Raw genomic sequence first — 72,089 nt, 5'->3', positions numbered from 1 at the left:
AATTACACACTTGCTGACTTAAATGGCAAAAGTATGAATTTGCATTGCTCATACTGATGCTGCACTTTATGAATAAATGAATTATGAACTAAAACATTTTTGGCACAGAGTGAAATTAAATACAGATGATAGATTGAAAGTGAAAAAGATTTTATCAATTCAAAGATTGGCTTTGTTTTCAGTTTTAAATAAGTACATTTGTCTCTGGCTCTGATGCAGCACACTGCAATATCGAATGCTTTGATCAGGTTCAAGGTTATTCTCAAACACAATTGGATTATTTGCCTCAGATTAAATCTACGGAGGATTTGCAGGATGGGGAGATGGTGGCCTCTAAAAGAAAATTAAATAACACACTATACAGTAGGTGCAATATACCCAAATGAAAGTTTACTATGATTACAGTGGCAGATTCAACAATCAAAATTCTTCATAATTTTGACAAACATTTTACGGTTGGTGAGCTAAATTTGAATTTGCGGTAAGGGAAGTTCGGCAAATATTAAAATGTCCTTAAAACATTTGATGCTTAAGTAAACAGCATTGCATTAAAGCAATGTATTTCACAAGGTTAATATGTGTGCAGGAACACATTCCTGCACACATATTTCCACTCATTCACAAATACATGCATTTTCTACCTGGATGTGGTGTGAATCGATTAACACGGTCCATTGCTGTGAGATTTACTTTAAAAACTGGCAGCTCCTTCTAGGTGAGACTTGAATTGCAACTAGTTTAGTCATACAGCTTTGGTAATAACTTCTCCAATGTCAGGCATTTCATTAATCTTCTGTAGCGCTGCTTTCCTGAATACTCTGGTATTTGATTCCCGCATTAACATTTTGTGCATTTTTTCACCAGCTTGACTCTTATATATTCATGATATTATAGTTCTCTATGTCTTTCAAAGAATGCCTTCTGAATCAATGAATATGTTATGAAAATAGGTATTTCAATGTCTTTAATGGAACTATCACAAATATTTAGCTCATTCATTTGTTTTATATTTAAAAGAATGAAATACAAATGTTAAACATACAGTTTGAATCTTGCAGGGACTCTGGAGCTTAATGTATGTTTCATGTGTATTATTCTTTACTCTTTATATTGTCAAACGTGTTTTCTGAGCTGTCTTTGTTGCAAACAGAACTTGTTTTTAGTATATTAACAAAACCCGAAAGAAAAAACTGTTAAAGATGACTCACAAGTTTGTACAAACATTACCACATTAAAATGACCATTTTAGACATATGTTTACCAGAATTGTGATTTTCATTATGATCAGCTGTGAGCTCAGTCATGGCCGTCATGATGATGATCAGCAGCAGATTTCAGCGAGGTCGTAGCAACAACCAAACAGGATGCCAGTCAGTTCCACCTCGAGCTGCTCAAGGTGGACTGTAATGTAGCAAAATGTGTCAACTTGAAATGTGAAGTCCCAGACTGGATTCATGGTTCCCACATGAACAGTTTTCTCTAGTGCAATGATCTTCTTCTCCTTCTCCCTTAAGGTGCAGTCTAAATCTCTCTTCCCTATGGGTTTATGTGGGCTACTCCCAGAGGTTTTCTGGCACTGTTGTAGATGAGTCAGACACTTCACAAACACCAGAGAAGAGACTCTGCAGCCGAGTGGTGTTATTGAATGGGTCTTCACAATGCGTTTATCTTTCTCCCATCTATTCCAACATTCTCGTTACCTGCACTTCTCGTACTCCACCTAATTGAAAATCCCTCTCTCTCTCTCTCTCTCTCTCTGCCGCTCATGTCTTCCTCTTGTGAGTCTACTCTCTCTCTTTCTGTGTTTTTTAGCGCGTGTTTGTATTAGGTTTTCAGTACAGTTTCTCTAAAACCACTCATCTCTCAGAAACTTGCTTTCATATGATAATTCAAAAGGCATTATTCAGTGCTATTGTTCAAGGTGTTTTGATGTATGGAAAGAGGCATGGAGAGCAGATATGACAGTGAGGATGAAACATGTACAGGAGAAGCCCAAACTAAGTAAGCAGTGACAGGAAATCTAAACAATAGGCACATACAGTATATGGAGATGAGCAAAATGCATTTCCAATAGATGTCTCTTGAACAGGCTGTACTACACTATCTATATTTTGAATTTCATAGCTAATGCTTAGGCTTGCATAGTGCTTCATGTGGAGGTATTTTATCTTATAACACCGATACAGCACTCAAACTTTTTTAAATTTAGTTTTAACTAGCCAAAATATCTTATTGTAATTTTATTACATTTCTATTTCATGTAAATAGTGGAAATATTACCCTCAACTTTTACTTAAAGTTATGGATTGTGTTTTACATTACACTGTTGATGTACAGTATGAATGTAACATTTGGAATAAGGTAAGAGGAGACGGGCAGGAGAAATTTGCAAATAAACCATTAAAACTTTATCTTAGGTACCAGACTACAGTCAAATGTGTTTCAGAGCCAAAATAACAAAGACTATATTTTCCTTTGCCTACCACAATCCATGGCCCCAAACCTAGTTCCTCAGATATTTCATTCCCACATTCAGTGTGGTTGTTCGAAGGAGATTAGGTTTATCAGCAGAGCAATTACCATTTTCTAAAAAGAGCCTGTGGTTGTCTTTAAACACAAGGATAATGTGAGAGAATTCTTCTGATAGCACATTTCCTTCTCTGAATTTTACTCTAACAGTGCGGTAAACAGATTAGGGGGATTATAAAAAGCTCTCCTCCGCTCCTCTGTGCCCATACACAGACTGACATAGTAATCATACTCTAATGTATAGTCTGGAAATGTGCCTGAATTTGTCATTCATTTCTGTAGGTGATTAACTAAATTCCTGAAAGGCGCACAGTGACTGCAGCTACAGCGGGTCTTGATTTGTAGAGCACAATGAGGGAGTATTAGATATTTAAAAATAATAATAATGTATAGAATGAATAGCTTTTTTAGTTTCTTTAATTTAGAAGAGTCAGTGAGTTTTAGTTTTAAGGTCAAATGTTAAGAAAAATACTTTGTGTTCTTCCTAAACTACATTTAGTAACAGAGTTCAATATTACAACCATAAAGGCCTCAAACAGGTCAAACATATAAATATATCAGTGGTGGGCTAAACATCATCAGAATATACATTTAATTTTGATATATTCTTTCCACAAATATGTATTAAATTATTCCCCATAGTCTATTCTCTTCATTTCATAGCTTTCCTCTTGGTTGCGCTGCTTCCAGCCTCAGATGGAGATGTGGAGGGCTGGCCTTTATGTTAGAGCTTTTATCCAATCATATTTCAGCCATGATGTGTTGCCACGGGTCCACGAAATCTACCCTGAGGCCTTCAGAAGCAACAGTGCAGGCGCCTGTCGCTTAAAGTGAACGGAGACAAAACTGTGGCGTTAACCAATCAGATTTCGAGTTGGGGCTAGCAGGCGTACGATAACGTCAGCACGTCCACGTCTTTTGATTGGATACGCACTATTGAGAGGCAGAGCTACTGCAGAGCTAGCAAACTGAACTTGAACGAGCTAATTTGTGTAGATTTCTACAAGCTGTTTTTTTTCAACCCACAATGGCTGAAGGAGGAGAAGAGATCGATTTGGTCGCAGATATAATTACAACGCCATTTTCAAGATGAACTTTTCAAGAAAAGCTAGACATCGTGAGAAGAGAACGACCAACCCCGATGCTAGCGAGCCTATCACAGCTGGGAAACGGGTTTTCCTAACTGCGAGCGGTACCCCCGGCTCACAGCCTCCGAGAGGCACTGCACATTGTACTGCTGGGAATGCCTGCTATTTACAACTAAATGTTTTTTTTTCTTTTATCGGGGATGAACGTTCACGGCTGAGAAACTACATTTATGATGATGCATAAAATATATTAATTTCATGGGTAATTAATTACCAAATAACAATTTTATTTTAACAAAACTGGGAATTATTTTACATTAAACACATCCACAATAATGACATTTACCATTTATTATTGTGCATTATGTATTTGCAGCCAAGGCAGACGATTGCAAATCTGATCCATTTCACAAACAAACAAACTGAGCTGGAGTTTAAAATAACATTTCAATCTTGTCTATTCTCTTAGCCTTTTCTATTATTTCAAATGTAATGCATTACTCATCCCAGAAAACAATACAGTAATGTTCCTCTTATTCATCCATCCATCAGAGTTGCTGTGGCAACAAGACAGCAGAGAAGCTCGAAACCCTTTTTTTCCAGCATATGCCAAATGGGGGATGTGTCTCCTCTTCAACGAGAGTGAGGCCACGAAGGCGTCCATACGAATCAACGGACTTGTTCCAAAGCAAAAGAGCAGAAGTTTAATTCCAAGAGAAGCTCACTCCACCACACAGATAGAGAAACCTAATCTCAGCCACTTATATCAGCCATCTCAATATTTGGGGTCATCACCCAAATCTTGGGATCGCAGATGAGAGGGAGAAATGCAGATTGGCTCGGGGACATTGAGAACTTTACTTTTCAGCTCTGTCTCTACCACGACAGTTCAGACCCCAAGCCTAGATTCCTGCAGCGTCACATTATGGAAATCTTTTCAATTTCAATTCAGATTTTTGGCCGTCTCTCAAACTTGAAGGTGCTGATCGTCATTGCCTAACTTCATCAGCGAGCTCCAGTAAACACCGACGTTCAAACGAATAACATAACCTGCAAGTAACAGAGATGAGACCCTTCAACAAACCAGAAGGACTTTGGATGTGGCTTAATGCTGATACTTGGTGTACAGGAAACTATCAATGATCTATGCAGCACTGAATAATAGTGTCAACTCAACAGTGCCCAAAGCCTTCTGTGTTTCAAGGCAAATGCACCTTACTTCTTTGAACTGAAAGTAATATGGAAGAGATCACATTTAAAAGTATATTCCCAATGTGTACATGCGATACAGCAAGAACGAGCAGCCTCGACATGTTGCTATAGGTTGGTTTGGACTTGTAAGGCCGACGTCACAATGACACCTCTTATATTCTCACCCCTTGTGGTTTTTCCACTTCAGTCGAGCTTTGAGGTTTCACTTGTTTGTAATTCTTCATCATCGCTACCTTTGCTATAGTAAATTGAGCTTCAAGGACCTGTCTAGACTTCTGTCGTCTAATGACACACTTAAGAGGAAAGTGATGAAATAATACCTGGATGAAAGTACAACTGGATTTAGAAAATAATTCAAACAGGCAAACGGTGACAGCTGTTTAGACCTTTACACAGATACATATGAAGGATGATTTATCTTTGTACAAACAACAAGCTGACAACCCTAGAGGTGGGTCATAAAGTAAGCACAATGCCCCCTGTATGAAGCTAATTGTGCCATTAATGGCATATATATGTTGTGCTCTAACAGTATAAAAAAGGAATAAGGGACTGATGCAATGTACAGCGAACAGATGAGTCATTTCATCTTGAGCAATGATTGCTTTTGTCTGTAGCAGATGGGCTCAATCATAACAAGGAACTGTATTCATTCAGGCTCATTTACTGTGTCTAAGAGAGCTACTATACTAGTTTGTATTTTAGTGGTGTGAGGCTGATTGTTTGACAAATGAATGCATGGTTGGATGAAAACAAATAATGACTCCAAGAGTAGAAAACATCAACCGAATAAGTAATGCAACGATAGAATGTATGGAAGGTGAATTCTCTAGTATCCCTCTCCGGCGTCGGACATGTCAGCCGAGGACTGTTTGCTGAGCAGTTTCTCCTTGGATGCACCCATCCAGTTCTGAATCTGCCAACCATGTCAGCCTCAGGACGTCATGCGGACACCAGAGTCCTCTGTGTGTGTGTGTGTGTGCTTTGAATCAGGACGTACCCCGAGTAGCTGAGCTTTTAGATGCACGTTTGCAGTCAGTGAATGCCACAAGGTGAGCGCATGCTTGACACATATAGGGTGGAAAGATTATGTAAAGACACAAATATGCCCAAATAAGAAACTGCGTCACAAAAACACTTAAATTAATATATGTTGCACTACGAGTGGAGACGTGGGTAAACATATCCTCTATTCTTTTGACATTTTCAGAGCAATGAGAAGAGATTTACTCTTTTACAAGGAGTGATATGAAGTATTAGATTCTTTAAAAAAAAAATGTCTTGGCCTCTGCGAGATTGTGCGTCCTCGCTTTTGTGACATTTCAAGTAACGTGACAAGACCTAGCATTTGTGAAGAAGTTAACATGGTGAACTTTTGCATCAAAGTCTGAATGTACAGAGCACCCCAGGCATGTGTGGCCTGTCACATCAGGTTGTGTAGTGAGAATGCAGCACAGATGGAACATTTCATCTCTTTATTTCTTCTGCTGTATCTATTTCTTTTATATATTCCAAACAAAGATGAAGAAACAGCACAATGAACCTAATTTGTTAACGTTCAGCCCCGAAGCAAAATAATTCCATAAAAACTGTTTGATTAATTGAACATTTTTAATAATTTGAAGAATGAAGAGAAGATGAACGTTGAACGTTGAGTTTTCCCTCGGATGCACCCATCCAGCCAGTCACGTCAGCCTCGGGACTGCGAGACAGACAGCAGTACCTTGTGTGTGTGTGTGTGTGTGTGTGTGTGTGCGTGTGGGTTTTGTGTGCAAATAAGAACATATCTGTATCCGCTGCATGTTGCATGTTACTGTGGCTGTCAGAGTAGGATCTTGATTCGACGGAGCGAACCTGTCATGCAGCGAGTATGAAATCGGATGGATAGGCGAAGAACAGACACTGGATGTCTCATGTGCCATTTCTCATGTGACCTGCTTGTTGATTCCCACATCTCGCTGCATGACGAATAAAGACATACAGTAGATTTTACTGAACCATCACGTATGGTGTCGGCAGTACCTATAGCTACAGCTATAATAGCTGCCTACTGCTCCTATTACTAGGATGGGTTAAATGCAGAGTCTACATTTCACTGTGCTGTGCACGTTTGTGTGACCATTAAAGGATGATTCGAAATCCTCCTTTTCCATATGGTTCCATATGGTTCATGATTCAACGTAAGCTGTTACACAATATGCGCAATGTGAACATATTGTGGATTGATATCAGCGTCAGTAACACCTTCACCATATGGGACATGACACACAACTACAGTGCTTAATCAATAATCATCTGCACAGTTAAATTCCATCTTTTCCAGTTGAAGTGTGTGTGTGTGTGTGTGTGTGTGCGTGTGTGTGTGTGTGTGTGTGTGTGTGTGTGTGTGTGTGTGCCTGTTCAGCTGAGTAACATTAGGCTTACTTAACAAATTAAGCAAGTGGACCAAAAAAGAGAAAGAAAGTGCAGTGTACCTCAAGGCAGATAAAATTAAATGCCACAAATGATTTGATACAGTTAATTTCCTCAAGGCTTGCTGGGCTTTAATTAAATTGTCTTGTTACACGATGAAAACATCTTGATTTTCTTTTTGTCCTGAATGTAAATGGAAAAAACATTTATATGTTAATTACAAGGCAGATATGCAATTTGTCTTTATTCTCTGCACAAAGTGTCTTTGTCATTAAGTCTGAAAGAGCTGATCAACTGTTTTTTTATGATCGTGATGATGTGTTAACTATTAGCAACAATACAGATCGGTCTTTACATGCTGTTTAAAACACACAGTGAAAGATACCGGAGATACCAGAAGTGATATTGACACAAAATACATAATTACTACAACACTTGAAAGCAACATTATACCTTCACTTTGCCTAGATTTTTAAAAATATATAATGTATTTATGCTAATTTGTTCCTGTTCGTCTGCAGCATCCAGACAGAGAAGGCTGAGGCAGTGGGCAGAATATCTGCAGCTTTGTTATAGTTTATTTTTTGTTTTGTTTTGTAATATTTTTATCCAGTTCTGCCCCAGCAGTAGTCAATATGTGAAATCTCAGCGGGATATTCGAAAATAGTAACTGCCGACTTCAGGTGAATTCTGTGGTCTCCCCTCAGGCTCTTCGTCGCAGTTTCTCTGAGGAAGATACTTCAGCTTGCCATTTATTTGCCCTTTTCTCCTCCTCACAACAACACTGGAAAGTTTTTATGGCTCAAGCTTTTATTTTGTAAAGAAAAAAACGGTAACACTTTCTCTGACTGCATTATAAACATACTTATAATGCTTTATAGTCTGCGTATAGCGCTGTACAATTACAGTTATGAGTACTCGTAAATAGTCATAGCACATTATAAAGCATTTTCATAATGACTTATAGGGTCAAGTAGCATCATACTTTGTAATTGCTGGTCACTCACTGATTTAAAAATGTGTTCACTTTACTTAAAGCAAACACTCATAGTGACTCATAACCAGCTTGTAATGTATCATATCTGCCTATACATCAGGATAGTTCATGGATAATGCATTATAAAAATATAATAATGAGAGTTATAATACACTATGATCCTTGCAACAAAATAATGTCAGTGAGTGACCGGTGTATTATGATACTCGACCTTATAAGTCATTTTAAAATGCTTTATAGGGTGTTGTGATTATTGTAATAAAGCATTATGAATATGTATGAGTGCTAATAACTATAATTATACAGCGCTGTAAGCAGATTATGATGCACTATCTTAAAGGGAAACTCCACTTATTTTACAGTCTGTTTCCAGGTCTTGGGGAGCCCTACAACATATTTGAAAATAAGTAGTATAAAGCCTTTCTTATGGCTCCAGGGGGAGCTGTGTGAAGTCTGATGAATTGCCTCAAGTGATGTAATTTGAATGTCGGCTGGAGCTGAAAACTTGTTTGAAATAAAATTAAAAAATCCAAGGGTGTGGAGTAAGAAAGAAGTGAACTTACCAGACCTCTGCAGCCTGCTTCCTCATCTGTGCTCGAGGCTACGTGAGCCGTTACTACTGTAGCATAACACACCTGAATCTCTGGCTCTGCTGCATTGATTTTCAATGTGAGTCTGACAATGTTATAGGAGTGCAATGCCAATATGGTGGACTACTCTTTTAAGGACACTCAAATACCCTCTCACATATACAGTATATGAACACACACACACATGTCTCAAGAAACATATTAGCCTTATATGACCTTTTCCTCGTGAACAAGTGATCATGCTCTCCTTTCTCCTATTCTTCGGCTATAAGTAGAGCACCTTCTCCCTCTGTAATTATCTTGCTTCCTCTGTGGTTATCCCTTGCATTTGAATGACTCACTCCATCCTCATGTTTCCCTCTTTTGCTCCACATGTTTCACTCTCCAAATTCCTTCTGGCATCTTGTTTTCACTGAATTCATCCCTAGTAGGAGAAATGATGAGTGGAAAATGTGTTTCTAATGCAGAATGCATGTATGCAGGAAAATAATTGATTTTTAATCAGACTAGTTGAATGCATAAAGTTGTCATTGAAGTTCAGCAGCAAATCAGTAGAAAAAGAAATAACACACCTGGCTACTTCTTTGTGTCTCTTTCTCTCTGATCAGGGTTCATTACGAGGTGATGGTGTGATAAGACAGATACATGCGGGTGAATGGTCCAATCACAGGATAATTACAGCAAAGTGAAGGGAAAAAAGAGAAGAATAGAGAAAGTTGTGAATATTAAAATGAACACCGCTCTATCTTTTAATGAGCACCAAGACCCGAGCGAGAGTCAGGATTTAGTCGCTTGAATATGTGCCGTTATTTAAATCTCAAGAAAACCACATTGTTGAGACCAACATATAAGATTTCTATTTATTATGGTTGCCTTAAACGGTGTAATTAAAGGTGCAGTCAGTGATTATAATCCAATACTCTTTTTGTCAAATTCAGCGAATATCTCCTCTGCTTGTCTGTGTGTGAGCCAAACAAAAAAGAAATTGGACATTTATACAAAACCTTGACTCCGTGGCTTGGACTGAGCCACACAACACTTTTCCAGCCATGAGAGGGTTCTTCTTTTTAACTTATTAGCTTGTGGTGTTGAGGTTGAATGTCTAGAACTTTCTCCAGAATCGCTGACTCCACCTTTTAATCCAGGGAGTTGAAGCCATTACATTTGTTATTATATCATTTAGTAAAGGGATAAATTAATCTGTAATTTATTCAGCCAAACATTAGCTTCTCTAATCAAATCAAAAATCAGTCTCATCACTGTAAAATGAATATCTCCGTTTTAATGTTTCATGTGTCCTTCATGCTTAATTGGAATTTTCTGAGAAATGACTTCTGCTATTCATTGAACTGTAATTCCTTATGTTCCTCTTGTAAAACTGCTCTAATGTGGAGATCTAACTTTACATTCCTGCACAACTTATATCATACTTTCCTGTATATAATGCAGTCTACATCAACAGTCATGCAACACATACTACATCTCTGAAGCTCTGTTTAAACTATGTAAAGCTATTGATACAGTGTCTGGTGTTCAAATACTTGTGTACCGTTAAGGCTGAGGTTTGTGATTGTATTTTGCTTCATATTATAAAGTTTAATCCTGTGGAGACTAGCTTGAACACTGGTTTCAACATATTGTTTCTGCTTTTGCATTTAGGACCCAGTACTAAGCACTCAGTGTATTTCAGCTACAAATAACCTAAAATGCTAATTTGCTTCATTGAACGGACACAGCTACGGTCTGTTTCCTAAATGCATCATTTGCAGGATCAGAGTGTTGTGGTCAATCACTGGTGTCATGACTACAATTAAACAGTATCCTGGCCGTGTTGGCAACTCCAGCCTCTTGAGAAGAAGCATGAGTCATACAATGAACACACTTGTAGCCAGCAAGTGCACATGAAATACAACCAGGCTGGTATTTAACCCCATCTTTTAGTAATCCCTGCTCTCACAGAGCACAGTTTGCTGCCTGCAGCACACAGAGTCTTGGCGTCCATTCCTAAATATGACTGACATCTGACCAGGGATTATCCCATTGCCCCAGTTTCACTGGGACTGGCGTGCAGAGAGTGCTGTGTGTCGCAAATAAGATCTATAGACTACACAAAGATCAGAGTGTAGGTTGTGTGTGTGTGTGTGTGTGTGTGTGTGTGTGTGTGTGTGTGTGTGTGCGTGTGTGTGTGTGTGTGTTTGACTGCCTGAATTAACTCTATACTGTGTGTGCGCACCATTTTACATGTGATCAAGCATCTTTGTAAACACTTACACTAAAGTCTGTGTCAGCATATGTTTATCTGATTACGAGCATATCCCAATGTCTGCTTTCAGTCAGAGAGTGTGTGTCTGTGTGTGTCTACAGATTTAAGGTAGTTAAGAAAAACAAATGTATTTGCCGACCTATGACCTGATGAGGTTTCTTTCCTGAAATGATTTATTAATAAAAACCCAGCGCACTGTTGAGACATATTTCCTGTTTATTGCAATAAGAAATACTGCAGGCAACCATATTATTATGCTCTGAAGCTGCTCCCTGAGAGAGAGACAAGATTTAACCCAGACATTTTTTCTAAATAATTGAACTGTGCTCAGTATTTTTAATATTATATGTGCAAAACTCAGCGGGAGCGTCCCAGCAGCAGTAGGTTTCTGGACTTCCCACTAAATGGGTGGGAGAAACTAGGCCAGAACAAACCTCTCACACACACACACACACACACACACACACACACACACACACACACACACACACACACACACATAGATGCATTAACATTTTAATGTAACAATCTACATTTTTTTTTAAAAGCCCTGTGAGTTATGAGGTATAATTTTAAAAGGCGTAGAACATAATTTATACACACACTAGAACATCACTGGTGTGTGTCTGAAAGATGTTATGCTCTTTTTAAGTACTGTATGTTTTCTTGAGGATATTTTATCTGTCTCACTAACATCGTCAGTAGTCCAGCAGGCCGGCCAGTGGACTGTGAGGTAAAGGGTGGTGTGGTGTGAGACACCATCTGTAGCTGATTATAGTTGCTCCTTTTTGGTTTCTGTGATGTTTATGTCTTATTTACAGTTATTTGTTTCTGTCCGTTCCACGTTGGTCATGTCTCTTACAGTAGACTCCTGTTGCTATTGCTAGCTATAGTAAAAAGAAGTATAAAGTCCTGATCTATTAAGACATTACAGGAGATGATATGACCTGTCATCCACTACAAACATTAGATTAAAAGGACGATTTTCAGGGCAAAATTACAATCAGTGTCAAATGCTTAACACAACCTGTGGTTAGGTTAAAGGTTACCCCTTTCCAGGGGTAGTTCTCTTATGGTCATGAAGTCTCGTCTCTGTGCTCTCTTGGAGGCAATGGCGGAAGTAACGTGAAGTTATAATGTTGCAACGTCTCTTAGGGAACAGGCTGGGGTGGAGGGGTGGAGCGCACAAAGTGCCAGACTTTGACACGAGAGACTGCAGTTAATTTCCTGTCTCTTTGGATTATTTCAACTACAATCACAATGTATACGAGTGTGTCACACAAGCCACACAAGAATCATTCTTATCCCATAGAAGTGGCAGATCAGAAAATGTTCGCATGAATTGTTTTCCTGTACGTCGTTTTGGAGAGTCGTGACAAGCAATCTATTTTTGTCATTCAGGTATGAGGTCTTGTTACGTGAAAACCATAAACAAGCTTTTCTGAAAGATAAATCAAATCCTTTTTGTATCAACATGTTGTGTTTTGAAGTGACTCACCGGTGTGTGTGATCCATCGTGCATAAGGTCTGTGTATTTGTGATTCGGATGGAAGATAATATATTTCTCTATTCATGGAAATTACTTTTTGATATTGGTTTTGTTTTTATGTTTTTTAAAGGTTATAGTATGAACATATATCTGACCAGAAAAACTGTAACACCAAGGAAAAGTTGAGGTCAGACTTCAATTCAGACATTTGATTAATATATCAAAGCAGCTAAACCCCAGTGGTTCTCAACATTTAGTCAATAGAAAACATTGAATTAAGAGAGAGGAAGGTGGACGGTTGCGTGTATTGATTTTGCTTCACTTTGTAGTTTTAGTTGGGCACTACTTTGTGGAAACACATCTGACATCGCTATAAAAAGATCGTCTTGAAGACCCCCAGAGTGAAACAAAATGCATTTGTCCTTTCAGCTCATATCAAATTACTTTTATGATGTATGTACATTGACAGGAAAATCTGAGCACAAAAAATGGCAGATCAAACTTAATACAAAACTGTCAACATCTGCCAATGTGCATGTCTGTCTAGTGCAGCTCTGATAAAAGTCCTGATCGCTCACCTGAGTCCTCTCTTCCTCTCGTCCTCCCTCCGGCTCTGTCCCTCTCCACTGTGATTGTTCTCCTTCTCTCCGTTCTGTTGTTCTCCTCCACACCTCCAAGGGGCCGGCTTTTTCCTGACAGCAGGAGAGATGGCTGAGGGGAGAGATGGAGGTGTACAGCACAAATAACACAGATGGCCATATGTGTGTGTGTGTGTGTGTGTGTGTGTGTGTGTGTGTGTGTGGATGGCGGGGAGACACAAGGCTGCACAGTTCCTTTAGTCATTTAATTTTCAGTTCAGTTTGTATTATATTTCATCAATATTTAAAGAGACATTTTGAAATACCTTTAAATAATAGAATGAATTGGTGAGAATAGCAATAAAACAATCATGTAGTCATATTAGTAACTGACTAAACGAGTAGACTAAAAACCCAGGTGTAACAAGATGGGTCTAATGTCGGGATACATTTTTAAAGAGCGTAAAACAAGACTGGGAATAACAATGAAAAAGACTGTCACATTTGTGAGTGAGCATGACACCTGATCTCTTTTGATTGCTGGACAAATTGGCAAACAGGCAAGCATAAATATGCTCGCTCGCTGGCGAAAAAAACAAAAGTGGAAGGTGGGATTGTAAACAATAATGTTTCCTTCAATGCTCATGGCAGCCTTAGCTACACTATTGATCTGCTCTGGGTTTACAAAGGAAACGGGTAAAAAGTGTCTTCTGTGTGTCTTGCTCTGTTTAATATGTTGCATGTAAAAAACAAAACAAAGATAAACCCCTTAAAAACAGTATATTGTTATTCCACTATAATGAAAGCCAGCTTTTTGAAAACCTTCACCGTAACCCACAACATATATTTCACTCCAGTGGTTTCAGTTGTTTCAAACCGTCTGCAGCTGTTCATTAAAATATCTACAATGACAGAAGCTGAAACATTTACTAGCCTTTGTATTAAGACTTGTTTCAACCAATTCAAAACACCAAAACAGTGGTGCCCGTCCTCGCTAGCTGAGAGCCGAGGGAGACGAAGGATGACAGCAATGAAGTGTGTGTTGAAATACAGTGTGGAAAGAGACAGACGGACAGCTTGAATATGTAACAAGGAAAACAAAATGTGAGCAAAAAGAAGAAGGTACCTTCACGGTGCCTGGGAGAGGGAGAGCAAATATAAATATGATCCAAACAGAGCTGCTATCATCATGTAGTGGATACAAACACAGCACCTCCAATTTAACAGTGAACTTTCAGATCTTTCCCTGTGTTGGGAGACAACAGGGTGGACATATATATTCATTCATTCATTCATTCATTCAAACTCGAAAGAAGTTCACTGAAGTTGCTCTAACTTACATTGACATGGCCTGTTCATTTCCACGTGTCAGGCCTAATTTCCCTCTGTGATAATCAACACAGAGCATTTCTTCTCCCTCTCCCCGTCTTCTTCTACTTTTCCCCCTCCTTCCTCCAACATCCCTCTTTAATTTGAGAAAACACCAATGACCGGTCCGCAGCAATCAACCCCCTCTTCACATCAATATCCAATATCCTGCGCTGGCAGGAATTTAACATGAATTATACCACTGGAAGCTATTTGCTGTTATAATTAGAGAGCCAGAGAGGATTAAGCCACAGTTTATCCCATATCTGATTGCCAATTGTCCCTCATAAGTAATCAGGGCCATAAGGTCTTTTAAATGAATGGCCTAATAAGCCTGCTGAGGATTGTATGCCTCCGCTGTGCGAAGAGAAGAAATGGATCTTACATTAAGCAGTTCTGTGAGGATTCATGTTATTATCGCCTCGTAACAGTGTCACAATGAAAAGCGCGTCTTTAGACTACACTTTTCACTAATTTCGTCTCAATTCAGTCATTGCTGATTTCAAAGGTGTACCTTCGTCTTTTTGTTGCCGACCGTTGAAGGAAATAGAAAACCTTTTCATGCCCGAATGAAGTCGCCATCTGCTTCTGTTCACCTGACGCTTCAATTCATGTGCAAAGAACTTAAAAGGGAGAAGGAGAGGCCCGATGTTGGAGAATAAATCTGCTTCCTGAGTCTAATAGTGAATATATTTAGTTTTACACGTAACTCATCATCTGTTTTTTTGGGGATACTTTGTTTTGTACACTCGGTGAAAGCAAACTATTGGTGATTGTGTGCAATGGTTGGCTTCAGGTTGAACCCTAGAGCCATAAAGTAGAATATATTATAAGACTATAGAAGAAAACAAACAAAGCTACATGTTATTGCTGCTTTTATGTCTTGGAGCTATAGATTACTTATGCGAAGCCAACTGCCTGGACATTTCAAATGTCAAATTTACTATAAATGTGTTTTTATTTAGATGGATAGACCGTTTTTATGTGTCTTTTCTTTCATGTTTTCTACTCTATTTTTCATTCCTCAGTTAGAATACAAGCATCTAATTAGAAAAGCCAGCTATTGTTGTCACTCACTGAAGACACTGTTGTTAGTGCTGCTCATGAGAAAAACAGAGGCATTATCTGCCGTTCACAAAGGACTCTGTAGACAAATACAATATATAGTAGCCATTACAGGTATTCTTCTCGTACTGTCAATCACAGCTACTCATCATTATAGCCAACACATTTCTCTGAAGCTCTTGAAAGTTATATACACTGACAGCAGAATACATATCTAATGTAGTGTAAATGTGTGTAGGAGTATGAACATGTGAATATTATAACTTGCTGCATGAAAAGTTGTAGCTGTCATTCACACTTCGCTGCCTCCGGGCTCTATTAGCTGCTGTTTAAGTGCGAGAGAGAGACTCGGCGGTAAGTGGGACTGACAGACACACTCAGCACAGGTCACAGCTTTTTTTATTTTTTATTCAAACCAAGAGAAGAGGGACAAGGATGCACACTGATAAATTACACCAGGTATCGCTACATATCAACTAACAACATCACGATATCTCATAAAATCGCTCTTGACAACAGATCCAACGTTACAAAATGAAAAATACAGGAACAAAACTCGTCTGCAGTTGAAGCCCATCAATAAACATAACAAAACACAGCGGGAAATACCAGTTTTGGCAAGAAAAGGTGATATGCATTGTATTTCCTTTCCCATCTGCAACATTGTGTTTAATGGAGCTACAAGACTGAAGCAATAGACTGTAAGTAACTTGCATGAAGGTGTCGTACGTCTGTAAAAAACAAAAACCTCTTAATAAAATCTACTACAATGCATACACACGAAAAACTAGCCTGAGCGCACCGTTGTATGTACAGCTTGGGTCATCGGGGGATTTCAGGATTTAAAATGTATAGCACATTGAAATGTCACTGTATATGAGCTATCAAACAGCCGTGATGGAAACATTCTTTCAATCAACTCAGGACGTGTTGCAGATGTGGACACTGGCGTCAAACCTTCCTCAGAGAGAACTGAACAGAAGTGTTTAAAAATGTGTTACAGCAATACAAGATCATACTGGCATTTTTCATGTTGGAATATGGAGTGATCTGAGTGTGTGTGTGTGTGTGTGAGGTGTTTGACGGACGCGCCTGAGGTCACGCAGTTTGGGCAAGAAAGGTAAGAAAGGAAGAATAGGGGATGTGAATGAATATACATACATACAACTACAGTATACACACTTGAAGAAAGAAAAAAAGACTTCAGAGAATCTCACAAAGATGAAGCGTGAAATTCAACATTGACTCGTGCCTTTGTACAAAGATAATCACATCCAAATCATCCATACATTACAGTAAAAAATAAATATATCAATACAGTCAATAAATAATAAATTAGAGCAAGGGACTAAAAACGTGGTAACGAGAGAGCAGACTGTGTGTGTGTGTGTGTGTGTGTGTGTGTGTGTTTGCATGAATGTGGTGCATCAGCAGACGATGATAATCCCAAGAGAAGGTTCAATGGGAAAAGAGAGTGAGGACATAAATGGGCAGTCAATGTAACTCGGAACATGACCTAGAATGTACTCGCGTGTTTTTATGTCTGCATGCATGTGTTCACTCTATATTGGCATTATATGTGTAGCTGATGTGGATGCGTACGTCTCTTTTGTCTATATCTTTAATTATTCACCTACATGTCTGAGTGTGTCTGCGTCTACATGTGTCTGTGTTTCTTCATGTCTGCATGTGTTCACAACACCCTTTAACCATTCGGCTAACTCATTGGCCCTCGCTGCTCGGGGGTTTAGCGTCGGGCTGCTGCCCCGCCGCCCCTCCAGGCAGCCAGGGGGAGACCGAGTGCGAGGTGGTCTGCTTGGCCATGCTGTAGTGGCTGATCACTGTGTAGAAACGGCCCCTCGAGTTGGCATCCTGGGCAGCGTAGTAAGCCTCCAGAGAAGCTGGGATACACCGCTTGTGCTGTGAGGGAGAAAGGGAACAGTGAGGTTCAGAACGTTTATCCATGAATTCATTGTTAAAGTGCTGCATTTAGCATCTAAGTTTTCAAGTTGAGACAATACCAGGTCAAGATAAAACCCACTGAACCATTGAAATTGTAATAATCTTCTTTAACTTAAATTAGAAGTCTTTAGTTACAGTGTGCATAGTTTTAAAGACATGTTTGCACCAAGAAAATGGCAGGTGTATCTTATTTATGGAATCAGACAAAATAAGACAGTTGCTTGTTTTCGAGGTCTAACTCTACTTACCACTCATTTATTTATATATATATATATATATTTATAGATATTTATAGATATTACATATTATTTGAAGTTCTCTTGTTTGTATCTAGTAAAACAATGTAGGCTACCGTGTGGTTCCCAGTAGAATATTTATTCATCAATGATGTAAAATAATGACCAAAACCAGCCAAAAACGTTGTTTACTTGATGAAAAAAACAAGCCTATATTCTGTAATTTTATATGTCCTGTTTTTATTAGAAGGAATAGGGAAGAAATATAAGAATCCATTTAAATTACTTAGTCTAATAGTACATCTATGTAGGAATGTATAGAAAGGAAGGGGACTCACAGGCCAGAAGGTGCTTCAGTGTGTAAACATTTACAACCTTGTGTGCAGTTGAGTAGTGTATGTGCCACAATGTGTGAGCGCGATTTTCTATCGACACTTTTGCACCCGGTGAACATGCATGTGACACTGCTAATAATACCTCTGCAGCCTGCAGTCAGAGCCCCTGCAGAGGCTGTGGGCTTGAGACTAGATTTATTCCACCTTAAGGATTTGTCCAGAGACACAGACTTCCAAGGTGACCTCTCATGAAGTACAGAGAAACTTATGCTTTAAGTGCAGTGCAGTGGAAGTCTATACGGAGGGGAGGGAGTATTGGCGGAGGAGAGGAGAAGAGGTGGGAGGAGAGGAGAAGAGGTGGGAGGGAAGAGGAGAAGAGGTGGGAGGAGCGGAGATGGTAGGAGAGGAGTGGAGATGGGAAGAGAGGAGAAGATGTGGGAGGAGTGGAGATGGGAGGAGAGGAGAAGATGTGGGAGGAGTGGAGATGGGAGGAAAGGAGAAGATGTGGGAGGAGAGGAGATAGGAGGGAATGGGAGGTGAGGAGAAGAGGTGGGAGGAGAGGAGATGGGAGAAGAAGAGAGGAGAGGAGATAGGAGGAGAGGAGAAGAGATTGGAGGGGAGGAGAAGCGAGGAGAAGACATGGGAGGAGAGGAGAGGAGAAGAGAAGAGATGGGAGGAGAGGAGGAGAGAGGAGAAGAGAGGAGAAGAGATGGGAGGAGAGGAGATGAGAGGAGAAGACAATAGAGGAGAAGAGAGGAGAGGAGAGCAGAAGAGAGGAGAAGAGATGGGAGGGGAGGAGAGGAGAAGAGAGGAGAAGAGAGGAGAAGTGATGGGAGGAGAGGAGATGAGAGGAGAAGACAATAGAGGAGAAGAGAGGAGAGGAGAGCAGAAGAGAGGAGAAGAGATGGGAGGAGAGGAGAAGAGATGGGAGGAGAGGAGAAGAGAGGAGAGGAGAGGAGAGGAGAAGGGAGGAGAAGAGAGGAGAAGACAACAGAGGAGAGGGAGAGATTCAACACTAATACTGTACATATCTAGACAGCAGATTGTTGGATAAGAATGGCTGTATAAGCCGTTATCTTTTACGACCTAAGCTATATAAATGGGGAGTTAGTGATCATAATGTGGTAATTATTGTCAAATAAGCAGTAAGTCTAATTTTCATCTAATAGTCGACATGGCTAATTGCATATGAGAGAGGCCTCAATGGAATCTCTTTCTTTGTCTTCTGTGTCAAGGAACAAAAGTCTAAAATGACACTTGAATATACTGGTCATAACTAAATCAGTGATATGATCGATTGATGATTGCCTGTCTGAAGAGTCTTGTTAGCCTCTTCCTGTAACGTGACCTCAGAAATTAGTAAAAGTAGGCCGGTTGTTTTATTTTTCTCTCTTAGGAGACTGGATGGTGCACTCACCTTTAACTTTTTATTTAGATTTAGATTTGGCAAAGGAAACACAATCTGCATAGTAGCACCTCTTAAGCTTACTTATTAACACTTTAGATCTATATATGTTTTTATTCATACAAAATATGAATTGTAAGAACAACAAGTTTTGGTTTAACAGTGTGTTATGTGCTGAGACCAGCCAACCATCGGAGACTCCATTGCTCTTACACTTCGCCTTTTGTATGGATCAAACAAACAAGATATAACGTTCCAATTAGTGAGCTTTAGAGTTGCTGGTAGGTGGATTATTTTCTCTGTTTCACCATGTTGCCAGTATTTTCACTAAACTATATAAATGGCTTCTGCCTGTAGCTTCATATTCAACGGATAGATATAATAGTGATATCTGTCTTCTCTAACTATCCACTAAGTCTGACTCCCAAAATGTCTCTAATTGGCTGTATAAATAAAGAGGCAACCCTTAAAGGCAAAAATGTTACGAGTTCAAGTGTTTCAAATGTGCTGCTTTTCTCCATCTTTTGTTTTTTGGTTGGCCAAAAAAAGTGATCTGCGCTATTGGATATTGTGATGGACATTTCTACCTATTAGAATATTTTATAGACTAATCAAATCAATAATCGCATTCAAATCTGCACTAAACTCATCCAGTGAAGGCTACATTTCTACCCCCTCCTCAATCCAGCTGCCCTGTTAACCCCCTGACTCTCTGGGCTGTGAGTAGGGGTGTTGTAACACTTTCAAATGAAATACAGCCAATTATGGTTCTTGCCTTGTAAATGAATCCATCTGGGCAGGCGTGGTCATAGGTGAAGGCTTTATACACCACCAGGAACACGATGCAGGCGAGGAAGGCCAGGGCCAAGATGATCAGAATCGTCACCTGGGGGGAGGACAAACGCTGGTCAGTGTGTGCGCCAGAGCAATAAAGCAGGACTGTGAGCGGTTTATATGTGTGAGGCAGTGAAAAAGATGGAGTATGTTCACTTGTGTGTGAGTGTGTGTGTGTGTGTGTGTGTGTGTGTGTGTGTGTGTGTGTGTGTGTGTGTGTGTGTGTGTGTGTGTGTGTGCAGTCATAATAAATGGCACAGTAAGATGCCGCTGACTGTAGTGAATGGCTCCTCAAGGCAAGGTGCTCCTGTTGAGTTACGTGACGGATGACTTAGGTTGTGACACTGAACTGGGACTTGTGCCCTTTAGCATTACAGATTTATCCGAGGCAAGGCAGGTTTATTTTTATAGCATATTTCAGCCACACCAAAACATTTAAAAAGCATCAAGACAAAGAAATACGTTATAAAATTGCATTTAAAGACAATTAAAAACAGTCATTAAAGAGCAAAGAGATTGGAAATAAAAATAGAATAAGATAAGTAAACAGTGAACTTTCAAGCCCTCTTATTAAAGAAATTAATAATTGTTTGATTTAATAAAAGACATAAGCAAACAGGAAAGTCTTCAGCCTTGATTTAAGATAATTGAACTGAACGCTGCTTCTTCATGTTTAGTTTTGAGTGCGGGGACAGAGAGCAGACCCGTCCCAGACGACCTGAGAGATCTGGATGGTTCATAATTTAGCAGAAGTGTATTTTGGCCCTAAACCATTCAGTGCTTTAAAAACCATCATGAAGGCAATTATTTGACACACAGGAAGCCAGTGTAACAACCTCAGAACGAGAGTGGTATCATCCACTTTCCTGGTGTAAGTCATATTAGGAAAAGCACAGGTGTTACTCACAACATTAATAATGGCTCCGTTCTGTTCCAGCTTCCCGGCACAACATGATAGTGTGAGATGTACAACACCAGGACCCTGAAACTGAAGCGGCTAAATGGGATTCAGCCATCTAAATCCATAATTTAGACCTGTGCTGTTCCTACTGTGAAAAAGGCCTATTGCAAATATGAACTTCTAATTAGGTTTCTTAAATAAATAATGGTTTAATTAATATGCATGAAAACTTTCCATAAGTTCCCTGCTCATTAAATTACAAATGTTCTGCAAAAGTGAAAGATCAAAGCGTACTAAAGCTACTGCAGACTTGTCTCAGTTTACACAAAATCTTCTTGTAATCCTCAAAGATATCACCTCCTGTTATGCAGATGGTGAAGTTTAATGTGATCTTAATATAAAGTACTTCATTATAACAAGCTGTGTCTCCCATAAAGATCTTAAATTAATTTGTGTATTGAGTTTTAGTGGACTAATATGATGACATTACTTTTGTCCTAAGCAACTTAAAGGCACAATGATTAGGATTTGTCTGTAAGCTTCCAGATTCCCTCTCGTTTTAGAACAAGCTTTGTTAGTTAGGTGTTTCTCCTCGCTATTTTTGAGTTTATTTGGCGCTTATGTGTCTTGGAACAATCTGGCACCGGGTCACTACATTTTTCTTTAGCTTGACGCCCAGAAAAGCAAAATAGGAAAATACAGGCAGAGGGTGAGGTCTCTGCAGATACAGACATATTGTTTTAATCCAAACAAATTATTAATTAAAAAAACATGTTACGCTGATTTTCAGGTTCATACTTGTGTTTTGTGTGTTCTACTAGAACATGTTTACTTGCTTTAATGTTCAAAAACTACAATATGCGAGGAAAATATGGTGCACTTATGCAAAGGTAGTTCTCAAGCGATTGATGGAGATACTCAAATGGGGGGGGGGGGGGGGGGGGGCAGTATATTCTAATGAGCCTACATGTGACACAAGTCCCCTTTAACGTGTGAAGGTTTTGTCTTTTGAATTGAATTGAACATCAATTTGATTGTTTAAACTGATGTTCTTTAACTGACTTTGGTGTTGATGATCATGAGGGTGATAATATAATGGATTTCAGTTGTCAGTTGTCAACCTCATAAATCAATCAGCATACTTCCTGCCACCAAACCTGTGCTGATTGTCAGTGCACTCAAGTCACGAAGAGAGATAAATGAGCTTCCAGCTGTTTACTGTGAGAAGAAGAAGAAAGAAAAACAGTTCTTCCTTTTCTTATTGTAAATACGTAGGTAGGTATCTACCGCAAGTAGTTATGAGGTGTTCAAGTTTGGCCTTTCAATTGCTGGTCTAAAGGTTTAGGGTTACTGGAACAAACTCAAATGTTCTGGTCAGTCTTCACAGCAAGGAACTATGAAATGTTATCAGCATTTGCTTGGATAAAATCAAAATACATCTGCAGTGTGAATAATGCTTAATAGCAGCCAAAAAGCAGAGCTAATCTAAAATGATGGAAATAGCACATTTATTTCTGCGTGCTGATGCAAATAAGAATGTCTCTCTGTAGTTTGAGGTGTGAAATATTCATTTCCCTGGCAGGCTAGACAATATCGTAGTAAAGTAGATTAACATATAAAAGGATTTATTTCCTCCTACTTTCTACTTGACATACTGATTGGGTGCTTCTGAGTGAGCATTTAATTAGAATTATGCAAATCAAGTGAAAAGGATAGCTGTGTTTTAAAAATGGGATTTTCTTCCAAGTCACAAATTCCAATGTAGGCATATTTGTGGTTCATGCCTATATTTGTATCTGCCGCATTTCCCTGCACACTCCAAAATAAAATAAAAAGTTGCCATTAAAAGGTCAGATTTAAGAGTGAGTTGAAAAAAACTAAAAATGCTTTCATAATGGGTGAATATTTCTAATTTATTTTTTCCATTTCTAGCCTGGCGTAAAGCCATTCCCGATGTTCTGCTTTCTGTACGATCTGTCACTGTGAGATGTCAGAGCAATTACACATGGGTGTGATCATTAGTCTCCATCGGCGTTATGGGGGTGGACAGGGACACACAAGCTAAATTACTGTTTACTCGGTGTCAACAGGGGACACGACTCTCAGCCTCGGTTGCCGCTGACACTTCTTGCAAATTACATCTCCCACATCACACACACAGCGAACATTAAAAGGCCGCATTTAAAGTCGTGGTGACCCGCCTTTTGGAGCAGAAACAGACGTAGAATGACTGATTAAGACCCACCCTGGCTCCTTTTTTGATGCACATGAAAACAGCTTATTAAGGAGAGGGATTAATGTAAAGCTCCTCGTATCACGCAGCGAGCAATCAGTGTTTCATGCATGTACAGACCCAACTTTGTGTAGACACTTTGAAACATGAAACGAAGACTTAAGTCGCTAATGACTGAAGGAATTTGCTCTTTTACGCTACAAAAATGAAGGAAATTACAATTATTTGTCTGTGTAGCCCCACCGTCATTCAGCCGATTATTTATTGAATTAAACTGCTTCCTGCGGAAATATATGATCAGACCACTCTTTAATGATGCTTGAAATGAGGTCATGACTTGGCACATACATGAAAAGGGTTATTGGTATTAACTCCGGCATGGAGCGTGTAGCCTATGTTAATGTTCAGCGATACTTTCATTGTCGATTCAACACACAGCAGCAGCAGTCAAAGCAACAGTTCCAGGATCCCTGTTGATGCAACCGTGGCCAGGTGGAGTATAAATCCATTAAAAATCTATCCTGACCTTTCTCCATTATTCATAATCTGGCTGAACTCCGCAGTAAACCTTAGGAAGTCGTCAGGGCAACGCTACAGCTCAGGGATGAAGACTGCCCCCGTGCATGAAGTAGATTTATACATTTATCTGCAAGTATCTACCGGACTGATGCAATATTCCTCAATGATGAGATTATGCTCAGCTGAATCTGTGCCAAGGATGCGGCCACATTAATCATATCAATATAATATAATAGAACAAAATACAGTAGAATCCAATAGAATAGAATAATTCTTTTTTTTTGGGTCAAGTCTATGATATCTCCCAGCATGGCAGCTTCTCCCACCCACATTGACATCATCCTGTTTCTGTTGAACACAGTCGATAGGGCTGTTGTTGTCATTAGCGCTGCAGTTTGTGACATCCTACACCACTATCACCACCAACACAACCACCATCCTGTTTGCTGCGTGACACAGATAACAGAGAGACGTTTGTTTTTCTTGGATACAGGTAGAAGCACAACATGCTGCTATAATTTGGACTGAGAGCAACGTGTCCTTAACAAGAATTGGCTGCTTTAGTAAAGATAGGTTTGACCCGCTGGGCTTTAGTTGTTCCACCTAATTCAACCAGGACTAATAGAAACCTTATGTTTCTATTCACATGGACACAAATACAAAGATTGTATTCAAACCTGCATTGAGCAAGGTTTGTATGCAAAAATGCATTTTAACCAGCATTCCAGTCCTCCTGTGCATTCACACTGTTTGCACCATGACACTGGAACTGATAAATAAAAACTTGAGAACAAAATAAATACAATAAATACAATACTACAATGTATCAGACACATGCCTTGCCTCTTTTATCCCTGTTGTATTATTCTGTAAGCGATCACGCAGGTTCTCTCTTTTGCAGCAGCACATTTGATGATTTCAGGGTACATGAGCTTATTTTATTTTATTTAGTGTTTATTCAACCAGGAAAATCTACATTTTCAAGATAGTCGTTTTCAGAAGCAATAACAATAAATTACATACAACATTAAAAAAAAAAGATTTGGATTGAATGAAAAAGAAGCAGAAATAATATTGTTAGAGATTAGAGAATTAATAAATAGTAAAAAAGGGAATATGCTTATCAGAAAGAGGCCCAATTTGATGTAATCTAATTGCTTGTTTTGTCTGACCAAGTCACAAAACTGACAACGTTCAGTTTTACAAAAGACAAATATTCCTGGATTGACACCTGTTAGACTCCCTATACATTTTAAACATGTTAAACCTTGAGTGGCCCTGATTGATTTAAACTCAAAAGCCAATTATCATTCACTGAAATGAAAAGTAGTTCATCTTTAGAAAACATTTAATCAGCTATTCTTCTGTCAAATAACTTAATTATTCTGCATATTTCCGTGCACTTATCTTCTCCATCCTTTCTTCCTGCATCGCAGCGTCTGCAGCTGTAGCCGTGTGCGTGTGTGTGTGTGTGTGTGTGTGTGTGTGTGCATTATGGGAAAAAACAAACAATCAAACCAGATTAGAAAAGATCCAGTAGGATTGTTTCTCTCTCTTCTGCATATTAAACATTGTTTATGTTTACCCACATCTTGCATTACACACACCACCTGTTACTGTCTAATGCTGCATCCCTTTGGATTGTAGACAATTATTAATTTATAAGTGATGTTTTACCCAAAAATAAACACTTCACTTCCCCATTATTTATGGCTGCATCATAAATTCAAAGGCATATTCCTTAATTGATATGCATCTTCACAGCCTATTCCACCACCATCCGACATATGATTTCTCTCCTTTTTTTAACGCCATGCTATGTTAGAATGCAACACACCGCCCACACTCTCACTGCTGGAACTTGACAGGCCATATGGGGGGAACAGACACCTCCTCACATTCGCTCGAGGAAAAGAGGTGAATATGTAAGTGTGTGTCTGAGCGAGAGGAAGGGGGTGCGTGACAGGAGAGGGGTGGGAGAGAAAAATGACGCTGATAAAAACAGATAACAGAGTGACAGAGGGAGCAAAGTGAGAAATAAAAGAAAGAGATGACAGAGACAATAAAGCAGTGAGAGAAAGGCAGACAGAGAGCGAGTGATGGAGATCCAGGGGCAGATGGAGAAGCTAGTTCCCTCTCTTGGTAGCAGGTGGCAGAGACAGACAGAGAGGCAGGCGGGCGAGCAGCAAACACAATGGGATATCGGTTGATGCATCAATCAATAGATCACTGATGGAAGCTTAAACAACTATTTTTCATTCATCTTCCTATTACCCTCTGACACCTTCTGTATGGCGGCACAAAAGGCAGCTCAGTCCCCCGGGTTTTCATGGATTATTTTCTGCTACACTACAGTGAAGCCTTGTGCTGATATGTTGAGATACATGCATTAAAAAGAGCTATTAATATCAAATGAGAAAAGTTCTAGTATTAAATACTTGCTATAACCTCTGATGCCTTTAGGGAAATTTGTTGATTAATGCAATTAATGAACTCGGCGACAGGGTGAGCTAGTGCGGAGAGAAGGCATCCTCTGAAAAGATCGATTAAAAGAGAAAAGCTTAAAGGTCACTGGTCAGATGGTAGCAAAAGCCAGTACACAATAAATGTCCACCAGATTCAATTTCCAACAGTAAATGAGTTAGAGTGAAGGTTTAAAGGTTTGGCCATCGATTATATCTATTATTTAAAAAAGGCGTATTTGTTAAGTAAAAATGGCAAATATTCTCTGCTTCCAGCTTCTCCCATGTGAAGATTTGAAGCTTTTCTCTGTTTTGTATCTTTGTAAATTATACATCTGCAGGATTCAGACTTTCGGAGCAGACCAAACAAGTAAATCATTTAAAAAAAAACTGTTCATATATTAAAATTCTAAAAAGTTAAAGTAAAAAATATTCTTTACTCGTTCGCTCTGGAACCATACCAACCAATCTAGCCTCAAGATTCAACAGTGCAGATGGAAATGTGTCCTGCTTAAGGCTGTAATCAGGACACTAAGCCCTCACCTATTCATCACATGGTCAAGCGTTTAAGTCAGGGATCAGCTAGCTACATTAAAATGTAAATGAAAGATTCTCTTATCCTCTTAAGGCACTTGTGTAATAATGAAATAAATGGGTAACAGCATACATGTGAGGGCAAGTGGTTGGAAACTACGACCGATAACTGAAAGGTCACGGGTTTGATCCCTGTGTGTCCTCGAGCAAAACACAGAGCCCAGAGCTCCTCTGTCATTTTACATGGAATATAAATGTGCAGGTTTTGGATAAGGGCATCAGGTGAGCGCTGTGTATATTTGGGCTTCAGAAGATATTTCTAAACCTAGTCTTTCAGTGATGGAAGAGGTATTCAGTTCCTTTAAGTAAAAGTACCAATACAACAGTATAAAAGTATGTAGTCCTGCATTCAAAATCCTACTAATACTTAAAGTATTAAAAGTCAAACTGATGCATAAGTAAGTATGTTACTGTTGTAACTACTTTCTATACAGTTCTGGAGTTTATTCCAGTGGTTCCCAGACTACAGTAAGGAGCCAGGCCCCCTTCAAAGGGTCACAAGGTCAATCTGAGGGGTCATGAGAAGATAAATAAGATTTGTTGTGAAATATTCCATAGTAAGAGCCTGATGCAATTATTTAAACAAAACCATCATGAGACGTTTAGAGGAGAAATCATATTCATCTGGAAGTTGAACAGGGGCGTCACATAAAACTTGCTTTTTTTGTAAAGGGTCACAAGCCAAAAAGGTTAAGAACCACTAGTTTAATCCTTACAATTTCATTGGATTGTATAAGCTTATTATATGTTTTACAACTTAGTATGACAATGAACTGGTAACTGTAGATGTTACGTACATGTAGTAAAGTAAAAAGTGCAATATTTCTTTGTACAAGGCAGAGGCGTAGTACTAGTTCCTACAAATACTACTTAAGTACAGCACTTGTTTTTTTAATTCATCTTCAGATAGCAGCTTGATGCCACAGTTCAAGAGAAAAACACTTGTTTTCTAAATTGATTTCTAGAGCTGTATGAGCTCACTTTATTATTGATTTTCTTCCAGGATATTTCTGTAGAAGGTGACGGCTAATCTCTTTGCTCCTAAAGCATCTCATTGTAAAGTTCTCTTAGTCAGTGGAACAAAGACAGCCCTCAAAGCAGGGATCTCTGGGGAGCCAGCTGTGTCAGAGCGGAGTATCTGAGACGGGGCAGAGGGATGTCAAGGAGACAGTGTACGGAGACTGGGGCTCTCGAGGGCTGGCTATCCGGCTGAGACGAGCACAGCTACATTAGTGTGTGGCAACAAAGAACAAACGCTGACGAGATGCATCGCGTCTCCGATGGAAACACAAACTGTTAAAATGCCAACCTGACAAAACACAATATTTTCCTCTGATCTCAGGTCAGCCCAGGTCTGTCTCCCTCTGAGCTTTGCAGGGTGATTTGTTTCATCTAGTGAGGTCAACAAGCTGCATTGTTCCATACTTTCCAGAAACAATGAACATGGGCTTGGTGGATACTTATGCAGTGCTCATGCTGTCTTTCTTTGTATGTGAGCGGATTCACCATTTTCTATAAAGGTCACTGGGATGCAAGAAAACAGCTCATTCAGCTACAGCAGGGTGTGTATGTTGATGACAGCAGTCTCGGATCACAGAATTCAAGAAGTAAGACTGATTTGGTCAAGCTTCTTTGCCACTTATACAAATAAAAAAATACAGTAAAAACTGCGTTTCTGTCTGGTATAAAGAAATGTAATCTCCCTCTCTGTGACTGACATACAGACCCTTTGTTCTTGAACATCCTCTGCAGCCTTCTTCATGAAAGCACAGTATGCAGATGCTGAATTTTCTTATAAACCAGACTTGGTGGTTGGCCATTGCACTTACTTGCAGGAGCAAAGTGAGGGCTCTGCACCCCGCAGACGTGTGTGTTCGAGATATAAGGGAGACATACCAGCCAGAAACAAACTAGAGCACATTTAAATAATGTACCAGCCGTGAAAAGTATAAGCTTCCCACGAGTAACAACTGAAATTGAAATTTAGAAAAGAAGGGCTTATTCTAGGACAGGGGTCACCAACCTTTTTGATACAGAGAGCTACTTCAAGGGTACTGAAGAATAGGAAGGGCTACTTGTTTGATACAAACTTCCTGAATAACATAGTTGCACGGTTCACCTTTAATGATAACATTATCATTAATAATAATAATCATAATAAATATTCATATGTGAAGAGACTGTCTGATCACATGTTAATGTTAATTATTCTTCACAATGATTATTAACAATGATTTACCATGGTAGGAAACAGATATTTAAACATTATTTATTTATGTTCTCAATCTATTTTAACATTTGAAAGAGTTATCACATCTCTGATGTTTTTGTAAATATCTTTATTGACAGTTTTGTATGAATGAGCACATTTGTAGCATTTTGTTCAAAATCACACACAGTTATATTTTAGTACAAAGCATCACTTCTGTAAAAAGATTTAGGAAATCATTAACTGTCACATCTTCAAATCATATCCTGTTTGTACAAACACTAACTTTGTAACATCAGAGAGAGACAGTGGAGATCTTCTCGTCTTAGAACAGTGTTTTCAATAACATCATTGCAACTTTCAAGACCTCTCCGTCCGAAAAGGCTTTCTTGTTCTTTATTAAATTATGTGCAGCTCTAAGTGAAGCTTCTGTGACTTGTTGACCGGCCTGGTGAAAACAGATGCTGCTGCTCAAAGCTGCCTTTAACTGCAGGTGTGCAGTTAGTTAGTTAGCATGGTAGCTTCTGTGACACGTACCGAAGTGTCTCCACAATGTGCCGTCGCTCCGCAAATGAGACCTACACACTTTTCTTCCTCCCAATTATTGTGAAAATAGTTCGTTTTCTTTCGCTTTTCTGCCATGTTTAGCGTAAACAACGAACCTCGCGCCCCACCGTAGCTGCTCCCGCTAGCTTGTCTCAGCGAAAAGGGTAATGGAGATTTAGCTTACAGGGTCAGAGTTCATATAAATAAATTGTTTTTTAAATTCTATATTCAATATTGTCATTTTAAAATAAAGAATAATTCAAGTGTCATTGATAAAAAAAAAAAACAATTCAATACAAATTTGAGCTCCATGGTGACTAGTGCTATTTTTAGAACATGCTCTGCGGGCGACTCACGTGGTCACTGCGGGAACCGCGTTGGCTACCCCTGTTCTAGGGTAACAAAAAAAAATCTTAGTTTCAAGAATGAAAACATATTTATGAATATTATATTCCATTTCTGCTAAAAGACCCCCAAAATGTTACACAACTGGCCCTTTAAACCACAGGACCACATCCATATTAGTCAATGTGACACGTATAAATCATAAGTTTCCGATGTAATCTCAAAGGATCCAACTGGTCTGATTCTAAACTGGGAGACAAGAGATTTAAATCCGGCACACTGAAAGATAACGTGCTGACTGTCCATGGTGACTTGGCCTATTTTTCAGAGACTGCCGCAGAGTCTTCACAATCTGAAAAACCAGTGTTCATGGTAAAGTTAGGATAATAATCAGCCTCCATATCATGTATTGTGTTTCAGGACTTTTCTTAGGAATAATGCTTTTTAGAAACGTTTGGGGGCAACATGAGGCTACATTTACAATTAGAGGGTCTGACTGCAATATGTATATATTGAATATAGATAGTTTTTTATGTCTGCTGTTTTGTAGAACAGACAAAAGTCTTTCTCTCTCATGCATGCAGTATCCACAAGTTCAGTGCAGTGGAAGAGTGCATGTTCAGCAGGAGATAGATGCTAATTATGCTAATGTATCCCAATTAAGAAAGGTCTCTATGGAGACAAAACTTCAAAGGTTGTGTCGTGGCACGCTGCCGTATTGGTTAGAGGAGAATGTGCTCTTGGGGGATAGACTCCAAATCAAATAGCAGGTGGGCTTAAAATGACAGACAAGGGTGAAAGAGACAAACACAAAAAAGGCATTAAAAAGAGCACAATGAATAAACATGTTTCTCTTTTCCAGGGGCGTGATGAAGCTCAGTGGCTCTTAAAATATGAACTGAAACCTACTGTGCCCTGACCTATATAACATGTGCACTAAGAAAATAGACAATACTAATCAATATTGACTATAAATCCAAATGCATCCTCAATAATGTGAACACAGGAGCTTGCACACACAAAAACACAATCAAACAGACACTAATTATGAATCAACGTCTCTGAGGAGATACTAAACATCTGGATTAGTTTTGCTAATCAGCTTCTACTCTGCAGGATGAAGATGTTGCTAGAGCGGAGATATTATTAATGAGATGGGACCCGCCTCCACACACACACACACACACACACACACACACACACACACACACACACACACACACACACACACACACACACACACACACACACACAAACACACACACACACAGGACATTTCTAAAATGTTGTTTACATCACAAGACATGGTTCATTACTCTAATGTATCCGCAGCACTGAGTCTCCTGAGTATTTTTTATGTTCCTGCATATGTTCACCATGCAGACATCTGTGTGTGTGTGTGTGTGTGTGTGTGTGTGTGTGTGTGTGTGTGTGTGTGTGTGTGTGTGTGTGTGTGTGTTTGTGTGTGTGTGTGTGTGTGTGTGTGTGTGTGTGAATAAATGTGCTTGGTTGCTATTTCGTCACTGTTAATGTGTGTAGGTTTGCAAGTCATGTTGACGGATACATTAAAAAAAAAAAAATTGTTTTATTATAATTATGAAATTCTTGGATTTTGTTTGTAATATTTATGTAATGTGTTGACCCCTTTAAAACACGTACAAACAGCAATTCAAAAAGGTATCACCAGTATGATTTTTATCATTATCAAATGCTATACTTCTGGTCTCTTAATGGCTGCAAAGACTTTTTAAATAGTCATTTAAACAATATTTTTGCTATTTATGTAATGTTATTAACCAGAGCAATCTACAGTGAGTACAACATTTAAAAAGAACTTCAGGTATTGGATCCAACATTGCATGAAAACAATGGCGAGGTCATGAGAACCATGGGACCCGAACAACCACAATCACAAGAGAACGGTGTTCAGAGAAGAAATTAAAGGTTGACGAGACAGATTACTGAATTTAGAGTGAGTAGCTGCAAAGATTTTGTGGAGGGATATGAATCCAGTGGGAAATGTGAGGATTTGTCTCGAAGAGCAAAGCATTAGGGGTAAAACAGATGATGGGGAGAAGACGTTAGCTGCCAAAACACACAATGTTTACCATTTCACAGTCAGCTGAAAGTGATGAGAGTATTTCAGCCATCACACTTCATAGTAGAAATGATGTTCAGAATATGTGGTTCATCAGCCATAAATTATAAATGGGGAACCAAAGGAACATGAATAATAATTATGATAATAGCACAGAAAGACGATTAATGATACTAATAATAAATGAAGACAGTGAATACTGCGGATGTCTGGACTGCGAATACAGCATGAGTAATATATATACGGTAGAGATGGCTGGATCGATTGCAAGGACAGATGTTAAAGTGAGAGGCAACAACAGGAGGAGTGAGAAGTGGAGGGTCGGACTAGTCATCCGCAGTCTGTCTCTCTCCTAATTGCTCCCATGGCTCAGCTTGTCAGAACAACAGCAGCAAAGTGAAGGACTCTGGCTGAGGACGGAGCGCACAATGACCGCTCGCTTTCCTTCCTCATTTTATCAAGATGGAAACATCAAAGCGTGGCTCACGTCTCCATTTCTATTGTGGCAAGGTGAACAGATTTTGACTGGCCATGAACCGAACGTCCTCAGCTAAGCAGCCGGAATGTGTTCTTTGAGTCTTATCTGCCTAAAATGCATCATATCTGCGTAGGGCTTCAATTAAAAGATTACATTTTAATCCCACACATTGTGGAAGAGACTAAAGGTAACAACATTTCACCTGAATTAGACGGTTTCAAATCCCTATTGCAAAGTAAAATCCTTGTTTAATCGGTGAAGGTTTGTTTAAGGTAAAGCACAAACATGACTGGGTTAAGGTTTGGGACGATAATGATTTGTTTTCAAATGAGGGATGCACTGAGCCACACTGGTACTGATGATGAAACCTAGTCTAGAACTATACCTTTGTAAACCAGTAAAAACATTTTTGACTGCACATACTTTTAGTTTTATTTTAAAAAACTGGAAAGCACCCAGAGATCACAAATCTCAGCTAAGCAGCAACGTGCATTAATCATCAGGAACACGTGCCAGGTATTATTTTATTCAAGTAACTGCAATAAATCAGATGAAAAAAAGCAAAAACAGTTTTGAAAAATGTCTTTTCTTGCAACGTTAAAACATCCTTTGAATATTGCTGGATCAGCACCAGGCACTAATTACTTTTTCCTCCGGCAATGGCCTAATTTTATTGAAATATGCTCACAGGTTTTAGAGATAACCTGCTAGCTATCAAAACAAAATACATAGATAATTATGTTCGCAGGCAGTTTCCAACCAACCAATTATGTCTAAAAAAAAAACTGTGACTTGATTCAATCCCCTCACTAAGAATCTGGTAAAACAGAATGGGATAGATTGGACCGCTACCATTCCTACCCTGAGCTGACTGATACAGAACACTTAAACAAATCAGGCTGCATATGAATATGAGTGCAAAGAGATTTAATGCTGTCAGACTGCGTGTGCTCGTTGGTCATCGATCAGGCTCCGAAATCCTTTTTAGCCTTGGCAACCCCTGACAACTGAGTTATTATCATAAGTCATACAATAGAGTTTGGATGCAGCCGCCACCGCTTCCTTGTATAACAACAAGCCAGGATGGTCAGTCTTAGATGGATTTATGATTCTTTTTCTGTAATCACAAATCTGATTCCCTCTTTGACCTTTGAGATGAAACCTGAATAACTGTTAGGGAATAGGTAAGAGAGATGATTTATACGTACATGTATTCACATCTGCTGATATTGACAGTCAAACAATGATTGGAATCTGCCGTCATTTTGAGGTGCTGCTTGATATGGGATCTGAAGCAAGATGTAGAGCAGAACGGAAGCCATCTGGACTTATAAATCATCCCAAATACCCTTCACATGGCAGCGATGTCTGTCTCTGTTGTTATCTGTCTCTCTGCCTTTCTATCTGGCAAGTTGTCTGTCCGCTCGGCCTTTCTAAGTGTCTGTCAGCTGACACAGGGGACCTCTTTGCAGTGACAAATGACTCAGACTTGTTTCGGCTTTGGTACGTCAGGCTGACCTAACCAGGACTGTTAGTTTGTGGTCCAGCGGAGCGTGAAGACGCACGTACGGAACCATCCAGCTGTATGCTGGTTTTGATTTACAAAGTTTTACAATTTCCAGCCTGTTAGCAGCATCCTCTTCCTGTCTGTTTTACACTGATAACTCGCTCATGTAAAGCCAATACAACCATCATATTCAGCTGAGGCCATCGCAGCCTGAACCAATTCATCATTTCACAATGATGGTCAGCAACTCAAAGTGTGTGTACTTCAAGTGCGCAAGCCAAGGCTCTAAGATCTAGGAATCACATCTGGCTAGTTCATTTTATCAGAAGCCAATTTTGAACAATGACGAAGTCTGTGAATATCTGCCAATAGGAGCTGGCACGGTTATAACAGGAACTGTGTGTTGCAAATGTTGAAAAATGCTTCCCAGAACTGAATTTCATGAGTGTGCTGCCCCTGATTTTTGACTCGGAGATAAGGGAGATGGAAGAGGGTGGAAGGACACAAAATGGCAAACAAAAGTGTGAGCTGGACAGATGGTGAGAGGGAGAGAAGGTGAAGGAGCAACAACTTGATGGAGAGAGCGGGAATGACACAGCTGGACATGGAGGAACAAAGGAGATGAGAAGAAGAGAAGATTAGCCAAACAACGATATGTAGCCAGGAAGGTTGGCAGATTAACAAACCCTCATCTCTGTTACCAATTACATGCTGCCTTTAGGCAAACCCACAGCTGCTGAGGTGCACAGGACTTAACTAAACTAGTTCCAGTGTGTGCTATAAATAGATAACTCTCAGACATATAGACCTTAGGTTGTCTAAATGTAATCATACAGAGCCAATATACCTTTCAAAGTCTCCCATAAGGTTCTTATGGTCATAGTTGTTTTTGTTCTGATTAAAATTGAGTTCTTTTGAATGCATCACATATCCACTTTTATATATGAGTATGAATATAACCCAAGATGCTAAGAGAGACAACTATTGAACATATTTCCACAAACATGTACAGACATTCTTTCATGTCCCCCTCAGGAGGAATTATAATAACGTTGGTGATCCCTTAACTTCATAGCTTTACTTGAGGTCAAATTTACAAATTGTCCCGTAGGCCGATACTGGTTTATGACCAAATAACGCTCTCATCAACCTCAGCTGAACTTTGTTATTATCACTAATTATGTTGACATGCTAAACTAAATTATTGTATACCTGCTAATAATTAGCATGTTAGCATTGTTATTGTGCGCAAGTTAGCATGCTGACATTTAGTTCAAATATAGCCTCACAACATGGCTGTAGAATATTAGTGATGTTTTTTTAGTTTTAAGAAAATGGGAACGTATAAGTGTATAGAACATTATTAAGTGGAAATCTGATAAAGATTAATAGTATAAGATTCAGAGTGAAAATCGGGTTTTAAAAGTAACATTTGCAGCGCAAAGAAAAATGTAAAGATAAAAAAAAACATAGCGGAAGTTGATTCTGTCATACAAACACATTAAAACTTGTTGTACTCTGAAGGCAAAATAGGAGTTTAGACACTGTTCCTCCATCACCAGAAAGAAAGAAAAAAGGATCTTCTTCCCCACCCTCTGATATTCTCCCTCATTCAACAGTATAATACGAATGCTAAAGGTCAATCAGTTGCTCACTTGAATAAATGTGTGTGTGTGTGTGTGTGTGTGTGTGTGTGTGTGTGGGTGTGTGCGCATCAGTGTGGGTGTTGAACTGAGAGTAGATAGCGGCTCTGAATGCTCCCTAATGAGCATACTTTTAGTCATCCATACAAAACAAGGAAGAACAATACGTGGAATAGAAGGCTGTGCGAGGTTTCGAACCACAGCAGTAATTACCTCCAACCTGACAAACAGTGGAGGCCTTCTGTGGAGGCGGCAGATTGCAGCAAAGCTTTTATCAGAAGGTGAAGTGGAGGTAATAATGGGATAATTGTTTTGGACCATAGCAGCCTCTCCCGTCGCTACCTGCAGGCCCGCTAACTTCTCCTGGCACCGAGCGGGTTTCGGCTTGGCAGTCACGCCGCTGTCATGTGGTCATGTGTCTGTGTCTGTGTGTGCATGATGAGGTTTGTGCTGGAGTGTCAGTCCTAGGGGTGGGTGTGTGCATGTAGGTTTGAATCGGTGTGTGTGGGGCAAGAGCCGGCTAATTACACTGTGTTTTCTGGATAGCGTGCGAGCCAGAAACCAAGCAGGACAACACCAATTAAATCTCACTTTCATCAATTTCTACACCTGCATCTTGCAATCCCCGCCAGACTAATCTTTTCCTTCTCTTCCAAGTCTTCATTTTCCAGGACGCTCTTCAAGGCATTTACTTTTTTATCAGAAAGTCTGCAGTTGAGCGTGGTGCAAAAATGGATGAGACAGAGAATAGACGTTTTGTAACAAAGGTCATGAGCTGAATTTAAATCACAAAAACACAGCAACTACCTCCATGCAGCCTCTTTTTTCATCCTCAATGTCATCCTTCTTATTGGATCCCAATCAATATTGAATTTTTGAGGCCAATGGGATTTCAATATTTTTTATTGGACATTTTTTGACAAGGAAAATTAATTTATCTTTACCGGTGTAATTGTTTCTCTCTATGTGGTACAAGCTACAGGAGAGGTTTTAAAAACATTATATATGTGAACAGACTCCATCTCACTGAGACCTCTCCAGGTTCTGTTAGCTCGACATGCAGGGAAATTCAGGAGCTTGTAGTCTGGCTTTATTTCACATAGTTAATGGGGAGGAAACATGCCCTCCTCGGTCCGTTAATGGAACAAAACAACTACAGGGGATACGCTGTATCTCAGGTCTGCTGGGAGTAATCAGAAAGACAGAAAGAGAGACGGAGGGAGGAGGGTAAAAGGCAGGTGGCGAGGGACAGGATGAGAGTAGGAGGGAGGGAAAGGAAGGGGACTGGAACACGGTAAGAAATGACACATGAACTTGGTCTAAAGGGAGGAATCTTTGGGAAATACACAGAGATGAAGGGAAGAGGAAATGGATGAGAGAGGCAAGCAGGGAGGAGGTAGCTCATCACTGTATATCTGCTCTTATGCACGACTTCCACCAAATTATAACTGTATTTCATCTTTTTGATGCTTTATTCTTTAGGCAACAATGCATTGTGGATATAAAACGTGTCTGTCTTTTCCCCGCTTCTATTTCTGTCTGCTTTCCTTTACAGAAGGATAACTCTGTGTTGACAGTAACACTGTCATCGCCATGTGTGCCGCTGAGGATTAAAAGCTGCAACTAAACGTTTGTCTTTTATGAAAACAGGCCGCAGTGCGTTTCAAAAATAAAGCAGTTTTAATCAAAAAGGAAAAAGCAACGCAGTAAGCAAAAACATGTGAGGAGAGGAAAGAAAGCAGCGGCAGGGAAGGAGAGAGAAGTGGAGAAAAGGGTGGAGAGTGGTAAGCAGGAGCGAGGCGGTGAGGGAGGGCAGATTACACTCTGAGCTCTTCATCCATCAACACAATCTGCAAAGCTTTGAAGAGAGAAGAGATGTGCAAGCTTTTCATCCAGAAATGTTTGCTTTGCACTGCACAGCATGTGTGTGTGTGTGTTTGTGTGTGTGTGTGTGTGTGTGTGTGTGTGTGTGTGCAGAATCAGCTCTGTCAGTCAAGCAAAGCAACCCTTTCAGTTGAGCAGCCAAAACGAACCGACATCGCACAAAATCACACAGACTGAAATGCATTTCTGCCTAACAAAAGCTGATACGGTGTGGCAAGCCAGAGATGACAGTTAAGTCTGCTGCAACATTTGGGAGCAACTCTGATGAGCAACAATTTCTAACAAGTTGCCTCAGCATTGTGTCCTGGTTTGTTTCCTTTACGGCATGTGTCACATATCCACAAGTCTCCTAAAACACCTGTCAAGGAGAGTACTTCACTGATTTAGCATCACTACTGAATTACATTGTCTGACTCCCGATGACGTGTTTTAAAAAGGAAAAGATCAAAATCGATGCAGAAAAACCAGGATGTTGTCTTCACCCACTATGCAACTCCCCTCGCTGTTAGTTTAGTCAGAGGTTTGTGTATGTTATGCTAGTAACAGCTAATGTAGCATTTAGTATTTAGCCTATTCAAAATCTATATAATAAACACTGTATTTGTTTAAAATGCAGACTTCTCATAATTGCTAATTGCCGTACAAAGTTGTACAAATAATCAGCTCTCAGAGATCCCTATAATATTGCTGGTTTATTAGGCCTTTGTGGGAAACATTACAAGTCAATGTGATGATTTACCTCAATTGTTCAAGTATTAAAATCGTTTTATATTATATATTAGTCAAAAATAGATATTACCATCAAATACAACATTTCTCAATTGAATTTCTTATCATGATACTGTATATATCAAAATTAGGATTTAACATTAAAAAGTATATTACATCCTGTGGTAGAAGATTTTAATCCATATCCCCCACTCAACCAGTCGCATGTCAAATATAGTTCATAAAAGGAAATCAATAAGGGACTGCAGGACTTCATGGACACAAAAGATCTTTTCTCTACATAGAGGACTCCTAACATACTTGTCCACCGATGCTGCCATTTCCAAAACACCGAGCTCATTGCAGCGTTTTGGAGGCTGGAGAGGCCTAAGTGATGCAGTTCTGCACTTCACCTTGGCTCCGTGCTCTCACAGCCTCTTTTTGTGCCATTCTGTTCTCCTTTACTTTGAAGGACCTTTCAGGCCAGTGTTACATCTCTCTTATACACACACACACACACCACACACACACACACACACACACACACACACACACACACACACACACACACACTTAGAAATTTGCACACCTCCACTTGCACACTTCTCTCATCTCTCTCTCTCTCTCTGTCTCTCTCTCTCTCTCGCTCTCTCGCTCTCAGTCAGGGTTGCCATGGAGGGAGGTTATCTGTGCTGCCATGACAACGTGAGTTCTCTTTGGTCTCCCCTAACGACAGAAGAATTGTACAGACAGCGCCGGGTGATGTAGATATTTTCGGACTGGTGGCTCAGTGATTCACACACACACACACACACACACACACATACACACACACACACACACACACACACACACACACACACACCGCTGAAGTCACCTGCTACTCTTTGCCGGGAAGGAGTAGTGCGAAATAATAAGTACTGTACTTAAGTACAAATTTGAGATACTTTTTATATTATAGAATAATGTATTCTTTACTGCACTACATTTATCCGACAGCTTTAGTTCCTATTTACTTTTCAAATTCCTATATACAGTATATTAAATACAAAATGTAATCAATAAATAAATGATGATATTATTTAATCAATAAGACTTTATCACAAGCTACCTCTTAATATGTTAATTGCTTATTGTACACCAAAGCACATTTCTTGTAAGTGCTTGGCAATAAACCTCATTCTTATCCCTTCTGAAGTAAAAGTATTACTTCATGTCCTCTATGAGGTGATCATATCATTACCAATGCTTCCATTTGTTAGTCTGCACTTCTGCTCACAGCTCTACCTCCTGAGTATTTACACAGCAAACTGTCTGAGTTGGTTGCAGATGTATTTCTAAACCAAGCCGGCCGTTCAACCGGGTCACATTCTATTCTATTTTGGAAATATCCTGCTTCTAATTAAAGCCAAAGGTCATATTAAAACCCACACACAAGAAATGTGAGTCACAGACCAAGTACAGTTTGACTTCTTTCGGAAAGCACCGCTCTTCCTAAACCAATATCAGGATATCAGCCGAAAACGAGAACGGATCCGATACCAGTTCTGAATAAATGCAACTGATATCAGAAACTGTTAAAAGCCAATCCCTTATCCCCTTAACAGAACAGGATCCGTGCAGATCCAGATCCGGCATATCGGATCACTTCATTCATCACAAGTTCACAAACTCATTTGTTCTTACCTTAAGTCTCTCAGACACCCCGTCAGTAAAGCTGATGGTGAACTCCTCCACCTTGGGAACCTTCAGCCTCTTCTTCTCTGTCTGGTACTCCTGTGCGAGTTTTCACCACCACCTGGAGGAGGGAGAGAAACCGTTAAAGCAGTTAAATACTCTGCTGATCGCGATGTTATCGTAGGTCACCTACAAAGGTCTTGCTGTAACACGTCTCACATTAAAACACAACCATGTTAAGGATGTTAGAAAACAACAAGAAACATATAAATGAGACATTTGAGAAGATCACTGAACTCTGGACACAATGCCACAGTGTAAGACGGCAGGACAAAATAAAATGTTGTATGTAGTCTAGAGCAGGGGTCTTCAGTCCAAGGACCCCCAAACTGGTGTAGCGTGGAGAAGGGACCCCCTACTGTATATATTGTATAGAAGAGGCAACAATTTTGCGACCCCCCCCTGCAGTACCTTATTTAGTTCCATTGCGTGTTGTTTAGATATGGAATCAAAATGTGTTTACTGCTTCCTACTGGAACTGGATGTGCATAGCCATATGAGAACAAAAGACACTGGAAAGCACATCAGAAGGTCAAACATTTTTCCCCAGTGTGTACATTTAAAAAAACGCATGAAATGTTATAGAAAAAAGTCATTTGAAAAAAAGAGGTTTGAGATGAGTTCACAGCTCAATACACAAAAGTGTAGGTAAGGATGGAAGGGTAGACTGTTACTGTATATGCAATCTGGAACAACATAAAAGAAAACACATCTAATATACAGTATCAATGCAGTATATTGTAATAGCAGTGAAATCATGGACTCCGCTTTTATTTTTGGCATAGGATCAAACCTCGGCTTCAGAACATAAATTACGCCCACCGGCCAAACACAGCTAGAAACCATCCTACAGGAAACACTGGTGCCAGGCATCTGTTGGAGCTCCACTGTATGTTAATAAGGTCTGGTGCCCAGAATTCAAGACCCTCAATCCGAAGAGGAAGCACAGCACATTCTGCCGGCAGCTAGATGTTAAAAAAAAAAGCCAGGGCAGTACAGCCCTGCCCCAATACTGTCAGTCTAACACTCCTCAAGCAAACCCGGTTAGAGGGATGAGAGGGACAAAGGGAAAAGAGACAGAGTGAAACTCCAAAGCTCTTAGATTTGTCTACTTTTTAACTTTCACTTGGAAGGTAAAAAGGTAAAAAGGTACTGGTTACTGGTTAAAGGTACTGGTTCAAAACAGTGGGTGAGGTAAGTGGATGTCACCATACCCTTGAGCAAGGTGTCAACCTCCAGTCTTCCTCATTAAATGATGATTCTGTTTTTTTTTTAACAAAAACAAATCTTATTTTGAGACATCATTAGTTGTTTCTGCCAAAAAACATTTGTTCGTTAGAGGAAAAAGTCCTCTGACGGCCTCAGGATTTATGACTCCTGTCGGTCAGGAGCAAAAGACGAAGTCTGAGTGGAATAGATGGGTCGACTAAATGTTGGATTTTAACACGGGAGATCACTGTTCGTCAGTTTTCTCTTTCTCAGCAATCAACTCGACCAGTACAATGGGATGGGAAAAATATCTACGAAAATAAGACCCATTATCCTATAATTCTGCTCATTAGCTATCGGTCCAAAACACCAGCTGGACACTATAAGCATGCGCTCAATGATTCTCCCTTTAGCTTGAAACCTTTCCCCACATATATGTTTCTTAATTGTGGTGCAAAAGATCCGAATTATTCACTCACTTCGACAATATAATTAATAAATCCACATTGTCCTCTCAGCATTGACATGTCAAAAATCCTAACTCTTAATACTAAAAAAGCTTCGTCCTCTCCGCTTTAGCGTCACCTCCTCTTTTGTGGCACCGACTTGATTGAACAAAATAATCACTTTTACCAGGTTGCACCTCATCATTGCACTTACCCAAAAAGAGCAAGTGCCCCTACTGTTTTGTGCATTCATTGTTTTATTAATGTGCGCAAGTGGACGTGACAGATAGAGAGGTGCACAAATGACAAGGCGGAGGAGAGGTGGAGGCAGAGAAAGAGAACAATATGTCACTGTCCTTGTGGCTAATTGCATCGCTTCTGAGCAGCTCTCCTTCACTTTGAGGCAAAGCCAGAAACTGCTGTGCTCACAAACTGGCTCCACTATCTGAATAACAAAGCTGTCAGTTGGCTCTAGAAAGCCCTTATCGGAGAGTTGAAGGCCGCAGTAGGTGCATTGAATACATTGCATTTGATTGGACCCCTAAGGCTCCGGAGCCTAATGGCCTTCAGTGCATCAACACCAGACGTCATAATCCTAACCAGTGTCTCCATTTTACCTCAACTTTTTCTTTTTCCGACTCACAACAACATGTTCGGTGCCTCCAGGTTCAAACACTGCAGCGCTTCATGTTGCTTCATTACTCTCTCTCCTCCTGCACTTCTCACACCTTTATTTCACGTTACCTAATGATGTGGCTATCAATCAGCGTTGCCTCATTTACACAGACCTTTAGCTATCAGCAGCAGCTAGGAATCTACTGAACAACCTGCCGCCTTCTCTGAATAGACAGGTCTAAATACTCTGTGGTGAACCATTCATTTCCAGCAATTAAATCTTGTTTGACAAAGCTTGATGTAAAAAAATACATCATGTGAACGATGCAGCCTTGAACATGTGATGTGATGAATGAAAATGTAATTACGACTTGCTTACTTATTATTCCACTGAGGTCGCAGCTCATTTTCCATTTGTGATTTCTCCTGAGAATGTATCTATCTGTATTCAAGTGGTCATGTGTAGTTTATTTTTTAGCCAGTGACCTGAGGGTGGCAATGTTGCCAGTTGGATTAAGTATTTTAATAAGTGTTGGGTGGATTGTCATGAATGATATTTTTGATTTCTAAAAGATCCTTCAAGAACCAAAACCCCAATGGTTTTGGTAATCCCCTGACTTTTACTATTAGATGGATTTTCATGCAATTGTGCGCCGACATTCATGTCCCCCACAGGATGTATTAGGTAAGACTCATACAGCCTGTGGTCTACTGTGTAATTTAATTGCATGAATCAGTTATCAATAAAACAATTACAAATTCCTACTGGTGTTCAAATGCCCTCTATAACAATTATATATCTGTAGCACCTGTAGTTTGGGCAAGCTCACCTAATAACTGCCAAGAGCAAAGGGTAAAAGCATTCACTTTTATTGTACTCCATTACCATAAAGAACAGCACCTACACTGTACTCCAACCACAGAACATAAACTGGGAGGCTAAATCGCCTATGCTGCGTTTAACCTGTTAAATCCCCTGTAAGCATGTAGCTGTACTCCATTAACAAATCCCTCATTATTCCAAGATTTGTACCCCTTTTCTTCAAGCTTCCTACCCCCCAATACTACATTGCTGTACCCCAGTGTTGTTCAGTACTGTACTGTTTTAGTAGCATACTGCGACTGTAAAATATAACATGCCATAATTACTTGCACAGAATATAAGTGTTGTTAACAACATTTTACACCAACCTTGAGTTTTGTTTCCCAGTACTGTGCCCCATGGGTGCCAGAAAGTATAATTTGTTTCTCCTTTCCCCCAAAATGCCCAATTTGTACTCCATTGTTCCCCATAGTCTTGTTTTCTTCTGCTACATTTAGGTGCCCGTAGCAATAAGTATGTTTTTGATACCTGATTGACACAACAGAATTACACTGCAGGCTGTATTATAAAGTGTTACTATATATTGTAGTAACTTTGGAGCCCTGAAGTGATTTATTCCAATACATTACGTCCTGTTGGCTTCAAACACATCGTGTGTGGTACCAGTTATTTCACCACACTGAAATAAATTAGAGCTCTAATACACATCTAAAAGTAAATCCATGTCCTGTCATGGAGATATTAGAAGGTCACAGTGAATCAAGACGTTTGCATAGGATGCACATGACTAATTGAATATCTGTAAATAGATTTTCAAAGGGAATTGCAGCAGAGTCTCTGCTTCTGTGAATCATTTAACTTCCTGTTACTGATGGAAAAGTCTCCGTCAGTTTAAGTCTCGTCAAACTCAGCCAGCGACTCTCTGTCTGCCTCTCCATCCTTCTCTTTCCAATCAGTATTTCTTTAGATTTCATATTCCCTGTGGTAGAGCTGTGGAAACTTGTCTTTTCTCGCTGTCTTCCCTAGTATGTTATTTCTAAAAAACCCTGTTATCACTATGATTGCGGTTTTATTTTATATTCCTCAGAGACTGAGCTGCAGGAGAGTGGATGAGGTTTCAGTGTGGAAGGCAGCTGTAGACATTATTTTTTGAGGTGTTTGATTCCAGTGTTTCCTTGTGAATGAATCAGTGAATGAAATCCATATAAAAAAGCAGGAGGGAGACATCCGTGTGGCAGCTGTAATGGTCGTACCTGTCAACCCTCCCGTTTTTCCCGGGATTATCCCGTATTTTTACTTTTATCCCGTTTTTCTCCCGTTTAAATATTATCCCGTATTTTAAACCTTTCCAAAAAAAAAAGTGGCCTCCGGTAGAGCAGGTGGCAGTATTATGTTTAACATGAGCTGAAAAACGTTATCCGCCAGTAAACACACAGAAGAAGAAAACAGGAACAATAACACATAAGAAGAAGAAAACATATGATGAGAGTCACAGTGAACGGGAGATAGATGGAGACGCAGTTGTACCTGCCAAACAAGTTAAAACTTTATGTAAGTACCAAATGGGAGGGGGCCTTCCCTTATTTAATAAAAAGCAGAGTCGGGACAACTTGTGCTTTTTGTAAAGTGTGTCATTCAGATGTTAGCATCGCACACGGCGGAATAAGCGATGTTCGCCAGCAAGAAAAATCATCCAAGCACAAACACATACACTGTCAATGACTTCATGTGTGACAAGAACTGTGTCGGAGGTAAACCAAGTGACCAAAGCTGAGGGAAAGATGTCGATGCTTTGCGCTAAAAATAATGTAGCCTTCAGCTTCTGCGATGATTTCAGTCGCAGTGTAGCGGACATGTTTCCCGACTCTGACATCGCAAGGAAGTCCTCGTCGGGGGAAACAAAAGCCACACTACTACTCAAATAAATTGATGATAATAACAAAAAAATAAAATACATACTTTACATAAACGTGTATTTCCTGAATGTATATAACTGTCCCTTATGTGTTTACATTTACATTATATGGGTGGGGGCTGGGGGGCTGAGAGCTGTTAACATATGGGCGGAGTCTGCCAAAAAATGTCCCTTATTTTGAAATTCCAATGTTGACAGGTATGGTAATGGTACAACATGAGTTCTGACAGGATAAAGTAATGATACAATCAAAGGGGATACATGTTTAATCAGCTCTTCTTCTAGAGATTGGTTCTTTGGTTGATTTTAATTAGACACCACTGCAGACACAAAACAAATGAAAAGTGATTCTAAAGTAAGATGAGCTCAATTTGGAATCTGGATCTGGTGAGAAAACTTAAAGTATAGGTTTTCCAAGACTTTTACTTACAGCCTAAAACCATTTCAGAGGATGTAATTACCTCTGTTCACACTCATACACTCCTGGTGGTACTTGTTATATAATTTGTTTCACTTAGGGACAGCAGAACTGTAAACACCACCATTGATATCATCACATTTTAAGCTGTAGCAAACTCAATAGTCCCTTATTTGCACATCTAGCCGATACAGAGCAACATTAGTATTCATTTCGAGTTGTATGTCCAATACTCACAATTTTCTTTAAGCTCTGATTTTGGTCTCCACCAACTAAATATAATTACATTCAATTCAATTATCTTTATTGTCCCTGGAGTGCAATTCTGGTGCAAAAACAAACAAACATGTTACATGTTGGGGTAGGACAGGTAGTGTAGATTGAGTTTTGAGAGCATTTTACTGACAGCAGCTGCCTGCTGGCTCTGGTAATTACACTAAAACCAAGACAATTATCTGAAAGATGCTAAAAGGCTCAGTAGAGCTAAGGAGAACTGCAGAGGTAGGGGATCTTTTTCTGTGGGTTTGTCACTACGAGCATCACTTTTCACATACATGTAGTGATTTGACCTGTTGTTATACCTATATATATATATATATATATATATATATATATATATATATATATATATAAAACATTGATTATAGGTTCTCTCTCCACCCGGGTAAGTGAGAGCAGTTGTTTGCATTCCTCTGGCATCAGAGATCAGATCGATCGACACAGCTAGAATAAAAACCACAGTTCAGATACCTCACAGGCAGCACTGCAGTACTGTTGGATTACACAGTACAAGAGTAAGAAATATATACATAGAAAACAACAATGGATATTTAAGCCACTAGATACATGTATGTTTTTTATTACTTTAAATACAAAATATACTATTATTTACCTCGTTGCAGTTATTTCTTCCTAATTCTGCCTTTTGTTTTTTTTTTACTTTTGTACAAGATGTTTGCTCAATTTAGCCGTAAACTCATTTCTATACATGAGTACATAGAGTAATTATTAAACTGAATTATAATAATAATAATAATAATAATAATAATAATAATAATAATAATAATAATAATAATAATAATAATAATAATAATAATAATAATAATAATAATAATAATAATAATAATAATAATAATAATAATAATAATAATAATAATAATAATAATACATTAGACTTGTATAGCGCTTTTCTAGTAACTCAAAGACGCTTGACACAGTGAGCGACACAAATAAATAAATATATAAACGAACAAATACCTAAGTAATTATACTATAAGAATTAATTGTGCAAGCCATTATTGAAGCACAAATGCAAAACGTTCTCTGGTTCCAGCAACTCACTCTTTCTCTTTTTTATGTGACAGTAAACTAAATTTGTTTTGAAAACGTCATCTTGGATCTAGGATATTTTGATGTATAATTTTAACTATATTCTGACATTTCATGACCTAACAATTGGCAGCAAATCTAGAATAATTGTTACTTTTAGCCCTTATTCATACACACAACTGGGGTTTTAACAGAACTATAGGCATAGTTTATACTGAACTGTAGAGTTAATGGTTAAATACAAAACTTTAAATGAATTGGATAAATAAAAAGCTTTACATTGACAAAGTCTGCAAAAGCAGTGCAGCAGGCTTTCCTTTTCATAAACAAAATAATATTGAGTCATAATACATTGTGTTGCCTTCAGAAGTCCCAGTTCCTCTCGCAGCCTCTGTGCATGGCCAGCTGGATGCATTTCAAAATAGGTTATGTACAATTTGTGATCATTTGTCAAATTAAACGTGGATGCTGGTCACATCATAACAGCACATATGAAATCATTTATCAATCTATTACTGATTTAACAATGCTGGGGACTCCTGCTCCCAGACATTCCTCTCTATTTCATGAGGCTAAGAACGCACAGCCGTAACAAATGAATGAGACCTAAACGCTACTCCAAAGGAACTGAGAAGAGAAACAAGAAAAGTATGAGGGTGTGTAAGACATTCTACATTTTGGACAAGAAAAAAAGAATGATTATAAGTCTGTCATAGCCTTTAAAGCAGGTCTCTGTACTTGAGCTTTGTTCTCAGAGAAACGACATACGGAAAGAAAATATTTCAGTCTGTGAGTCTCTCCACCCTCCTCTGGTTGTTGGGTTTTTTTTTTCGAAACAGCAATCCAATCAAGATATTGGTGACCTAGCGGTGGCTGCGAGTCCCTGCCCAGATGGAATCAAATCTAATACCTCTCTAATGCCTCAGCCTCTGCAGGCCACAGCGGCATTGTTATGTCTGAGTGTGTGCGTCCGTACGTGTATGAACTTCGCTGTGACTGCAACACCGCCACGGCAAATATCCGCCGCTTGCCCTAGTCAGAGAGGTCACGCAGTCATCAGGCAGGATCAGGGGGGAAACAGCTGGGGTCGTATTGGTAAAGCTGCTCAGAAACGCACTGCTGATCTGGGGTGCTAGTCAGGTCATATGACCCAGTAAATCTCGATTTAGCTTTTAAGGACAGAGGGAACAAAACTGGTCACAGATCAGATTCTGAAAGGCTGATAAAAGCTGATAAACAATGAAGTCTTTGTGGGTTGGGCAGGGTGGCAAAAACAACAACCTTAAATTCAGTGAGATTAAAGAGATTTCAAAGAGATTATTTGTGTACCATATGTGTAGCTTTAAGGCATATATACATATCTGTATGACAGAAACGTATGCTGACGTATACGAATATTTGTCAGAGTCCAAATACGTCCAACTTTTCACCGGATCAGAAAAGTGAACGTATACAGATACGCATGTCTAACCTATTGATAGAGTATCACTTACTTCAGGGGTGTCAAACTCATTTTAGTTCAGGGGCCACATGCAGCACAATTTGATCTCAAGTGGGCCGGACCAGTAACATCACAGCATAACAACCTATAAATAACCACAACTCCAAATGTTCCCTTCGTTTTAGTGCAAAAAAGTACATTCTGAAAATGTTCAAATTTTATCTTTTTACAAAACATTGTGAAATGATAAACCTCAGTTTACAACATACAGCATTACAACTTACAGATCACAGTGTATCTACAAAGGCACAAAACATTTTGTCACAATTACTTTATCATCAAAATAACTCATTTTTACACTTTGCAAAGTCCTCCCGCGGGCCGTATTGGACCCTTTGGCGGGCCGGTTTTGGCCCCTGGGCCGCATGTTTGACACCCCTGACTTACTTAAGGCCCTGTCACACATATCCGTATGACAGAAACGTATGCCGGCGCATACGAATATTTGTCAGAGTCCAAATACGTCCAACTTTTCATCGGATCAGATCAGAAAAGTGAACATATACAGATACGCATGTCTAACCTATTGATATTATATTATTATATATTGAGTATCACTTACTAATACAAAATGTATCAGACGAATACCCAACAAATGCATAACGTATACAAAAATATGGTGTATACAAAATATCGGCAATACGCTGGTTTACGTAGATAATAATAAGGTAAGTTATAAGTAGTATTCGTTAAGAGCTCGCTGTGTTACGCTGGGGTGCGTTGTTGAACGCTGATGTTTTGAGCATGTTCGAAATTACCGGACCTACCCGACGTGTGCTTCATAAGATATGCAGACGTTACGTTAGACATACGTGAATACGGAATACGTACGTGAATATTTAACTACGTAAATATAGTACGTAAATACTTAACTACGTAAATATAGTACGTAAATACTTACCTACGTAAATATAGTACGTGAATACCTACGTGACTACGTTAGAGGTACGTTAGATATAGGCTACGTCGGCTGACGGTGAACCCTACAGCCAGTTTATTGATAACGAGTGGATACCCTATTCCTACCCTATGTTAAGATGATGCCTGACGACGGAGTAACTTATTAAACGTGTTTCTACAGTACAGCTAGCGTTCAGCATGTTAGCCGTTCTCCAGCATCAGCATGACGTGAACCAGATGGCACTTTTCCAGCTGCGTTGTCCAGACGCTCTGATACGTTTTAAATAAGTAAGTGATACGATATCAATGTTTGACATACGTATAATAATTTGTTATGTATTCGTTATGTATACGTCAGCTACAACACCGCTGTGGAAAAGTTGGACGTATTTGGACACATTTTGAGCTACTTTTCATATACGGCGGCATGTTTCTGCCATACGGAGCTGTGTGACAGGGCCGTGTGTCTGGCGTGTCCGGTGTATCGTCTGTGTCCTTTGAACGATCACAACTTACCCTTAATTTATATCAACGTATTGCCGATATTTCGTATACACCGGCATACGTTTCTGTCATACGGATATGTGTCACAGGGCCTTTAGAGACAGAAATTCACACAAAGCTTCCTACAAGGCAGCCATTGTCCTTAAAGCGGCTTTAATCAATATTATATTATAATAAACAATGTGCTCGTAATGTTGAGCTTTATAGTTAATTTAAGCTGTCCAACCCACGACTCTACTCTTTTGGTTCACTCTCACCGCTCTCATAGCGTCGCTTATGGCCGCAGAAGGCAGTTTTTTTGCAGACGAATCTGCAAGCTCATGTTTTATTTGCTCTGGCTGATGTGTCCTGTCCCTCTGCGCTTTGGACAGATTTTCAGCAGCTGCGTTTTTGAGAGGAAACCCATAAAGACGTGCGCAGTTTACGCATTTTCAAAACCGAATCAAGAATCCTGTAGGACTATAGGATACATTGTTTGCTAACAAGTTTGCCACGTCATATATCAGTTTAAAGATTTTAACTTGAAAGGTAATACTTAAAACTGCCATCACAGGGACAAACAATACTTCTACATGGTATTTTAAAAGTGTGTGAGTGTGTTCATACACATAAAGAGTATAGGACAAAGTAAACAGTGCATAATTCCATTAAATTAACTGTGATAGCCATCATCAACACCTCCCACGCTCTGATGTCTAATTACAGAATTCATTATTATTTCTTTTGGGCCTCTGTTGCGTTCATGCATCACTTGTCAGGAAGACAAATTATCACACTTACAGCTGGAGACAAATTCAAAGATTTAACAGCACATTGACCTTTACAACTCCCACACAGTTCCATGTAATAAAACAAATGGACCCATCCACATTTGCATAATAATTTATAAAAAAGGGACAATAAAGGTGGTTGCTTAATGTCTGTGAGGGTGGGCAACTTAAACCAGCAGCGGCTGAACTTACAATTCCTCAGTCCTGTGAGCAAGTGAGCAGCAAACAATATCTTCATCAGCTGTCAGCGACGTGTCTCCAGAAGCAACAAGCAAAAGCAATCTTTGTGCCTGCGTCTCTGAGGCCAGAAAATTCACTGAACAGCAAGCCATCTTCTCCGGCTTCTTTTCCTTTCAAATGTCACCGGCAATAACTTGCAGCTTTATAGCAGGAGCTGATACTCCACCCGGCCTATTCTCTCTGTCTCTATACCTGTTCAGGAAATCCATCAAATGCATTTGAGCAATCACGCATTTACAGTGTGTGTGTGTGTGTGTGTGTGTGTGTGTGTGTGTGTGTGTGTGTGTGTGTGTGTGTGTGTGTGCTATGATGGCAGTGTTCTCAAGTCTAGTGGGACTGATTTAATCAGTGTAATGTCTGACAGCTCTATGGATGTCATGTCGCAAACTGGTGGCTGCTGACAGAAACGACTTGTCAATCAAACACACTTGCGCACATGTCTGTATTATGTGTGCGTGTGTGTGTGTGTGTGTGTGTGTGTGTGTGTGTGTGTGTGTGTGTGTGTGTGTGTGTGAGAGAGCAGTGAATGACATGTCAGTTAACAGGTATATGAAATGAAAAGAGAGTGTGCCTCCCTCAGAAGAATACACAATGAGGGTTCAGACTGTACCATGTGTCCATTTTTTGGATTATTTTTCTCTGAATGCTCAACAATACAATCACGTCAAGAGATTGATCCCAACATACTGTAGATAACTTGTCATGCTTGGGTCCGTAGTTATTGGACCTAAAAGGCTTTTGCCCTCTTAAACCAGCTGTTTTTTACAGGCTTACATTAGACATAGGACGTGCAAAGGGATGGGATTTGTTTAAAAAGCAAATCTGTAGGGCTGCAACTCACATTAATTTTCAATGAATCTCTAAAATAAAAAAGGCTTTTGATCATTGTCTATTTTGGATGTAACAAAATCATTTTAAAAATGTAAATCACAAATTAGAGTCTAAATAAGCATCTTTAACAACGAGCAACAATTTAAATGTCAAAGATATATAAATAATAGTTTGACATGTTAGGAAACACACTAATTCACCTTTTGTCTGCGCTTAACATAATGTAGCTGGAGCCAGTAGCAGTTAGCTTAGCATGACAACTGGAAGCACGTTGAAACGAATACCCTGGCTCTGTCCAAAAGTACCAAAATCCACCTACAAGCACCTCTAATGCTCACTTACTAACATGTTTGTAAAAAAACGACGTGCACATGAAGGTAGTACTGACTGTTAATGACGTATAAAGGCTAATTGTGAGGGTAAACCTAATATGGCAGAGAAGTTTAAATGTGGTTTGGTTGTTTTGCATGGATATAAAGTGGCCAATTCATGTTTAAAACTGAATTGATTGTCCTGTTAGACTCCAGTTCGAAGCCCTATAAGAGAGAGTGTATTGGTTTAAATAACGTTGTACATCAATAATCCTTCTGATACCAAATAAAGTGAGTCAACTAACTGGTGCAATGATTTTATGATAAATTATGTCATTTCACCTTGGAGCTCTACAATAAGTAATTGATCAATCTCAGCGTAGAAATATGGATTCACACGGCTGCGAAATGAAATCATCACACCGTAACTGAGCCAAACACTGTCACACAATTGATGCACAATAAAGCTCTCATAAGAGCTCTCTTGATGTCTAATTCCATTCATTTTCATGACATGCAATCAGTGCAACTCCTGTGTGTCCTGACCCCATAGAAACGCCAATCAGGCTCTCCACGTTGCGCTGCCACCATGGTAACTGGATTAAGGAACTGCGGTGCAGTTACTATGGGATGTCGAGATGATAAATGACAGTCTGGCTGGCACCAAATCTGTCTCCTAATCTCAGCTGGAAAAACAAAGGACACGGCTGGGACAGTTGAGATGAATGAATTTGTGAATGAATGAAAGGGTGTGTGTGTGTGTGTGTGTGTGTGTGTGTGTGTGTGTGTGTGTGTGTACGTGTGTGTGTGTGTGTGTGTACGTGTTTTAAGGTGGGGGGTATTAAGCTAAGAGGGTTTAAGAACAGCATAAGTCAACAACATTGACTTAATAGAAACATTTAGAAATACAGATAGGTGCACAAACAAGCAGGACAGCTCTCTTTCACACACTCACACACCGAGCTGTAGTCTCTCACCTTGTCAGGTGCTTGGCTCTGGAGGCTGCCGACATCCAGTGGAGTGATGAGGGGCACATTCTGAAAGCCGTCCTCCACGCTCACAGGTTTGGCCCCTTTGTCTTGAAGATTACTCCCCAGTTTAACCATCTTTCACTGACCTTCGTATATTCCCTTTATTTCCCTGAAGACTGCTCCTGAATAGAAGAGGTGTTGAGGAAGGATGGGTTTACCTCGCAGACTTTCAGGTCAATGAAACCTGGCAGAAATGGAGACGATTCTAGTGTAAAAGGTTAAATATTGAGGTTTTTACTTGATTATAACCTTAAAGTGCACAATACAAATTAGTTAATGTTAAAAAAAAGAAGACTGTTTTGTTGAGAGGAATGAAAATGCGATTAAATAGTGAATGATAAGAGCAGCAAAAAAACTCCCAAAAAATAAGCTAATTTGTTTGCAATGGAAGAAATCTCGGACTAATTTACCATAAACCAAAGAGGGAAAACAAACCTCCGCCTATAACGTCTCCTCCACCTTTCCACATCACAAGAAATCAACAAAAATTCACCCCAAAAAAAAAGCAGTTACTTACAGCTGATCGTGCCTGTCCGTGCGTCTCCTCTGTGCTGCGGCAGTGTGTGTGTCTGGACAGAGGCGGAGGGGAGCGCAGATGAGGAGCAGGTGAGGCTGGAGGCTGCGCTGCGGTGTCGCTGCTGCTGATGCTGCGGGAAAGCAACGCTGCACCGCCGGAGACAAACTGGATGTCTGGTGGCAGGTTTTCCTACCAGCAGGCAGCCCAACCCCCTAATCCAAACACAGCCTCTTCTTCACCCTGCTGCTACACCCAGCCGCTGTAGCTGCCACTAGGGGGGGTGGGGGGGGTTTATAACCCCCCTTTCGGCAGTCTCGTTTGTTTGATAAAGTGGAAGTCGAATTAATGTTACCTCTCAGGGCTCATCGTAAAGTCGTGTACTCGAGAGGGTAGAAGAATATCCAGTGCATGTTTTGCTGCATAATACACAAACATGTATATAAAGGTGAATTATGTTGTCTAGGTGTACGCCCCATTGCAAAAGTTTTATTTTAGTTTACTTAATATAAATTGATGAGACCTGTTTGATGTAGTAGGCTGTATGAATAAATATGGGCATGTGTCAAAGCCTATGACAGCTCAAAGTTGATATTAAATAGCAGAATGCTTAAAAATGACATAAAATGTTGTTTGCAAACAATGAGGTAAATGATTCAAACTATATATGCTTCTCTAACCATCACATCCAAATGTCTCAGAAATAACTTTTCCAGCTGTAAATTTGAAGGGAGAAAAAATAATGCTGGGATACCAGATTATATAAACATTATTTACCACAGTACTTGAAAGCAGCATAAACCATGTGCCGCTCAAAGTGATTATTGTGTTCCTATAGCGCCATCTGGTGGTTAAATGAGTGATATACAGCTAGACGTGAGCGTAGTGATACGACTTACAGTGTTGTTTGTCTGTAGTAATTAGTTTAGGCAAATTTCGCTTATAAATAAATATTAATTTGTAAAAACAAAGAAAACATGCTAAAATAATAATATACATCAAAATAAAAAAGGCAAGTAAATGTAACATTACAAAAAAAGAAATTAAAAAAAGATATGTGTCAGAAAGAAATTTAAATAAAATATTAATAGGGGCAAGAATCAAAAATGAGTCACTACTTCACATGGAGGATTTAATCAGTTCATCTATATTATCACTTACAGGAAATTAAAGGTGCCAGGTGCAGCATCAATATATCACTTGATGCCAAATGACACTCCATCTATTAGTTTCCCTGCAGGACCTCCTGGAGGTTGTGAAGTCTTCATCCTAAACCAGCCAACTCTTTGACCGAGACTACAGACTGGTGGCCTCAGAGAAGCCCATCCTCAAGATGATGTGGCCAGAGGCCATGTCCCCCAATTCAAACCTTTCATCCTGTTTCTAAGGCTTCAATTTCAGAAGAAAAGTCATGATTTGGAAACGCCAGAGAAAAAGTCCTAGTACAGTATTTCATGAAAGAATGTCATAAAAAGGTCAGTGTAGGCTGTTGTACATTTTTTGAATAAATAAGTCATAGTATGTTATAACAGGCAAAAAATATCATTAAAAAAGTCAAAAGAGCATATAAAGAGTCATCATATAGTATGCCGTAAAATATTAAATAAATAAAGTAAAGTGTAGCAAAAAGTCATGTCATGGAATCTTTTTATAAAAACTCATTGTGTATTATGACATGTCATTAAAATGTAATTTAAAGAGTCATAATATAGTAAACATGTTTCATGATATAGTATAGTGATAAACATGTCAAAGAATCATAGTATAGTATGTCATAAATATGTCATTATATCATTAAAATCACAATATAGCATGCCATCAAATATTTAATGATTAAAAAGTAGTATCATTAGCAAAAACTATTAAAATAATTATGCGTTTGCCAATTTCACTGATCAATTATGTTGGCAGTTTATAAAGCCTTTTGTAAAACTCCAATCAGAGGCACAGTGATGAACTTCATATTAAATGAGTTATGAGTGATGAATCTTATTCTTTTTATTGACATTTGAGCCATTATTTCCCCGGTGATGATCTTTTGATTGTCGTTCTGAATTGTGAAGACATTTGTAAAAATGTCATATAATAATAATAATAATAATAATAATAATTTTAAAAAGTCATAGTATAGTATGTCATAGAAAAAGTCATAGTCATAGTTTCGTATATGAAAAAAAGAAAAGCAATAGTACGTCATAAAGAAGTCAAAGTGTGTCATGAAGGAGACAAACACTGCTTTGTGGTCAGCATGTGCGTCGTGCATCACCATCAAGGCTACACGACACAAAGAGCCATTTGTAGTTATTGGTTACATTTTAGCGAGGTAGTTAAACACCCGGGCGTAACATTATCAAGCAGCAGACTGACTGTCCAACAAGTCGTAACATAAATAATCACACCAAGCACATATTATCATCACAGTTAAGATTTATTTCATTCAACATTTCACATTACAAATATTTAAAAATTATGCATACTGTTATAAATAGTTGGCTGCAAACAATTAAATAACATTAGATTTTTCTTTTTCGTTTCACTAGCACTTCTACAGACCAACTCCTAGAAATATGGACATATCCGTATTACATAACTTAATTAGAAAGGAAAATACAAAAATAGGAACTTATAAAGTGAAATGACAATAAAAATTAAGGTGATATCTTAAGTAAAAAATGCTATTAATAAATACAACAACCTTCCCATACACAGTTAAAAACTATTGAAATCTTGCCATTAAGTAACATCATTAACAGACAAATATTTAAATATTTATTTTCCTTCAGAAAATGTGAACCATATATTGTGGAGCACAATATAGCAATTAGTAAAAACTAGACACTTTAACATATTAAAAGCTTCACCTCAAAAATATAACAAAAATCTGATCAAAATTATAAAAATCAATTATACATTCCAATTAAAAATATACCAATAAACAGCTAAATACATTGTTGACCTAATAATTACAATGCAATCAATCACAGTAGCTTAAAATAAACAAAATAAGCAAATGAGCACAAAACCTTTAATGTTTTAAAAATAACTTCAATTATTTATATTAGTACAAATAGTTTGATTTCTTTTCTTTTTTACAAACACCAGCATGAAAAGGATTACAATAACAGTAGAAAATGACTGTGAAAAACATATTAACATCTTCTTTAATTAAATGTCTGCAATTAAAAATGGCATTAAAGAATTACATTGCAAAGAGTCTTTATCTGGAAAAAGGTTCAAAAGAAGTATTGCACATAACAACTTGAAGTTAACTTGCAACATTTACCACATTCAAGTCTTTAAGCTCCCCTTCCTCCAGATAGGTCTATATAAGATCACCTCGACAGACAGCGGGGATGAGTTCTCAAGTCTTTTTAAAACAGTGTTCTATAAGGATGTTCAAAGTCCTGCACTGCCAAATCGTTTTGAAGTTAAGTTTCTGTCTTGTTTCTCGTCTAATCTCTCTGTCATGTGCATCCTGCAGAGGTCTGCGAATGGGGAAGCGAGGAGACCAACACGTGGGGAGGGGAGAGAGGGGAGAGGTGAGGGGGGGGGGGGGGGGGGGGGGGGTGAGGTGAGTGGGTTTGGGGTGTCCTTAACAACTTAATAGTTGAGAAACATTTGGTGCACACCACAACAATTAATTTTAATAGCTAATTCATGTACTTGTCATTTTCTCTTTTTTTTTTTGTCATGCATGCTAAGGATTACAATAGGTGCTAGTTGGCAAGTTCAAGAATATATATATATTTTTTTGAAATATTAAAATATCTAAACACCAAACATCCATTCTTGTGATACGCGATTCAGCGTTAAGCCTGAACCAAATTTTGCATTCTCCTTATAATAAGTTATACTCCATCTATGGAGAGGAAACCAAGACAGAAGTTACCATTTTCCAACTAGTATAGCCATGTTTAGAGACATTAACATCAATTTCAAATTACAACTTGTTTTTTTGTTTTTTTTATTCTCGCCATGCTGTTATTGACCAGATGGACTGGAAACATCTAGTGTACGAAAAGCTTAGACCAAGAGAGCAATGCACTTTGGTCTCTCCTCTGCAGATCTGAAGTCGCATCAACACAAGTGCGCACTTAGTTGTAAAGTTTCCTCAGCACTGAAATGTATAAAAAGCATAATTGAAAATAATATATATTGAAATCACTCAACTTTTTTTTCTTAAAATTAACATTTCCATATATGCAGATCTCTCAGTAACAAAAGTACAAAAGCTACCTTTCACAATGTGAAAAATTGAGGTATTGCAAAAAGGAGTTTCCCCATTTGTGAAAAATGTGCCTAAAATGACTGTTGGAAAAAGAAAAAATATTTAGAAAAGTAGTGCATAATAAATGTTTATATGTGCATGACAAAATAATTTAGCTAGAAAACACTGTACCAAAAATCAGCAGGCCATGTATAAAATAATCTTCTTTTTTTTTCATCTCATTTAACAGCAAATTCTTCACAAAGTGTTTTAACTTCTAAAATGCTCACCCACCACACCCATGAAACTAATGAACAGGGTGCAAAACTGGTGCAACGACACCACGCCCATATGAGGATAGGTTTCTCACCAGTGTGTATAAATCAAGTTTCTGTACTAACTCCCTGACATTTAAATGCTCGGCTAGTAGGTTTACTGAGTGACTTCAAACGTCAAACAAATGTGAGGATTAGTTTTACTTTTGCTGTGTGAATGTGCACTTAATGTTAAACTTTCCGCAGACCTATTTGAGATAAAAAGAACTAGTGCCTACCAGCGTGCGCCTCCATTTTGAGCTACGGAGAGTGTGAGGCCTTGTGTGTGTGTGTGTGTGTGTGTGTGTGTGTGTGTGTCTGCAAGCCCTGTTGTTTTTCCACTGGTGTTCTAATGGGTTTTGACTGCACTGTCAAATATATATATATAAATATATTATGTTCAAGGCCAATCTTTGGTTTGCTGGGCTTGACAGTTAAGCAAAACTGGGTAGAAGTGACAGAATTTAAAAAATATATATGAAAAAAAACGTCCTAGAAGAAATGCAAAAAAGTAAATAAGAATAAAAACCTAAATAAGAAATGAGCTACAGTATGACCCACTACTGCACAGCCATCTTTGGTTCCCAAAAGCCACTGGGTACAACCGACTGTTATCAAGAGCAAACTGCATGTGGGTCACAAGTGTGTAGTAGTAGAGCACACTGCAGAGACTATCTTCATTTATGCTTCAAAAACACTGGATGCTGAGTTGGATTAGCTTGGCAGGAGAAAGGATAGAGGGTTCGCCGAAAGGGCAGATCCCTCCATGACTCAAACGTGTGCTGACGATTGGGAAATCAGATAAACCTTTAATTGCTTCTTTCATTGAATGTAGCTGACTCTCAGATGCAAAGTAGAACTTCTTCATTAAAGACTTGGGAGAACTGCACAAATGCAAAAATAAAAATAAAAATAAAAACTAAGGGACAGGCATTTCCCCCGTTCGGTGGTAGCCCCCGTAGAAACTGCAATAAAAAGGCGGCCGCTCGACCAGCCTTCTTCTCGAGGAGTTACCTTAACCTCAGTCCTGAAAGATCTGGATCCAAAGCCCCGCTGTGTACAGACACAGAGGGCAGGTTTTGATCCATGAACAAGGCCCCACCCTCTGTTAGCTGCTAGCAGCAGAGGCCGCAGGCAGACACAAGGAGGGGGAGCGGGGCTGGACTTATCTGCCTCTAAGCCTGTCTTGTCTCTCCTGTTGCCTCCCCACGCCATACATTCCCCTAATACACTGCACGATGCTCTGCTCTGTCCCTAGCACAACCCTGGCTTTGATTACAAAAATAAGGAGGTGATGAAGCAAGTGAGTACAAAAACTGTGCCAGTCACATCACACTCTGCCTGTTGCATCACTTCCCTTTGATTATAGTTCTAAGGAAAGGAGAACACGAGCGGGTGATAATGTTTTCTTTCTTGCTTTTTTTTTTTTTTTCCTTGCTTTTTAAACTGTATTCGGCACATTAGCAGCTGAGTTTGAGGTATTAGTTTTTGCATGTCAAAATGGAGATCAAAACCCAAATATGTGTTGCTAGAATTTTCGTCGCGATTTTCAAGTAACATCAAAATATTCGTGTGAAGTTGGAAATCATAAAAAAAAAGAGAGAGAGGTTCAAACATTTTGATATGGGAGGGAAAAGAATCCATTTCGTTCTGCAAGCGGGCCCTCTCGGTTTCGTCAAAGTTAATTCAAGATTCAGCTTTGGTTGACTACTAAGGGTCTTATATACTGTATCTGCACTCTTTCAAATTGGAAATAAGTGCACTCTTCTTTAGCAACACCTTTTTTCAATTCACATTTGCTCTGGAGCCTCTTGTATCAACAACAGAGAACTTAAATCACAACTCTCAGAAATAAATAGCCAATGATAACGCTGTTTCAACAGCATTTGCTCTGGAGACTTGGTACAAAATAAAAAGCAATAGCTCTGCTACAAAAGAAGTCAATCAAATGTCAAATTAAGTGTATTGTTTTGGGGACTCAATTAAAAAAAAAAATCGAATACATTGTTTAGAAAAAAAAAACATGCCAATTGAATAGCAGAGTACCATATCACACTTCAAACTTTCCTATATATGTAGTTTTTTTTTGAGAACTAATAAAAATATTTCAAAAAATCAAACGCATAAATAAAATTATGTTACACATCTTTTTTCCTTGCTGGACATATTTGGATATAATTCCAGTTTTTCTTTTCTATCTTCAAAATATAGATATATATTAACTTAAAAAAAAAAAAAAAAAAAAGAGAATAAAAGGTTCAGTGAAATTAGAGCGAAAAGGAACCAGCAACAGAAAAGTGCATTTATTTGTACAATGATTTGCGACTCCTGCACTACCTGCCCTCCTGCTCCCCTGTTGCCTCTCCCTGTCTGTCGTCCGCTCAGTTCCAGCGGAAGGAGATGTGACGGGGTCGGTCGCCTCCTTCCTTCACCAGGGGTTTGTGAAACTCCCGTCCGGCGCGCGAGTGGATGGCCGCCCAGCAGTACTCGCAGTAGTACTGCAGACAGGTGACGTTGGCGCAGAAGAACGGTGCAAACTTCCCGCCGCAGCGAGTTCCCTGGCACTCATCGCACAGCTGGTCATCCAGCACGTATGGCTTCACTTCCACCTGCAATCAGAGGTGGGAATCATTTGAATTTAGCGATGTCATTTCCTTTACCGTCTTTTTGTGTGGGCATACACTGTTCCTTTGTAAATCACGTCTCTGCCAGATGTTCTTCAGAAAGCTCCCAGGGAATGAAACAGATGGCACCTGGAGGGAAGACAATGCATCTGGAAAAAAATTGGTATCTTTCTGAGAAACCATTTATAGCCTTGCGTTTCTTTCAGCAATAGCCAAAGTAGCTCATGTGTTTACCTTCTCTAAATGGTAGCCTTCAGAGTCCGCATATTAAGCTCGTTTTAAATACTGCAGGGAGTAATGGAACAAGAAGGAACGGCCACAGCGAGCCGTTCCATGAAGGATCGCATGCGACAAGCTCCAAACGTTGATATTTGTGGATTTCAAACTCCCTCTCCATACTGTTCACTATTCACTTGCTTTTCCATCTGCTCAGTGGTGACGGATTGTGCCATTAGCTAGTGAATGTCACTGAGACACTCCATCTACAAGATTTGTACAGCAATCATGCAAATGAGAAAGCAGCGTACTGTTATTCCAGTATTCCATATCACGATGTTTCCTCTTCTGTTGGATTTCTGCTCATATTATCTTGTTCATTCCCCTCTATTGTTCTAAATGTGACTAATATGAGTCACAGGCCCCTGTAGGCTGCGTTACTATGATTCCTTGACTGCTGACAAAAGTGGGGAAGTCATTGATAGCCTTAGCTCGAAAGTGTAAACGCATCACTCAACTGCAGGCTGTGTAAGTGACCTTCAGTAAACTGTTCTGCAGAAGTAAGGGACTTGTTCTGTGCTTATTTGTAGACGTTTTGACTCTGTGAGAAGATCTCTTCTTATATCTTCGAGTGTTGCTACTTGCACTGATTTTCTATAATGCGCTTCCTAATACACATTCTCCACCCAGAAGCGAACACATTCTGAATATCGTGCTGCATTCTTTCACACCTAAACAACATGTAGTCAGACTTTCTCTCTCATTCAAAGAAAAGGGGGCAACGGCGAGGAGAGTTTGAGAGAAACAGAACAGGAAGTGAGGTGTGGGGGAGACAAATGAAGAAAGAAGGGGACCGGAGAGGGGAAATGAAAAAACACTGAGCTCTCTTTTCTTTCCACTCACCCGTTTGTCGATTTCTCCGTGCTGCAGCTGTACAAAGCGAGCGCTGATAGCAGCAATGTAGCTCTGCTGATTAGAGAAGGCGACCCGCCCTGCTCCCTTGGGGTACTTCAGCTCAGGATCTGTGTCGATGCCAGCGTAACAAACCCCGCCATACAGGCGGTCCATGATCATAGCCAGCTCCACTGCAAGGGGGAGGGAAAAAAAAGACACATTTAATATTCACAAAAACAAAAGTTTGATGCACAGAAACAAAAAACATGAACACAATGACTAACACCCTGGCAAAATCCAGCGACAATGCACACACACACACACACACACACACACCAAGTTGATGTGGTCTGTTGATCTGAGAGCTTAAAGCAGTCAACACAGATGGATTAAAGTTCAGAAGCGTTTGACGGGGCAGATAAGAGAGCGGTGTCAGCTGCTAAAATGGCTGCAATAAATCCCCGACAAGTTTATTTACAGTTTTTATTGGGTTTCTCGCAACAGCCGTTAACAAATATGCAAATGTGGGGGGGATAACCTTGCGAATTAACAAGGCAGCTTTACTTGTTAACATGTAAACATAAAAATAAAAAGTCAAAAGGCAGTTGTTGTTTTTTTATATGTAGATTTTATAGATGTAAATTTAAACCCAAGTATTAGACGGGGTCATAAAGCATTTTGATGCACCACAGGGCCTCGTGACCTCAACTGCAGCGCACGAGTCGAGAACACAGCTACCAGTGGTGCAGAAAACATGGACACACAGTGCACATAACATTGATATCAGGATAAAAACTAAAAAGGAATTTAATATTCTGCACAGCACAGCGCACCACGGCGGGTACTTTCTGACAGGACCAGCGTAGGTCAAAGTCGATCTCAGCGGCACAGTGGCTATTTTAGCTCTACCCTCTAGCAGGTCGTATGTTTATTATGAACACAAGCTGATCACACTGAGTGTCTTACAGGACGGAGAAATTAAAGATGGCTGCTTAGTGTTGCTTATTTGTGATTTACAGTATAAACATATGATGAAAAGGATAAAATGCAGCGATGGGTGACATCTTTAACATGTATTAAAGGCCTTTGATAAATGACGGAAGATATGGGAATGAGACAATAACAAACACATGGGAAGTATGTATTATGTATACAGGTTGCACAATACATACATTCAAGAGTGTTGTTGTTTCACCTGGGGGGGAAAGAGTCTCATAACAAATGAATACCTGCACGGAGCGGACGAGGGACACCTCCCACAAAGATGGTTTTCCTCGGGTCCAGAGGCTGAGATCCATCCATCACAAAATCGCTGTCATTCAAGTTCCACGGGCGGATCTGGACCTGTCACACACAAAACCAACAGGTTTCACCACTAAGCGCAGTTTAGCACGAGCTGATTGTAAAGTCTAGTCTGTGTGTGTGTGTGTGTGTGTGTGTGTGTGTGTGTGTGTGTGTGTGTGTGTGTGTGTGTGTGTGTGTGTGTTCCCACTGACCGGCTTGTCTTTGATGGTGGGGCTGGACACACAGAGGTACAGCTTGCCGTCCTCTTCGATGCAGGCGTCGATCAAAGCCTGCACTGAGCTCTCATCCTGGAACAGCAGGAAGGCGTAGCCTGCACAAAGTACAGCAGGGTTATTCATGCTGCCGGGAACACGATTTATTGACAAAGAGTCATGTTGGAATTTAGCGCAATGATTACTGTGACTGAACACGACATTCTGCATTCACAGCAGGAAGGCATAAGCTTTTACAAACAAACAGACAGAGACAGACAAACAGTCCACACAAGGCTACAAAATGCTTCAGATAATAGTCTAAAGACAAAATCCGACTACGCAGATGCTCACATATGAATAGTGGTAGTACACAGGCGCAAGGCTGGACTGAAAAATACTAAAATCGGTAACCAAAAATACATATCCGTCTCTTTCTAACGCAGGAACACAAAGACACAGAAGCAATAACTGAAATTGGTACTGATAAATGTCAAAAATGTATTGCGGCTACAAAACACTAAACAATTGCGAGACAAAATCAGCACAGAATGAATAATTAAACAAACCTTTGGGTGGAAAATAGGATTTGCTCTCCGCTTTGTGAGGCCAGTCCACAAACAGGTGTCCAAAACGCCGGAAACTGGCTGTTATCTCATCTGAGAAGAAGCAAACGGAACGCTCGTTGACTATTTGCAGGTTATTTTTTTAAAAGAAAACCAGAGAAAGTCCTGCCCGTCTTTCTAAAAGAGTGATGAAAAATGGCAGGAATGGTTTGATAAATTGCAAAAAAAAATCTTTATCTAAAGACCTTGTTATGGTAATATGTTATTGTCTAATTTCACATGTATTATTGCTGTGCAATGTGCGGCGCTGCAGCTCAGGGACATATGAAAAGGGAGTGAGTGAACCACATATTATAATGGGATTGCCCACACGAGTAAACCATGTGAGACAACATTCTCTTGCACTCATTTTCAAAAATACATCATTTAAAAAGCCAGTTAGACAAACTGTTGTTGGTACGTGGTAAACATCGAGTTATGTAACAGAAGAATAAGAGATCATTATGTCGTACCAACAAACGCAAATTCACAATTGCTGCTACCACACACACACACACACACACACACACTGTGGTCACCAAAGGGTGGGGAGATTTTTGTGGTCTGACCAACAGAGCGAGCTATAGAGCTGCTGGTCGCATCTAAAAACTGAAATGGGAGCACAGACTTTCATTTTCATACTGTTAAATTATGGAATACAGTAGCATCACTCCCTTAAGCATAGTACGGCAGATTTGTGGAATGCAAGATTCGAATGTAGTTATCATCACACTGCTGCATCGCATCGTCAGGTTTGTGGAGTATTGGTGCAGTATGGGAGCGAGTGTAGATGAAGTATACGTGTCAATGTATGTAGGTTGCATGTATGTATATAAAATGTGTTGAAATGTGCATGAATTATTCTTTTCAGAAATGTTTTCTCTTGGAAGATTAGCCAATTACCTAAAAGATTCTAATCAAATGCCTCAGATTTCACTTAAACTCATTGTACAGGAAGGTGTGTGTGTGTGTGTGTGTGTGTGTGTGTGTGTGTGTGTGTGTGTGTGTGTGTGTGTGTGTGTGTGTGTGTCTGATTGTGTCTTATGGTATACTTCGCCCTCAAGTTCCCAACTTCTGAGTTCCAATCATAACCAAAAATGCCATAATACTTCATCTTTACCTTCATCTATGTCCGGGGGCAGTCCTCCCACAAAGACCTTGCGTGAGTAGCGTTCAACACGCTCTCCGTTCTGGTGTGGGAAGCAGTGTGGAGAGCCCAGGCCTGCGAGACCCTGATCGCTGCGCTCATCATCAGGGAAACCATCCTCCATGGGGAAGAGAGAGGAGTGGCCTGAGAGAGAAAGAGAGAGAGAGAGAGAGAGAAGAGGAGGAGGAGGAGGAGGAGGAGGAGGAAAAGTTTAATTTGTGAGTTGTCGTTGTCATGGTTACAACACTAGGGAAGTGATGACAAAACCTTTCATTCACTTTTCACAGCATTGAATGATCCACCTCTCGCTGGGCGAAAGGGGAAGAAGCAAAGGATTTATTCTAGTCTTGATCCGACATCACTTGTAACATGCAAGGCTAATGATGCTTTACAACATATTTCTATCTCCTTGGGCACTGTGTGACTTTATTTGTACACCTCTAGTGAGTGTGAAATGTTCTTATTCTAGACCTGTAACATCTGCAAATATGTTCAACACCTCAGGCTACTATTATGACAAGGAAAAGTGGAAGTGAAGGTTGACATACAGCACACACACAAAGTTAGAAGGGGCTTCTTGTTTAACTAAAAACTATTTTAAAGTCTTAACCGGTCACAACCAAAAAAAAGTAAAGTGCTTATGAGTAAATGTCCAGCAGCTGTAATGTCTATGAAGGACTTAACATGCATGCAGGTTGCGTCTAACACGAACACAGCAGTCCCTCTCAGTGAGCAAGTCGAAATACTTTCACAATGGACTGTGCATGTTTGTGCAAGTGTTTGCGTATGTGTTGTAGAGACTAAGCCCTCCCCGGCCTATTCCTGCTCCTATACAACCTGCCCTGAGCTGCTTTATAAAGATTTATGCAACGGAGTTAGCCTCGGCTTACAGTATGTGCTCTGTGTGAGCGAGGATGTGTGTAAGAGTGTGTGTGTGTGTGTGTGTGTGTCCGGCCATGTGCCTGGCCATGTGTCTGTGCTTCTGTTGCAGTGTGTGTATAAATCGCATGCTACTCTTTGTGCGTCTCTCCGCCTTGTTAACTATCAGCTGAATGTGACAACAACAACTATTGTCTGACTCAACAAATCTTGCAAAAATGTGTGTGAAAATGAGAAGAAGAAGAAAAAAAAGCAAGCAGCATCAAGCATAATGAGAGAAACGCACACTAAAAAAGGATGAAAGATGAATAAGATCACTTCACAAGCTTGTGGCAAGGCTCGACACTGAAGACAATCATGCAGTCAAACATGTCACTTCACTGTACGGATACAAAAAGGGCAGAGTCATTCAAAAAACTTTTTATTAAACGGGCATTCATTTATCAACCGACACACTAACGAATAAAATCATAGCAGCACGACTTCACATCACAAAGTCAGTCAATATATTGAGACTTAGAGAGCTGGATTTGAGCTGGAAAAAGTGACATAATATACCCATAAATATATTTTACCTCGTCTCCTGCTATAATTCCTGGCTGCATGTGGAATAAGGACAAATCAAATAAGATGGTGAGTATAAAATATACATAATACACTGTACCAATAAAAGTGCCAGGTGCTTCATGACAATGGAGGGATGTTCCATCGTCTGTCCACCCTCCCCGCCCGCTACTCTATTCATCAGCTGCGAATGATAATTAGCCTGTGGAACTGTCACCTCACCACTTTATCAACACTTGAATATAAAGCGAAGTACAGTTCTATATTTTGAAAGGTCTGCAAGATAATGACTTGTAGCTTGAGGTAACACAATCATTTTATCTTTACATATGGAAAAGTACAACGGTGTATTATGTTGCGTTACAGTGGAGACTTTCGGTCTTATAGTTATGACCAAGAATCATATAAAAAGTGAAAGAAGAAAGGACTGCACCTTGAGGCACACCATCAGTAATCAGGGACAGTGATAAAATAGTCTAGTAAACTAATATCTGCATTAGAATTGAACAAGATTGTGTCCCGATAAAAACACAGCAGTGAATACATGTCCGGCTCCGACTCACTTCCTAAAAACTGCTCGTCCACTTCAAAAATGTAATTAATTTGTTTAACAAACTCAAAAATGTTTGTTGAAAAATCCACTAGGTCATAAAAACTAGTCAACCGCACACACATTACCTGCCTCTAATAGCTACAAGGTGGAGCACACCAAGTCCAATATAACATTTTTTAAAAAGACAGTGTATAATATACAAGTGTTCACAGTGGCAGTGGTTTTGTTAGAGTCTGTTGCTAGAGCAGAGGAAGCACTAGTGTGGCGAGAAGTAATAACAGCCGTTACCATCAAATGTTTCTGGGTATGGCCAGCCATTTCACAATATGTGATTTCCCTTCCAACAGTCACACTTCAGATGCTTCTAGAGAGCGGTTACCGTTGCAAACCTCTTTTCAAGGTAAACACAACAGCAGCCCTGCGGCCAAAGCAGGCAAGCAGTGGCACCGAGGGGAGAGGTGACATACCTGCACGGCTATCTGCCTCTGTCCTGATGTTTATTAACATTTGAATAGTTCTGTTGAGATGGTATGAATACACCCTGAAGTCATAATAGCTATAAAAAGAAAAAGATTACGTTGCAGAAATCAAATTCCTTTTCCTGCCACAAGTCCCATCAGCCCACAATGCCATTCACGGTCATACGTGTACACAAGAAGATGCTCACTGGGACACAAGGTTTCTTTGCACTGAGCTGAAGTGAAACAAATTAAGAAATGTGGACACTGGAGCGATTGAAGCATAGACCCATCTAAAAGTGTATGGACATGGAGAGGATGAAGAAGTAGCCAGAACACACAAGCGATAATCCTCGGCTCCCTCGGTGGACTTTCCAACCCAGATGGACATTAACTCTGGGGGGTGAGGTCAAAGAGAGAGAGAAAGAGAGATAGATAGAAAGAGAGGGGAGAGAGAAACAGGAACGCAGATTGAAAGAGAGCAGTGTGCTATAAAAAGGAGGGAGGGAGGGAGAGAGAGAGAGAGAGCTGGTGTGCAGCCTCTGAATCCTGCCTATCCGCTGGCACCATCTGTCTCAGGGCTTGATGACAGCTCCTGACCATGTGATCTCACCATGTGACCCTGCGATCTTGTGAAGAAACTACTGGCCTCTCGTGTTTTACATTCTGGCCCAAGAGCAGAAGGCAAAAGCTACAACAACACAATTTATATTGAATATTAAACTGCTGCGGTGCCACGTCAAAGGGATTTACCAGATTGTATTCAGCCATTGGAGAGAGGCAGTTATTTATATACAGTTTGAAGGCATTCTTTTCTGCTGTACAACAGGACCATGCGAGGAAACTACAGTAGCGAGAAATCAAGTGAAATTCAAATCTGCGGGGTATTTTTCTAGAACCATAACGATGGAATGTATTTGAGTAAATCTTCCTACTAAAGAGCCTCACATTTTGCATCAAATCCCCTAAAATCAGGCGCATCACGGCGGCCTACAGGTCTTAGAGGCGTACCACATAAATCATCCCTAGTTTGCATCCAACAGGGGAAATGCTGCTGCATGTAAAAATAACATGTTTTGGTACTAAGAGCTAAGCTAACACGCATACAGCTGGTCCCTCGCTAAGGCCATCACTGTCATTCTATCCCTTCTTTCATTCCCCTCTTCATCCATCTATTTATTTGAGGGACGAGGCATTATCAACGGTCAAAGGAAAAGAAAAGACTCGTAACTAGGTGAAAGGTCGACAACACAACCGCTTTTGGTTAAAAACTGCTTTAAAGAGGAGAGTGTGTATATTTTATTTCCTGTCAACATTTACAAAAGCAAAGTGGCAGAACTCTCTGGCTGGATTCAATCCCAGGAAAGCAAGGGCACACAAGGCTTCACAGTCACATAACACTCAAGGTCATCTCACAAAAAGTCACTACAATTGTGTGGCGCGTACTTTATACATGTCCACTTAGCTGGGAAAAAGTGGCATGATTTACCTGAGGGAGCATATTATTAGAACAGGAGCTAAAAATGATCTTTTTTTTTTACGTTTTATTTAGCCTGCCATGTCGACGCATAGCTTAAGATTAATGACCGATTTTAATTTAGATTCAAGGACAACACCCTTGAAAGCGTGATGTCTTCTTATGAAATGAATACCAGCTTGACATTTCACCAAAAATATCTTTTAAAAAAAGGATATCTGATCATGTTTTACATAATTCGTCAAAAATAATGATGTATTTTGCACACAAAGTCCTTAAAATGATTTATGTCATTTTAATGGGCCCTTGAAATCCTGTGTAGGTTACCGTACGTACCATTGAGGGGCAGAGGGTTGTCTCCACCTGGATGTGGGAACCCCAGACGACCTGCACAGGGAGACACAACACAGATATATTTAACATGATGGGGCCGACAAATGACTAAATGTGAAACACGAAGAAATCTTTTAATCTTTTAATAATCATTAAAAAAAAGAAATCCAGAAGTGTTGCTGTCTTTTCACAAATGGACGAAGACTGAATATATCAGGCAGATGTTTTAAGCTATGATTCATTCTAGACAAAAATCTATATGTTTTAGTAGGAAGTACCCGAGTTTCTATTTTGATGACTGTATAACCTACAGATAATATCCCATTATCATCTGTCGGCCCATTTTGAGCTTTAACAGAAACATTTCTATGATAAAGTAGAAATCACAAAATGGCAGCCACACAATCACACACACACACACACACACACACACACACACACTCTCTCTCTCTCTCTCTCTCTCTCTCAGGAGAAATGGCACCACTATCAGTTAAGCAGTTTGTAATTTGGCAAAAGGCTGTGACCGTGATAATACTCTTGATTATTGCTGCATGTGAAGAGATTTTCTTCGCCGATGGGGAATATATATGAACAATTCTACACTCGATGTACATGAACATATTCCAAACAAAAAAGGGCATTGGGATAGGATAGGGTTTGAAAAAGACAGAAGAACATATTGAACATAGTGCGTTTTAGACAGTTCATTAAGAGTGCTCATACAGAAATCGGCTGTGGCGATGACAGATATGAGAACACTGAGTGTTGCTTTTACATCAATCTCATTAGAGACTACATCTGTGGGACACCAACCATCTCTCTCCCTCTCATCGACCTCCATTTCCCTATGTGTGCCTCTCTCTCTCTCTCTCTCTCTGAGCCTCATATCATACATTTTACATTGAGCCATTTGCCAGGCCCGTCTTGCACACACACCCGCACCCACACAAATACATGTTATGATGCCAAACAAGCTTCAAAGTTATGCAAGGCGCGCTTGCTGCAGAGGGATAATGAGATGAAAGAGCTGAAATAGTACGACCATTGTTGTACGGGTACGGACCGCCCTGTGATTGGTGCATACCGACGCCTCAGTCACATGGAAATCTGCTGGCCCCTCCCCCACACCTCGCCTATTCAGCCCCAAAGTACTCAGTAGATGTGGTGCATAAACCAGAACTAGACCACCGAAACCAACGCGTGGCTTCGGGAGCGGCTACGACTGACTTCAATACATTCAAGTGCGTTCATCAAAGTCTGGACATTATCGGCTTCAAAATACAAGTTTACTCATTCAATCAAATAAAATGAGGTGTCAACCACAACCAGACTGCGTAGACAAACTCAATTCCTCTAGACTGCATGCCAGAATTCAATAGTTTATAGCCCTCTGTAATTTAGCTTTGTGATATATGTGCGCCACCCAAACTCAAAGTCCATCTGAGCACAACCCGTCATATTGGATTTTAAGAGCCTTTAATAGTCTCTGAGGAGCAAGTTTGCATGCACGTACGCACACCACAGCCCCGCGTGTCTGCAGGGTTCTGTGTGCCCGCTCTGTGAACCTCATTTGCAAGCTGCTGGCTGCATACATGTACACCAACAGTTTAAGCACATGCATACACAAGAACACACAACACTGTTGCGTGTGTGCGTGCGTGCGTGTGTGTGCGTGTGTGTGGTGGCGGAACAGAGGGATCCTTTCTGTCAGTCAGGACAATGCTGGAAGCGATTCAAAGCCACTTCTACTGTAGACATTTTATCTCGCCTCTTCCCTTGCTTCGTCGTGCTCTCCAAGTTCAATGTGTTCTGCAGGAACGACAAAGTTGTGCTCTGCTTATGTGCATCTAAATGTGCCTGTGTATGCGTGCTGTCTGTGTTTATTATATTTGTGTGGACATGCTTGTATGTATGTGACAGAGCAGGACGGAGCAAGGGACAGTTGGCCCGGAGAAGAGTCAGCGCTCAAAGAAAATGTGCTGTAATTATGTTTTTCTTTTTTACTTTGCTGTGAGGGGAAAAGGAAAGGAGTCACTTAAAGTCACTGCTACACTTGGCACAGCAGTGTACAAGTCTGGACTATAATTATGTAAACAAGGAATAAATAGAACACTATTTTGTAGCAGGCCAAGGGCTAAAATACATACAAAAAGGAGTATGGGAAGAGATACGGCGTGATGCATCATGTGAAAGCAAGTAAAGAATGGGACACTGTATAAGAACACATGGCTGAAGAAAGATCAGGTCAAATGAGAGGAGAGAAAAGAGAAACACGTTTGATACGTTGTATTGGACAAAGCGTAGAATGAACTGAAAAGAGTTTGCTGTAGCATTTCCAGAGAAGTTTCCCTCAACAAAAGATAGGAAGTTGGGGGTCAACAATACTTTGTAATTTCAAAACCCTGCATGGTTTGATTCCTAATGAAGCAGAAACGTGTGGGTTCACAATTTCCAAGAACACTTGTTTTGTCTTCAGGTGCCAAGCTCTTGGATCTAACATTTGCAGGAATCAGTGCCAGCCTGGCTGGAGCTAAGACACCACAACGTTGCTAATAGGTAACCTTCCAGTCCTCCTCTCTTAATACTGCGTGAAGATTTATAAAGGTTTGACAGCAGAACAGTAGATCACAGCTGGATGTGGCTGAGCCCAGTGGGTGTGAGGCTGAAATAAATACGAGGTGATAGTGAAGTGTCTTGCAGCTCAGAGTTTTCACTCATCTTGTTATTCTGGTAGTGAA

At 39.7% G+C, this 72,089-nt stretch overlaps 2 protein-coding genes across 3 annotated transcripts in view; both read right to left on the bottom strand.

The window, feature by feature from the left end:
- Positions 1-15,973: 15,973 nt before the first annotated feature.
- Positions 15,974-53,859, bottom strand: nsg2 (neuronal vesicle trafficking associated 2). Its single transcript, XM_029449039.1, is given in 6 exon segments — positions 15,974-17,511; positions 20,305-20,415; positions 40,177-40,266; positions 40,268-40,288; positions 53,017-53,254; positions 53,588-53,859. Coding segments are annotated over 5 exon segments (549 nt in total). The 5' UTR covers positions 53,146-53,254; positions 53,588-53,859; the 3' UTR covers positions 15,974-17,313.
- Positions 53,860-55,993: 2,134 nt separating this feature from the next.
- Positions 55,994-72,089, bottom strand: part of cpeb4b (cytoplasmic polyadenylation element binding protein 4b) — an 18,496-nt gene continuing 2,400 nt past the window's right edge. Inside the window, exons 2-9 of one of the 2 annotated variants that reach the window (XM_029447800.1) lie at positions 69,355-69,405; positions 66,542-66,565; positions 65,061-65,231; positions 63,905-63,994; positions 63,336-63,454; positions 63,069-63,183; positions 61,849-62,030; positions 55,994-60,714 (exon numbers count right to left, since the gene is read on the bottom strand). In XM_029447800.1, the coding sequence (XP_029303660.1) occupies positions 60,487-60,714; positions 61,849-62,030; positions 63,069-63,183; positions 63,336-63,454; positions 63,905-63,994; positions 65,061-65,231; positions 66,542-66,565; positions 69,355-69,405 (980 nt within the window). In that variant the 3' untranslated portion in view covers positions 55,994-60,486. The remainder of the gene's footprint in view (positions 60,715-61,848; positions 62,031-63,068; positions 63,184-63,335; positions 63,455-63,904; positions 63,995-65,060; positions 65,232-66,541; positions 66,566-69,354; positions 69,406-72,089) is intronic. The other variant, XM_029447801.1, reaches the window with a different exon arrangement.

This window comes from Cottoperca gobio, chromosome 14, assembly GCF_900634415.1.
Source record: "Cottoperca gobio chromosome 14, fCotGob3.1, whole genome shotgun sequence".
Classification (NCBI taxonomy): Eukaryota; Metazoa; Chordata; class Actinopteri; order Perciformes; family Bovichtidae; genus Cottoperca; species Cottoperca gobio.
The sequence above is the reverse complement of the archived record's forward strand: the minus strand, read 5'-3'. Positions and strand labels throughout refer to the sequence as shown.